Source organism: Pseudochaenichthys georgianus, chromosome 8 (assembly GCF_902827115.2).
Source record: "Pseudochaenichthys georgianus chromosome 8, fPseGeo1.2, whole genome shotgun sequence".
In the NCBI taxonomy this organism is placed as follows: Eukaryota; Metazoa; Chordata; class Actinopteri; order Perciformes; family Channichthyidae; genus Pseudochaenichthys; species Pseudochaenichthys georgianus.
Genome location: NC_047510.2, coordinates 33,003,956 through 33,064,903, shown reverse-complemented (window position 1 = coordinate 33,064,903; position 60,948 = coordinate 33,003,956). Strand labels below are relative to the sequence as shown.

General features: G+C 41.0%; 3 protein-coding genes and 1 long non-coding RNA gene across 5 annotated transcripts; 2 read left to right on the top strand and 2 right to left on the bottom strand.

Moving 5' to 3' along the window:
• Nucleotides 1-290: 290 nt before the first annotated feature.
• On the top strand, nucleotides 291-8,850 carry LOC117450923 (CD9 antigen-like). 2 transcript variants are annotated; one of them, XM_034088958.2, is made up of 9 exons: nucleotides 291-393; nucleotides 639-717; nucleotides 1,758-1,863; nucleotides 1,955-2,052; nucleotides 2,366-2,440; nucleotides 2,530-2,631; nucleotides 3,150-3,245; nucleotides 4,823-4,906; nucleotides 7,148-8,850. In XM_034088958.2, exons 2-9 carry the CDS (start codon nucleotides 652-654, stop codon nucleotides 7,235-7,237), a joined length of 717 nt encoding a protein of 238 aa, XP_033944849.1. In that variant the 5' UTR covers nucleotides 291-393; nucleotides 639-651; the 3' UTR covers nucleotides 7,238-8,850. The 2 variants fall into 2 exon arrangements, with proteins under 2 accessions (XP_033944849.1, XP_033944848.1); XM_034088957.1 differs by having other exon boundaries at nucleotides 6,490-7,241.
• A 43-nt stretch (nucleotides 8,851-8,893) lies between these two features.
• On the bottom strand, nucleotides 8,894-13,212 carry LOC139434351 (uncharacterized). Its single transcript, XR_011643705.1, has 3 exons — nucleotides 13,080-13,212; nucleotides 9,422-9,491; nucleotides 8,894-8,944 (listed from the first exon to the last, which is right to left on the bottom strand). It is a non-coding gene; the product is annotated as an uncharacterized lncRNA (long non-coding RNA).
• A 790-nt stretch (nucleotides 13,213-14,002) lies between these two features.
• Nucleotides 14,003-29,038, bottom strand: LOC117450737 (histone-lysine N-methyltransferase 2D-like). The gene is made up of 9 exons (XM_034088667.2): nucleotides 28,591-29,038; nucleotides 27,133-27,285; nucleotides 26,046-26,164; nucleotides 21,401-21,572; nucleotides 20,580-20,698; nucleotides 16,774-19,429; nucleotides 15,619-15,697; nucleotides 15,026-15,141; nucleotides 14,003-14,193 (listed from the first exon to the last, which is right to left on the bottom strand). The coding sequence occupies exons 1-9, from the start codon at nucleotides 29,009-29,011 to the stop codon at nucleotides 14,003-14,005; spliced, it is 4,026 nt and encodes a 1,341-aa protein (XP_033944558.2). The 5' UTR covers nucleotides 29,012-29,038.
• A 20,792-nt stretch (nucleotides 29,039-49,830) lies between these two features.
• Nucleotides 49,831-56,644, top strand: LOC117451085 (epithelial membrane protein 2-like). Its single transcript, XM_034089189.2, has 5 exons — nucleotides 49,831-49,982; nucleotides 51,428-51,519; nucleotides 53,310-53,418; nucleotides 54,190-54,330; nucleotides 55,462-56,644. Exons 2-5 carry the CDS (start codon nucleotides 51,442-51,444, stop codon nucleotides 55,620-55,622), a joined length of 489 nt encoding a protein of 162 aa, XP_033945080.1. The 5' UTR covers nucleotides 49,831-49,982; nucleotides 51,428-51,441; the 3' UTR covers nucleotides 55,623-56,644.
• Nucleotides 56,645-60,948: the final 4,304 nt, after the last annotated feature.

Sequence of the window (60,948 nt, the reverse complement as noted above, 5' to 3'; positions counted from 1 at the left end):
AAGTAAATGCATAAAAGTGCTATGGCTTGTTCTTAATTTTATAATTAAGAACAATTAAGTTGTATTCTTATTTATTTATAGTAAGAAAAAACTCTTAAAATTCACAAAATCACTTTCATTTCACAAAATTCACTTTCATTCCATGAGATCCCATTTCCTTAACTTTCACTCCAACCGTCGTCCTGTTCATGTAGCCCCGCCTACTTTGTACGCCTACGCCTGCTTATAGGTTGTCTCTCATATCCCTCACTCCTTTCAGCCAATCAAATGAGAAGAGGCGGGACATGACGCACGTTGGGGTATTAAATAAAGTCACGCTGCGTCGACGGTGTTAATCCTGTTGTGTTTTCTGTTTGATAGCAGCAAGGATTAAAGTCGTCAAAAGATATCCAGGTATTTATAACATTTTAAAGCTTATGTTGTTTTTTGGCTACATTACTTTGATATATTAACAAGATAAAACGCTGTTGTAATGATTTAAACGTGTTAAAACGTAATATGGCATCTAGACGTAAAATGTAACACTAAACGGTTGTTATTTGTATGTATGTATGTGTGTGTTTGTTGTATAGGTAGAAGCTTGCATTAGAAAAGGCATGCATAAGTGAGAAAATAACGTGCTTTTCTTGTATTTACAGTAAAATAAGCATCATGGCTCTGGACGGATGTGGCCTCCTCTGCAAATACACGCTGTTCATTTTCAACCTCATCTTTGCGGTAAGTGGTTTAATAATTATGATACTTCATATTTTAATTCTTCCCTTTTTTTGTTTACTTTATAGTGTTCTGTGCACGTTTTAACGCTGTGAATAACTAATGGTTTGTAAGTGTTTCTGAGGTTGTGTTAAAGTTGTTGGTGTGGGCTGGCACACTTTGCTTTCGTTTCTGTGGAATACCAGCTCGCCGAGACTTCCATTTCCTGAGTTCCCTATTATTGCAGTTATAGCGCCTCTGTGGTCACATCCGGGAAGGAGAAAGGAAAACAACATCTTTTAAAAAAGGGGTGTCCAAACATCCCCGAGGGCCACATCAAGAAACATATACTAATGGCTGGGCCCCTCACTAGAAGTTAATTGAGCAAAATCAATCAAATGTTGGTCAATTATGCCTGATAATTGAATATGCGTTAAGAAACAAACAGCCTACACCACAGGGTTTCATTTATGTAATTACAGAAAGTGTTGGCAGCTCACTCCTTAAAACGGAAGCCTCACTGCTATGCCTGGTGACGATGGTTGTTACCGAGTGGCTAAATAGGACTACAGAAATGGTCAGACTGCTCATAAGGGGAAATATGAGTGGTCTATTTCAAGCTTGTTATCTAAATAGGTTATTAGGCTTTTCTTTTTAATCAACTAAGATTTGTTAGAAGATGTTTTCAACTTTAATAGAATGAATCTATTGGAAAAGTGGGCTTTGTCACACATAATATATGTAAGAAGTACACTATAAGAAAAGCACAAGTTTCATGTGTGGGCCATATTTAATTATACTTTTAGAATTTGATTTTTTTTTTACATGAAGGTTTATGTACACATTAACTGTATATTAAAGGTGGGGTATGTAATTTATTTCAGAAACCCTTTTTGTTATATTCCATGGAATGCTCTTAACTTCCCGAAAGCAATGAATATATTAAATGCTTTGACAATAAATACATAACAAAATGTCATCATTCTGAATGTGAAACAGTGTGAAGCTTCCTGTCTGATGCACATTCACACTGTGGTTGTTTGTGTTTTTCTGTGGCTGTGCAGCTGGTGGGGTTTGTGTTCCTGGGTCTGGGCCTGTGGCTGAGGTTCAGCGATAGCACCAGAGCTATCTTTCAATTCGAGGCCCTCAACTCAAGCGCATTCGTCATTGGTCAGTACATATGTGGCATGATTTCACCAGAATAAACATATTGTGTGTCTGAAACATGTTTACTCACAGATTTCTATATCTTTTTTTAAAGCGGTGACTGTCCTGATTATCACGGGCTCGGTGATGCTGATCGTCGTCGTGTTTGGAGACTACGGCGCCTGCAACGAGAAACGATGCGCTCTGCAAATAGTGAGATTTCCGTGTATACAGCCATATAGTGTATACAGCCATTTTATGTGATTGCAAAAGCCTGCCTTACACAACTGGCTTACTGTTGCATACGTGCAGAACTCACTGAAATTGAGTTCTTTGTAACCAAATGTCTCTCATCGTTATTACTTCACTTCCTGACACCTACTGGAAGACAGATATGTTCTGCAAATGTAGAACCACAAAGTATCATTACTCAGTTTCCTATTTAGAAAGTTCCACATGCGAGCGAGGAACGGAGAATGTATAGAAGAAATCAGCTGGGTTTACTAACTGCTTCCTCTCTGTGTAGTTTTCAGCCCTGGTGACCATCCTGGCAGCTGCTGTGGTTTTTTTTGGAGTGATGGCTTATTCCAGGAAGGAGGAGGTAAGATGGAAGAAAAACAAACAAGAGAAGAATAAATGTTTAAAATTAATACTTTATGTATGTTCATGAATTTGCGTTTTATTTTTCAGATTGGATTGAGAATGGGGGAGTTCTACTCGAGCATATATTTGCTGTATGTTGCTAACAGCGACCCAGTTCTTGCCGTCACTCTCACATTCATCCAAAAACTGGTAATACTTTATTTCCTTCTTCCATTTGTTAAACATTTCTAATTTTAAAATTGTAATTCAAAATTGTTGTTTGTCTTATATTGTTTCAGACTTGAGATGGAAACGTGAATATATATATATATTATCAAATAAAAGACAGTATGAAATAAATGATTAAAATGTAATAAATTGTGTAAATACGCAAATGAACCAACATTTCCTTTAAATAATTGATTTGAAAAATAATTTAATTTAAAAGTGCTATTTAACTAATAAATAACCCCAACAAAGCCATATGTTATCAATAAAAACTCTCCAAAAATATAACTAATAATATATTTTGAGTCAGTTTTTATTCTAAAAAATCTCTTAATTCATTGCCTTGTTTACATATTTGAAATGTGTTTAAGAGAGTAGAGTTGCTTATTACTCATGTCTTTATTTACTTCCACATTGATTATATAATGTGAGATTTAAAATATGTGGTTGTTATTTAATTGTCAGTGTTTTAAATCTCCCTTCATCTCGTTCCTCTGTAGCTTCACTGCTGTGGAGTGACCGGGGTGCCGTTGTTAGACTTTGCTAAGGAAACCTGTCCCGACCCAGAATCCTTTTTGGAACACCTCAAGATGGATGTAAGTTAATGCCAATAGCATTTTACTGTCGTACTTAACCCTGTTAGCATGCTAATTTACTAGGACAAATCTAAGCTTGTATATGTGTCCAGTATTGTATGAATTTGAGTTACGATATTTTTCAAGACACTTACAATGTGGGTTTACTTGTGTTACTAACACAAAATTAGGGCTGCCCCCTAATAGTCGATTAATCACTAGTCGACTAATAAAGTCTTAATCAAGCAATTTTTCATTAATCGATTAGTTCAAAAAATATATATAAGAAAAAAAAGAGCTCCGTGCGCTGCATGTGCTATGACGCGTCACCTGGAAACCCTCAGACTTCATTCAGAGCGGAGCCTGGTCATTAAGTTAATTTGGTGAGGCAGGACATTGAAAGTGTGGATCTTTCTGAGCGAGTAAAGGACGAGTCCCACAAGGTGACATACAAACTACGACGCGTAAAAGTCTCCTCCATACCCACCATCAGAGTGCAGCTTCCTGAATGCCGGCTTCATAACAAAACACGGAGCTTAATTATTGCGACTACGTGCTGACTCAGCAGCAGTGAGTCAGCCTAACTTTGTATCAACATATATAGACCTATAATATATAATCTTTCTGACCTCAGAAAACGATAAAGCTTTAATTTCATGCAGACGCTCATATTTTCAGTGTTTCCGTTTCCTCTGTAGTATTTATTGGCTTTTTTTATATTATTCAGATATGAATAATAGAAAATAGAACTTAATGTTCCGTGTGTGTCCTCGCTGCTTGTTCACACACACACAATAATAATCCTTACCGGAGCTTCTGCTGTTTGAACCGCTGCGTCCGTGCGCTGTGACTCATGCTTTAATTTATATTTCAAAGGTTCATTATTACAGTTTTATTTTAACACACGATTAGTATATCTGTCAGGTATCGTTTGATTTTAGTTATTATATATGTTCACTTAAGACAGTATTACAATGTTGGTTAACCTGTATTTGAAACTGACAAATAAACACATTTTTTCATATAATATTCGCCACGTTTACTAACATAGTTTTGCCTGTTAGCACGCAACTATGACAAAACTAAGTGTGTATATCTTTCAAGTTTCGTTTGATTTTGAGTTATTATGTGTTCACTAAAAGACACTTACAATGTAGGTTTACGTGTGTTTGAAACGGATACAAAAAACACCCCTTTCCTCCTTCTCTTAGAATATTTACCACATTTAGCATCTTTGTTGCTAGCCTATCTTAGACTGTTAGCATGCTAGCAGTTAGCTATATTTGTTTATCTGTTCAGGGTTGTAAGATTTTGAGTTATCTTTTTTTAAGACACTATAACATGTGAGTTTACATGTCTGACAACAAATAAACCTATTCTTTCCCACTTTTTCTTAGATTATTTGCGCCATTTAATATCTTAGTTAGCCTATTTTAGCCTGTTAGCATGCTAGCCGTTAACTATAATAAAACTAATGTTTATCTTTCCAGTGTTGTAGGATTTTGAGTCACGATCTGTATTCACTTTTGAAATTAGTTGATTCTAGGTTTATATGTGTTTAAAACTGACAATAATCCCCTTTTTTCTTGGTGCTACAGACTTGTCCTTTGGCGATCATTAATGTCTTCAACAGAAATGCACCGCTGGTGATGGGCGTGTTCGTCGGAACTGGAGCTCTTCTGGTAAGCAGATGTGTTGCATGCTTCAAAATTGAAATGCAGTAAATTGATTTTTTTTCAGCTAAAATAGGACGGTGAACAAAATGTACCCATTTTTGTATTTTATGTATAGTCACATGTTTAATTTAAAAATGAGATACCTAAAACAGTTAAGCATACAAATGACAGAAAAGTGTACTCTACATTCAAAAAATTAATACTAATGGTTTTTGTTTATATGTAACTAAAGAAAATATCAATTACACAATATAATTGTTGCCACGTCTACTATCTCAGTTTAGCGTGTTAGCATGCTAGCACTTAACTATGACCGGAATCGGTATATTTGCGAGGACACAAGTTACAAGAGAAATAAAATAATTTCTAATAAATATTTAAATTAACCTTTGATTGGACTGTCCAAGAACACTAATGGCGCTTTTCCACTGCAGGACCTTGCACGGCTTAGTACGGTATGGTTAGGCCTTGGTAGGCCAGGCTCACTTAATGCTGCGTTTCCATTACAGTTTAGTACCTGGGGTAGTAACTATAGTAACGCATTGTAGGCGGGGCGATCGGCTGTTTGGCGGGCAGAGAGACGCTGCGTAAAACATCCGTGACGTCATCTTCAATGCGAACCACAAAACCAAAACATCAGCTGTTAGCACTCAGAGCTCACAGCTCCTCATATCTGTTCAGAAACTAGACAGAAGTTAAAAAAGTACAAACCACAGACTGCCTGTGTCATGGCGAATAGAGTCGCTGGTTTATTTATGTCTGTAGGCCGTTGTTGTGAGTGTGGACGGAGCATATACAAGGTTAGCTTAGCCTGTTCGACCCGATCTCCATTCATAAAACACGCATTTTAAAAGGTTTTTCGCCTGCCGTCTTGTCTGCAGACTGGCATCTTTTTGAATCGTATATTACAATTAAATCACGGTAAAATATGTTCATTTTGTTGTAGCTACCTTGCCAGCGATTCTCTCCGACCATTCAGCAGTCGAGAGTGTTTACGTCACTAGTTTAGCATATTCAGCCCGGTTGTTGGCCCGGTAAGAACCTCGATTTTGGAGGGCCAGAAAAAAGGTGAAAAAGTAGCCCTGGGCCGGAACTACCCCTAGTGGAACAGCAAAAAAATAATACGTGCTGCAGTGGTCCATTAAATAAAAAATTATCTTAAATAATTGTATGTTTATTTTTGATTCGTCTTGTGTTTTGTAATTGCATAAAATCTGAATCTGCAAAGTAACTAAAGCTGTTGAACAGTTCCTCAAAATTGTACACAGGTACAGTACCTTAGTGTACTTCATTTCAGTCCACTACTTCACAAACAACAATTAACTAGTATTTAGCATTAGCTGTTACGCAATTAGCAAATCGTGGACACAATAGAGAGTAGTGGGTCTTGCATATCTTGTTGAAAAAAACAGCTCCATTCATTTTCAACATGCTTCATTTTGTCGTCTCTCGTTGTTCATAAAGTTATTGCTTGTGGTCTAACCCCTATGCCCTTCTTTCTCTCTTTAAAAAAACTCCTCCCCCTGTCTTGATTCAAACTAATAATTTTCACAATATATTTCACTCTCTTCCCCAATGCTCCCCAAAAGCTCCTGGCTTTGATTTGCAGCTCAACCCTTGCTAAAAAGCTCAAGACCCCATCCTCTCCTCAGTACATCATCCTGACTCAGCCTCCAACATCTCAGCTTGAATATATCCCCACCTCCACCTCCATTTCCTACTCTTTCTCCGACCAGGAGCCGGTGGCCTTCACCCCTCTGACTGTGGCCAACATCCCCATAGTTATGACTTAGAGCACTTTCACCACAATGCTCGGGCATAGAGGATACAGATCTGGGTTTACTTTCACATTACTTCATGTTCATCTCTTCTGCGCATGCTCACTGTGGGTCTCTTCAGCTCCCTTTAAAGGAAAAATCCACCCGTAAGTAAAATGGATTGTTAAAGCGCTTTTCCCAGACATTTCATCAAAAAAAATATTATTTCAACCTCAGTTTTTTATTTCTAATCTGCCTGTATTAAAAAAATACATATTTAAAGAGTTGGATTTTTCCTTAAAGTGTCTTCATATCTAATTGTGCCTTCCACACAAGCATCTCTTTGTGTAGCTGCATGCTAATTGCTAGCCTGGGCTGGTACCCGTCTTACATCGAAACTCATTCTGTGGCTGGTGTGACCCGGGTGAGGAAGCCTGGCTCTTATTCCCATCCCTCCTCTTCACCTCCCCCCTCTGTGTCTGAATGACAGGTTGTTGCCCTGGTCTGCAGCATTGTCCTCCTGACACAGACCAAGAAGGCGCAGCAGGAGATCACTGCGCGATACACAACCGTGTACTAACAGGAGTTCAACCCTCATCAGCGAAGACACAGCACTGGATTTCAAGCTTGAAAAACGTTACAAACATGTCCGAACTCCAAACTGATCCCAACACACTCTCCCCACTTCCACTCTGTTTCCAAAACCCCCCCAACAGGAAGTTATCAAACCCTCCAACAGGAAGTTATCAAACCCCCCCAACAGGAAGTTATCAAACCCCCCCAACAGGAAGTTATCAAACCCCCCGACAGGAAGTTATCAAACCCCCCAACAGGAAGTTATCAAACCCATCGACAGGAAGTTATCAAACCCTCCGACAGGAAGTTATCAAACCCTCCCAACAGGAAGTTACCAAACCCTCCGACAGGAAGTTACCAAACCCGACAGGAAGTTATCAAACCCTCCGACAGGAAGTTATCAAACCCTCCGACAGGAAGTTATCAAACCCTCCGACAGGAAGTTATCAAACCCTCCGACAGGAAGTTATCAAACCCCCCCAGAAGCCATTTTACAGCCATTTTAAACCAAGAGAGTATTTTAATGATAGAGGTTTAATAAAAAGAAATAAATGCCAGGGATTTTTATTATAATTACTTTCTGTCAGAGATGCTGATTTCAATCTCTGGTTATGAAAAGTTACGACAGTTCCTGAGACTGACAGCTTTTCCCAAGCCTCTCCATTTGGCCCTCCAGTGGAAGTGTGTTGTGTTGGGATTGAATTTGGGTCCGTATGTGAAACATCACGTTGTGCTTATCATCTGAGCTATCGTAAGCAGACAACTGATTTATTTTCCTCGCTGTTGACAATCAATATTTTATTGTGCCCTTTTCTTTTTGTATCTTCATGCAGTAGCTTAGTGGAATGGATGTCGAGTATAATGGTCAATTATTCATCTAGGTACGAACGGACAGGCCTCTTCATCATCGTGGACATACGATAAATAATGTGACGCATCCGTTTAATAACCAACTGTGAGGGAGAGTATGGGATACTGTAGGAGGAGAGCGATAACATACCTGTTACACTTTTTTTACCCATGTTCATCGTCTTTTTTTCCTCCAATGCTTTTAACGTTTTTGTGGAAGAGGTAATTACTCACCGAGCCGCTGGAAATATTGTTTGTAATGAACATTGTATGCATAAATGAGAAAGGGAGCATGTTCTGTGAAAACCATTCAGATAATATGAAATGTTTACGTAAGGTCGGGTCGTACACGTCGACACCTTAAAGTGGGAATTGTTTTGCTATAGAAGGGATTTTTCCATAGTTTTGTATTCCATTTAATTTCCTTTTTATGCGATTGTGCATCAAGAGGACCGCAGGATTCAACTTGAATAAAGTAAAGGCCCTTTTTGAGTGTGACATGAGTCGTCAGGTACTGTTAACCGTACTGCATAAACTAAGTGTATACGCGCCTTCCTGTAAACACTGCTTTGGTTCAAAGGGAACCGCCATGCCATTAATGACAATTATATTCACGTGTTGTATTCCTTCAAGTTCCTGAACACATGTTTGTGATCAAATGCATCGAGTGTTGTTTAGTATTGCTTGTCCTTCTCTTTGCACAGTCGTTTTTTTGCACTATACGTTTTCTAATAAATATTCCATTCGGGGCTTTTCCCCTTTTCTTCACCAAGACTTGTGTGTTTGTCATTTCCATGAAACAAATCCAGAGTGCAGGTGTGTAAAAGTATTTATTTCATTTCTCACACGTCACTGCCAGGACCTGTGAGGGGAAAACAAAAGTTAGTGTCGTGATAAACGAGTCCTCGAGACATTTGTTTTCTCTAGTCTTGTGCTTTAGGAAGGTGTGTTTGTAAAGTCCTTGGAAAATAAGCAATACTAAGTGAGACATCATTTCTTAATTGGGTAATGGGAATGCTATGTATGTAATGTGCTAGCAGACACATGTAGACAAGAGCAATAGATTCTTCATAAGCAATTCTTAGGCAGTTTAAGTAGCCCTCATTTTCAGGAACTTCTGGATTTTAGCATTTGCAGACCATTTACATGCACACAAACCTAGATAACACAACAGGAAAGGGAAAACCACACCAGGCCCATGTTTAAAATATAATTATTTTTTCACTGGGCATTTGAAAGTTAAATTATGTAGCCCCATTTCACTTATTTTAAGTCTTGGGAACGCTAATGAATATGTTTCCTATAGCAGTCCGCAGTTTCTCTTGGGTGTTGAACTTACTGTTGATGCAGCTTATGGTGCAGTCAACATGTGCAGCATAGCACACCTCTGTCAAACACATGAAGTAGATCTGAGGAAACAAACATATTGAAACCGTTTTATTAAAAGTAAAGCCAGTATCATGCATTAACTGTTTAGCGTTTTAAGAGACACTGGCAAAAAAAGTTCTGGCTGTTTCATATAATCAGAGATGGAAAAAGCACACACATCCTTTACTCAGAAGTGCAGATACTCATGTTTAAAAATACTCTGGTGAAAGTAGAAGTACTGACTAAACTTCTTTACTCAAGTCAAAGAGGCTTTGAAATGTACTTCAGTAAAAAGTACCCATAACTAGCAGCTGCTTTAAAGAGTACCTGACCTCCCTTTATATTAATAGAACAATGATGTTATTGTTAGCTAATGAATGTTTCCATGCTGAACAACGGCAACATGACAACGTTTCCATTGGTCCCTGTTCTTTAGAGGAGACCAGGAAGTGATGGATACACGGATCGTGTTCCAATCAATAGGCACGCAGTGACTCTAAAGAATAATGATCACGCACCAAACACACATTCAGACTAAAGGAACCAGCTGTTTGGGAAATGAGAGAAGTAGAAAGTACAGGTATTTGAGTTCAACATGTAAGAAGTAGAAAGTACAGGTATTTGAGTTCAACATGTAAGAAGTAGAAAGTACAGGTATTTGAGTTCAACATGTGAGAAGTAGAAAGTACAGGTATTTGAGTTCAACATGAGAGAAGTAGAAAGTACAGGTATTTGAGTTCAACATGTAAGAAGTAGAAAGTACAGGTATTTGAGTTCAACATGTAAGAAGTAGAAAGTACAGGCATTTGAGTTCAACATGTAAGAAGTAGAAAGTACAGGTATTTGAGTTCAACATGTAAGAAGTAGAAAGTACAGGTATTTGAGTTCAACATGTAAGAAGTAGAAAGTACAGGTATTTGAGTTCAACATGTAAGAAGTAGAAAGTACAGGTATTTGGGTTCAACATGTAAGAAGTAGAAAGTACAGGTATTTGTGTTCAACATGTAAGAAGTAGAAAGTACAGGTATTTGGGTTCAACATGTAAGAAGTAGAAAGTACAGGTATTTGAGTTCAACATGTAAGAAGTAGAAAGTACAGGTATTTGAGTTCAACATGTAAGAAGTAGAAAGTACAGGTATTTGGGTTCAACATGTAAGAAGTAGAAAGTACAGGTATTTGAGTTCAACATGTAAGAAGTAGAAAGTACAGGTATTTGAGTTCAACATGTAGAAAGTACAGGTATTTGAGTTCAACATGTAAGAAGTAGAAAGTACAGGTATTTGAGTTCAACATGTAGAAAGTACAGGTATTTGAGTTCAACATGTAAGAAGTAGAAAGTACAGGTATTTGAGTTCAACATGTAAGAAGTAGAAAGTACAGGTATTTGAGTTCAACATGTAAGAAGTAGAAAGTACAGGTATTTGAGTTCAACATGTAAGAAGTAGAAAGTACAGGTATTTGAGTTCAACATGTAAGAAGTAGAAAGTACAGGTATTTGAGTTCAACATGTGAGAAGTAGAAAGTACAGGTATTTGAGTTCAACATGTGAGAAGTAGAAAGTACAGGTATTTGAGTTCAACATGTGAGAAGTAGAAAGTACAGGTATTTGAGTTCAACATGTGAGAAGTAGAAAGTACAGGTATTTGGGTTCAACATGTAAGAAGTAGAAAGTACAGGTATTTGAGTTCAACATGTAAGAAGTAGAAAGTACAGGTATTTGAGTTCAACATGTAAGAAGTAGAAAGTACAGGTATTTGAGTTCAACATGTAAGAAGTACAGGTATTTGAGTTCAACATGTAAGAAGTAGAAAGTACAGGTATTTGAGTTCAACATGTAAGAAGTAGAAAGTACAGGTATTTGAGTTCAACATGTAAGAAGTAGAAAGTACAGGTATTTGAGTTCAACATGTAAGAAGTAGAAAGTACAGGTATTTGAGTTCAACATGAAAGAAGTAGAAAGTACAGGTATTTGAGTTCAACATGTAAGAAGTACAGGTATTTGAGTTCAACATGTAAGAAGTAGAAAGTACAGGTATTTGAGTTCAACATGTAAGAAGTAGAAAGTACAGGTATTTGAGTTCAACATGTAAGAAGTAGAAAGTACAGGTATTTGAGTTCAACATGTAAGAAGTAGAAAGTACAGGTATTTGAGTTCAACATGTAAGAAGTAGAAAGTACAGGTATTTGAGTTCAACATGTAAGAAGTAGAAAGTACAGGTATTTGAGTTCAACATGTAAGAAGTAGAAAGTACAGGTATTTGAGTTCAACATGTAAGAAGTACAGGTATTTGAGTTCAACATGTAAGAAGTAGAAAGTACAGGTATTTGAGTTCAACATGTAAGAAGTAGAAAGTACAGGTATTTGAGTTCAACATGTAAGAAGTAGAAAGTACAGGTATTTGAGTTCAACATGTAAGAAGTAGAAAGTACAGGTATTTGAGTTCAACATGTAAGAAGTAGAAAGTACAGGTATTTGAGTTCAACATGTAAGTAGAAAGTACAGGTATTTGAGTTCAACATGAAAGAAGTAGAAAGTACAGGTATTTGGGTTCAACATGTAAGTAGAAAGTACAGGTATTTGAGTTCAACATGAAAGAAGTAGAAAGTACAGGTATTTGTGTTCAACATGTAAGAAGTAGAAAGTACAGGTATTTGTGTTCAACATGTAAGAAGTAGAAAGTACAGGTATTTGTGTTCAACATGAGAGAAGTAGAAAGTACAGGTATTTGAGTTCAACATGTAAGAAGTAGAAAGTACAGGTATTTGGGTTCAACATGTAAGAAGTAGAAAGTACAGGTATTTGTGTTCAACATGAGAGAAGTAGAAAGTACAGGTATTTGTGTTCAACATGTAAGAAGTAGAAAGTACAGGTATTTGTGTTCAACATGAGAGAAGTAGAAAGTACAGGTATTTGAGTTCAACATGTAAGAAGTAGAAAGTACAGGTATTTGTGTTCAACATGTAAGAAGTAGAAAGTACAGGTATTTGTGTTCAACATGTAAGAAGTAGAAAGTACAGGTATTTGGGTTCAACATGTAAGAAGTAGAAAGTATTTGTGTTCAACATGTAAGAAGTAGAAAGTAAAAAGTGGTTAGAAAAATAAGTAGTGGAGTAAAGTACTGATACCAGAAACATATGCTTAAAGGTGGGGTAGGTAAGTTTCAGAAACCGGCTCGAGATACACTTTTTGTTATATTCCATGGAATGCTCTTAACATCCCGATAGCAATGAATATCTGAAGTGCTTTGACAAAAAATACATAAAAAAAAATGTCATCTGTAGAAGCCGTAATACTGTAAAAAGTACAACCAATCCGTTTAGCCAAACGGATTGGATGGCCTACCTGCCTGTCAGCCTTCCATCGGGGCACAAAGGTATCTCGTGCCCTCATTGGTCATGTGCGCGTTCGTGTGTGTTGGAGAAGGGGCTCTGGAAGGAAGTGGCAGATTTTCTCCGGTTGTGTATTTTCTAATTCTAGCGATATCGAGCCGGTTTCTCAAACTTACCTACCCCACCTTTAAGTTCAGTAACAACAAAGTATTTGTACTCCACTACTTCCCACCTCTGTGTAATTATGTACTTTTCATAATTATTGTCCTGTATGCGCGTGTTAGTTCAGAGGGAGTTACCTCGGGGTCCTGCAGGTGAGAGGATCCTCCTTCAGTCAGGGGGGAGGGGCTCTCAGAGGGCGGAGACTGGAGGGCAGGGATCAGGATCCTCTGGGTGGGGGGCGGGTTGGAGTGGGAGAGCAGCTGGGAATCACCGCAATCTGAACAGAAAAGACATGACATGTAGAAAGCAGGAAATGCTCCTTTAAAAAACACTTTAGCAATACGGACAAAACTTGTAAATATATAATTTAACTGCAATACTCAATATACTCTATTGCAGTGAAAATGTAATGCAAATATCTGGTGATCAGCATCAAGCATCTTTACCAACATTACACCACTTTTTATTTTTCAATAGACATTTTTGCTTTTGACTTCTTGCATAAATCTTATTGATAATTTTGTATATATATATATATATATATATATATATTCTATAATAACGGAGTAACCCCTCAAGGATGATTTAAGTTTTCCGATTCTGATTTACGGGCAATAGTTTGACCCAACAATACAAAAGCACAATCCACACTAAAATATCAAAAGGGGGTAAGAGTGATTTTTATTTAATGTCTGCTCTTTCCATCTTCACCGTGGTAACACTGTAACAAAACAAAGCATCCACTGCGGGAAGAAAGAAGGATTTCAGATGTCCTACTGTTCAGTTGTTAGAGATGAATCCGTTTATTTTATAGTCTTACACTAAAAGTCACTTCCTGTATTGCCGTGATAAAATGAACATGCGCAATAAACGTGCCACTTCCGGTTGAAGCAATGCCGACGGGGTGTGTGTGCTAGTGTGTGTGTGTGTGTGTGTGTTTTATTGTGTCTTGATATGCGTCTGTTGATGTCACACATGGAGCTGCTGTGATGCAAGGAGCATTTCAGACTTGATCTGACCATTAAAGTATTATCGTATCGTAAGATGGCAACGTCAACACCTACCCATCGTAGACCAGCCTCCAGCTGCTGTACGGTGTGTGTGTGAACGCCAGGCAGGAGTGAACCAGCAGCAGCAGCAGGTGGGGAGGGGCGGGGGGGTCCTGAAGGCTCAGCTGCAGGTAAACAGAACCTCCTCCAATCACGCTGAGGGGAAGGTGAGCCTCAGGGTGGAAGCTGCTGAACGACTCATCTGTGTACAAAAAAAAAATCTAAAACTCAAAATTGTGCTTCAATTGAATTTCTCCACCTTCAAAATGTTCAGTTACTTTGAAGATTCTGATTAATAATACAAACATATATCAGATTTCTATCCAACAGGTACAACATTAATGCATCAATCATTTAAAACACAATAATAATATATATTTTTACTGAAATAGGCGATACGATAACAGGTAAGATTTTGATGCAGGACTTTTACTTGTAACTGAGTTTTCATACTGTATTGTAGTATTCAGGGGATCTGCAGGAATCCTGAAGACCCTTCCCATACATTTTAAGACCTCATCGCCACTTGGAGTTGTAACCGGTTACCTTGGCGACACACTTCACCTCACATTGACTATATACAGTATTGATTGTCCTTCCTCCTTATCTTCCAACCATTTGGACGTAGACTTGCATTTCCCCATAACGATGTTGCTTAGCAACCGGCGTAAACGGAGCTTCGCGCTATCAAGCATTGAGCGTGCGATGTCCTGTTCAGATGACGTCACACCCAACGGGATGTCATCAATAAACTACACAGAATCACACGACACACCTACGCCATGACTACATTCAGGCAGACTGTAGAATACAACCTCTTTGGACCATTTAGATACTTACTGAAAACAAGCTACAAAATGTAACACCTTGGAAAATGCCGTTTAATAGCCTTCATTTTCGCTAAATTGATTTATCAGCTTTTAATACTTTTTAAGACCCCGCGGACCCCCTGGAATTTCTACTTTTAGTAAAATATATATATAGTACTTATTCAACCTCTTGTTATATAAAGAGAATACAGTGGAGACGATCACCTGTGGCGATTCTCAGCTGCACAGTGACGGTGGAGACTGGAGGCAGAACGGGAGGAGGGGGATTCATCTCGTGGAGCCTCTCGTCACCTGGAGGGGAACGACACCGCGCCCTCAACCTGAGGACCAGCAGAGGAACGAGGCATGCGTTTTATTCATTCAACTGGGACCGTGCACATTCATCAACATTTCTGTAAATCTGACAGTTTGCCAAGAGGCTATTTTCCATCTGTCGTCCCTGGACAGATTCTGCAAGTCAACCAAAAGACACATTTCATTTTAAACAAGTAAATACAATAACATAAAACATGCAGTAGTGGAATACTTAATACCAACATCCTCACCTTTGTCACAGTAACTTCAATACTGTGACAAAGTATTTAAAAAAGCTTCAACACCAAAAACAGATCTGACAATACTCATTGTTTGAAATGTTTAAAAGAGAGGCAGATGACTGTCTTGTGATGTGTGTAAATCCTCTGAAGGAACTCATTCTCGTGTTTTCTGTGTGAAGAATTAAAAAGGATAACACATTTCATATAAAACAAGGAAATAAAACTGTCAAACGCAGAATAAGTAATCAACGTAACGCCGACCTGACGGGAGAGATCTCAGAGCTGTGGTCCAACACAGAGTCCGGCACCACGAGGCTCAAACGCTGCCCCGATGCGCAGTCTGTCGGAAAACACACGGAAATTAAATATACTCAAGAACTGTGATGTAAAATGTCAGATTATTTCGTTCATATCCTAATTTCTACTTTACTTCATCCCAAAGGAAATGTTTTATCTTTTACATTTTAAGGGATTAGTTACTTTGTAAATTTAGATAACAAAATAAACGAATTGAGATGCGTTCTTATGATTAGGCTACCCAGCTGTGGTTTGAATGATTTCCACCTTTAGATTTATATAAATATTTGTATTCCATTGCACCCTATTTTTATTGTATCCTTTTATTGCATTCTTGATTTAACTTCTTATTTTTATTTAAAACTTTGACATTTTAGTTATTTATTCTAAAATGGGGTAACTTTTAAAGTGGACCTATTATGCTATATTGGAAACATATACATATATACAAAACATGTCACAGATCGCCCATTGTAGCCATGCCTCAAACCCCTCTATTCCGGCCCTTTAGAGAAATGCAGATTTTGGGTCCTTGGCTTTAAAAAAAATAAATAAAAAAAGAGGCGGAGCTAATGCCTGATCAGAATTCTACCGGAGATAAAGTTAAATTCTGCTGTGATAAAACGCCATCCTGTTCTAAACCACATCAAGGATTATTTCTGAAGCAGTATGGAGCTCAAATGCTTTTTCTCTTGCGGGTTTATCACAAGGTGAGTTCCTTTTTTTATTTCCTGCTTTTTAAACACGTGTGCTCTCCAGCACAGGTTAGCTCCGAGTGTTAGCGAGGCTTGCTAATGTAAACAAAGACGAGATTACGTCCAAAACACGTCAGGCATTGTTTCTGATAGCAACTCTCTGTGGGTCCGCTGCCGATTTGACGTCAGATCGGCAGCAAATCTGTATCCGCTCGTTGTAGCCCCGGTTTTAAAAGATTTTGGTACGGAGGAAAAGAGAGAGGGTTTTAGTTCCCCGACGCACCGGGGACACCAAAAAGCGCATTTTGCATGATAGGTCCCCTTTAAAGCTATGGCAAAAAAAATAATGCTGGGCCAAACTGAGTATATGTAATCAAGAGCAATACTACTGGAGATTTTACAGCTTTCAGTATTTCTACATCACCTTTCATTTCACCATCCATCCTCTTCCCCACTTCTTCATCAGGAAGCCCAAAAGCATCTACTTGCTGTTGATGAGTGACATAATGTGCATTGAGGCTACGAAGCTGCTGAGGCATGCTGGGAAATCCTGCTTCAGCGGCACGATCCAACCCACTGAGGTCAGAGGGAAGCTGAGGCTCTGAATTTGAAGCTTTTTCAAAGTTCATATTGCCCGCAGGATGCATCTCCTGAGGGTCTACGAACGCTTCAGGCTCTCCCCAAGCAATGTGAGGGAAGTAATAGTGCGGGTTTGGATAGGGATATGAGGGATATGGAGGATAAGGTGCAGATTTCAGAGGACTTTCTGAAGGGCTTGAAGTAAAAGAAGCAACATCAGAGTTCTCTGGGAATTCATAGCTTAGAGGAGGATTAGTTTGAGACCATTCTTGAGGATCAGGGTCTTGAGTTGGACCAGTTTGAGGGATTTTAAGGTGGTTATAGTCGTAGTATTGATGGTATGGATTGAAGGAGTTGTGTTCATCATGGACTTTTGACGAGCGAGGATGAACAGACTTTTGATCTTCGGACAAATCTGGATTTGCTTCCAGACTTCGAGGGGGCAATCGTTGAACATCGCCCCGAGCAATATGTGGAAAGTAATAGTACGGGAATGGATAAGGATGTGGAGGAGGGGGTGCATCAGGTGCAGATGCTTTTGGAGGACTTTCTGGAGGGCTAGAAGTCAAAGTTGCTGACTCAGGTCCAGACTGAAGAAGTTGAGGAAGTTTAGTTAAAGAGAGTTCTCCAGGTTCTTCAGGACCTGGATCGGCGTCTTCAGGTTTGCCAGGAAGAGGGATCTTAAGGTGTTGGTCGTGATAGTATGGATGAACGGAGTTGTCCGGTCCCGTTTCTGGACCGGGAGGAGCCGATCTTTTAACATCTCCTCTAGCGATAGGCATGGAGTAATGGTATGGAAATGGATAAGGATGTGGAGGAGGAAGTGCATCGTGTGCAGATGTTTTTGGAGGACTCTCTGGAAGACTAGAAGGAAAAGAGGCCGCCTCAGGTGCAGGCTGAAAGAACTGGTGAGATCTCTCTAGGAATTCAGGGTTTTGAGTAAAATGAGTTAAAGACCGTTCTCCAGGTACTCCAGGGCCTGAATCAGGGTGTTGAGGTGGACCAGGTTGAGGGATTTCAGGGTGGTGGAAGTAGTCATAGTATGGATTGAAGGGGTTGCGTTTGTTGTGGACTTGTGATGAACGAGGATGAACGGAGGTGTCCGACTTCTGATCTTCTGACGAATTTGGAGTCATTTCAGGATCGAGAGGCGGCAATCCTTTGTCCTCGCCAAGAGCAATATGAGGGAAGTAAAAGTACGGGAATGGATAAGGATGTGGAGGATAAGGTACATCAGGTGAATCCATTTCTGGAAGACTTTCTGGAGGACTAGAAGTTAAAGAAGTTGCCTCAGCATCAGATGAGCGAGGGTGAAAGGATGTGCCAGAATTCTGATCTTCTGACAAATTTGGAGTCGTTTCGGGATCTAAAGACGGCAACCTTTGGGCCTCTTCCGGACCAATGTGTGGGAAGTAATGGAAGGGGAATGGATAGGGATGTGGAGGATGTGAGGGTGTAGAGGTTTTTGGAGGAACGGTGGACATAAGAGAGGCAGCTTCTGTGCCAGGCTGACGAAACTGTTGCGAGTCCTGTGGGAATTGAGGGTTTTGGGGTAGATCCAGAGGCTCCTCGGGACGCAGATCTGGGTCTTGAGGTGGACCAGGTTGAGGGATTTCAGGGTGGTAGTAGTGATAGTATGGATTGAAGGGGTTGTGTTCATTGTAGACCTGTGACGAGCGAGGATGAACGGAGGTGTCCGACTTCTGATCTTCGGACAAATTTGGAGTCATTTCGGGATCGAGAGGCGGCAATATTTTGGCCTCGCCGCTAGCGATGGGTGGGAAGTAATGGTATGGGAATGGATAAGGATGTGGAGGATGAGGTGCAGATGTTGGAAGGTTGGAAATTGGCAGAAAAGCAGCCTCCGTCACTGGCTGAAGAAAGCGGGAGTTCTCTAGGAATCTCGGGTTTTGAGGAAGATTGGTAAACGATTGTTTTCCAGGCTCCTCAGGACCTGGATCGGGGTTTTGAGTTGCGTCAGGAAGAGGTACTTTAGGGTGGTGGTAGTAGTGATAGTAGGAATTGAAGCCGTGGCTCGAAGGCTGCGGAGAAGGAGCTACATCTTGATCGGTTACCGGGGAAGGAGCAGGACGTAGCTTAATCGAGACGCCCATCATATGAGTTTCTTGCGGATCCGGATACACTGGATGTACATTTTCTACATTTTCTGGAGATGACTGAGGAGTGGGGATATTGAAATGTGCAGGAAACTGGTGGGGGTCGTCTGGAGGCGAATCAACAGGAGGAGCTAATGAAAGCTCAGCAGTGGAAGATGATTCATCAGGAGGATGGTACTTGTGGTGGTGTGTAGGGTGGGGGTAGTTAAGAGGGGCCAAGATGAAAGGTTGGGCCCATGGAAAAGACTCCAGGGATTCATGAATGTTCCCCGTCTGAAGACGAGGAGGATGATGGGAAGGTCCGAGTTCTTCAGGGGGAGACACGGGACAGGCCACTTTGTAGGTGTTTTCTTCCATCTGAAAAGACAGACTGTGTTTTCCATCCTGAAAAAGAGAGATTTTCTTTGTGAGAAAGTTTACAGAAAATGTAAAAAAAACTTCACTTAAGTCACATTTACTAAAATCCTCGAAAGGTGGTTTGGGTCAAACTGAGTAATGTGAGTAATACAAGTGATTTTTCAACATTTTATATAATATATCGTTTCCAGATTAATCACAATCAAGTATTAAAGGTCCCCGTCATGTCATGCCATTTCTACTGATCATAATTCCATTGTTCTCATACTGATATTCTGAACAATCTGTGCTGTTGTAAAGTGTCTCTACTGTAGGCTATTTTTTATTATATGTACAGCACTTTGGCTCCACCACACATCGTTTATAAATGTGCTATATAAATAAAACTTGATTTGATTGTTGAGGTCTACTAAAATAGATTTATATTGTGCAATTTTCCAAACTCACATTGGTTTCTCATACAGCATACAGTGTATTCACTCTGTCCTAAACGGCTTGTTGGAGATCCTGCCCCCCCCCCTGTGAGCCCAGTGGCCGCCTGTGAGACAGCGAGACACCGCGGAACTCAGCCTGGGCACACACACACAAACTCCCAGCCAGGCTGCGGGTGGGTGTGTGCTTCGGGCTGGGTTTCGCCGACCCCACACCAGTGAGCCAGCTCACAGTGTCCCGCTCCTCGCAGCAGCGAGCCTCACAACGTCCCGCCGAGTGTGTGTGTGAGGAAGTCCGTGGATTGGTCCAAACGTAACGGCTCCGCGGACATAACGTCCCTATACCCGAAATACGTCCCTATACCCGAAATACGTCCCTATACCCGAAATACGTCCCTATACCCGAAATACGTCCCTATACCCGAAATACGTCCCTATACCCGAAATACGTCCCTATACCCAAGAAGTAAACAATGGAAAAAGAGAAATCTCCAACGAGGCGTTCTGGGGCAGCACAGACAGACCTTCTCTGTGTTAGAGTTTTACTCGCTACAGGGTGCACTTTGAGGGTTTGACTCTGCAGACCGTTCACATGCAGCGAAAGCTACATCACACAAGGGGGCGGGTCAGAACCGGAAAAGCATGACATGGGACCTTTAACATATACAGCCCTTCTACAAATGTATTATAGGATACGTACAATATATGTAGCATCGTCTTATGAATAGTGACTTCTTGAAACTCACCTCGTCTGTGATGCCACAGGTAATAAATGGAGCAGCGATTATAATCTCAGCGTCTCGTCTCTCCACCGTGTATCCACACCGCTCCTCGAGCACCGACAGAGAGGCCCATTCTCCTCGGACTGTAACGAGAAGAAAAAACAACATTGTTTTAAAAGACCATCGAGAGCAGGGGGGTCAAACCGCAAGAGCTTCCAAAGAATATGATCTACTGTAATTGTTGAATATTTGCTTTCAAGTATTTGCCCCAGACTTCTGCTTTCAGACGTAGCTATTTATGAAGTTATTACCAGAACTGATAATAATCCAATGCAGAGCCTATAATGGAATATAATACATTATTTAATATATATTATATATTTATATAGTCTTAAAGTTACAACCGGCACTTTGAGTGCAACCATAATGCTAATGTGGCCCACAATGAAATGGACACCCCTGATCTAGAGAAATACAGAGTGATAAAAGAATGAAAAATCTATCATTAGATTCAAGGCTTTTATCGTCATACGTACAACACAATGAAAGAGATAATAGTGCAGGTAAATTACCTTTTTTTAATTTCCATTTAATATAATGTTATTTTTTGTACAGGATGAGTGAGGGTAGAATTACATTAGATTCAAGATTTCATGACACCAAGAAATTCATTGGCAACTAAATTTGACTTTAATACTTCATCGCCACTCATTTTTTCAAAACACAAACACTGACCAAACCTCCCCTCCCCCACATTGCTCCCCTCCCCCACATTGCTCCCCTCCCCCACATGCCTCCCTTCCCAAACTGACACTCACACGAGATGTTTAGTGCAAGTAAATTACCGTTCACCCTGATGTCCTCAGCAGCATGGGGTCCCTGCACAGTGAAGGTCATCCCATGCAGAGAGCAACAGAGAGACGAGGGTCCCGAGGCCCAAGGCTGGGTCTGAGGGGTCGGGCAGGACATCTTCGCTGGAGTCCCCCTCCACAGCAGGGGTAACACAAAACCCTCCTCCTGAACACAAACGGCCGTGAGCAGAGATGGCAAAAGCACACACATCCTTTACTCAAGCAGAAGTACAGATACTCGTGTTTAAAAATACTCTGGTGAAAGTAGAAGTACTGACTAAACTTCTTTACTCAAGTAAAAGTAAAGAGGCTTTGAAGTGTACTTCAGTAAAAAGTACCCATAACTAGCAGCTGTTTTAAAGAGTACCTGACCTCCCTTTATATCAATAGAACAATAATGTCATTGTTAGCTAATGAATGTTTCCATGCTGAACAACGGCAACATGACAACGTTTCCATTGGTCCCTCTTCTTTAGAGAAGACCAGGAAGTGATGGATACACGGATCGTGTTCCAACCAATAGGCACGCAATGACTCTAAAGAATAATGACCACGCACCAACACAAATTCAGACTAAAGGACCCAGCTGTTTGGAACATGAGAGAAGTAGAAAGTACAGGTATTTGGGTTCAACGTGTGAGAAGTAGAAAGTACAGGTATTTGAGTTCAACATGTAAGAAGTAGAAAGTACAGGTATTTGAGTTCAACATGTAAGAAGTAGAAAGTACAGGTATTTGAGTTCAACATGTAAGAAGTAGAAAGTACAGGTATTTGTGTTCAACATGTAAGTAGAAAGTACAGGTATTTGAGTTCAACATGTAAGAAGTAGAAAGTACAGGTATTTGAGTTCAACATGTAAGAAGTAGAAAGTACAGGTATTTGTGTTCAACATGTGAGAAGTAGAAAGTACAGGTATTTGAGTTCAACATGTGAGAAGTAGAAAGTACAGGTATTTGTGTTCAACATGTGAGAAGTAGAAAGTACAGGTATTTGTGTTCAACATGTGAGAAGTAGAAAGTACAGGTATTTGAGTTCAACATGTAAGAAGTAGAAAGTACAGGTATTTGAGTTCAACATGTGAGAAGTAGAAAGTACAGTTATTTGTGTTCAACATGTGAGAAGTAGAAAGTATAGGTATTTGAGTTCAACATGTGAGAAGTAGAAAGTACAGGTATTTGTGTTCAACATGTAAGAAGTAGAAAGTACAGGTATTTGAGTTCAACATGTAAGAAGTAGAGAGTACAGGTATTTGAGTTCAACATGTGAGAAGTAGAAAGTACAGGTATTTGAGTTCAACATGTGAGAAGTAGAAAAGGTACAGGTATTTGGGTTCAACATGTGAGAAGTAGAAAGTACAGGTATTTGAGTTCAACATGTATGAAGTAGAAAGTACAGGTATTTGGGTTCAGCATGTAAGAAGTAGAAAGTACAGGTATTTGTGTTCAAAATGTAAGTAGAAAGTACAGGTATTTGTGTTCAACATGTAAGAAGTAGAAAGTACAGGTATTTGTGTTCAACATGTAAGAAGTAGAAAGTACAGGTATTTGGGTTCAACATGTAAGAAGTAGAAAGTACAGGTATTTGAGTTCAACATGTGAGAAGTAGAAAGTACAGGTATTTGGGTTCAACTTGTAAGAAGTAGAAAGTACAGGTATTTGTATTCAACATGTAAGAAGTAGAAAGTACAGGTATTTGTGTTCAACATGTAAGAAGTAGAAAGTACAGGTATTTGAGTTCAACATGTAAGAAGTAGAAAGTACAGGTATTTGTATTCAACATGTAAGAAGTAGAAAGTACAGGTATTTGTGTTCAACATGTAAGAAGTAGAAAGTACAGGTATTTGAGTTCAACATGTAAGAAGTAGAAAGTACAGGTATTTGTGTTCAAAATGTAAGAAGTAGAAAGTACAGGTATTTGTGTTCAACATGTAAGAAGTAGAAAGTACAGGTATTTGGGTTCAACATGTGAGAAGTAGAAAATACAGGTATTTGTGTTCAACATGTAAGAAGTAGAAAGTACAGGTATTTGTGTTCAACATGTAAGAAGTAGAAAGTACAGGTATTTGAGTTCAACATGTGAGAAGTAGAAAGTACAGGTATTTGAGTTCAACATGTGAGAAGTAGAAAGTACAGGTATTTGGGTTCAACATGTGAGAAGTAGAAAGTACAGGTATTTGAGTTCAACATGTAGAAGTAGAAAGTACAGGTATTTGGGTTCAACATGTAAGAAGTAGAAAGTACAGGTATTTGTGTTCAACATGTAAGAAGTAGAAAGTACAGGTATTTGAGTTCAACATGTGAGAAGTAGAAAGTACAGGTATTTGTGTTCAACATGTAAGAAGTAGAAAGTACAGGTATTTGGGTTCAACATGTAAGAAGTAGAAAGTACAGGTATTTGTGTTCAACATGTAAGAAGTAGAAAGTACAGGTATTTGTGTTCAACATGTAAGAAGTAGAAAGTACAGGTATTTGAGTTCAACATGTGAGAAGTAGAAAGTACAGGTATTTGGTTTCAACATGTAAGAAGTAGAAAGTACAGGTATTTGTGTTCAACATGTAAGAAGTAGAAAGTACAGGTATTTGTGTTCAACATGTAAGAAGTAGAAAGTACAGGTATTTGTGTTCAACATGTAAGAAGTAGAAAGTACAGGTATTTGAGTTCAACATGTGAGAAGTAAAAGGACAGGTATTTGTGTTCAACATGTAAGAAGTAGAAAGTACAGGTATTTGGGTTCAACATGTAAGAAGTAGAAAGTACAGGTATTTGGTTCAACATGTAAGAAGTAGAAAGTACAGGTATTTGTTTCAACATGTAAGAAGTAGAAAGTACAGGTATTTATGTTCAACATCTAAGAAGTAGAAAGTACAGGTATTTGTTATCAACATGTAAGAAGTAGAAAGTACAGGTATTTGGGTTCAACATGTAAGAAGTAGAAATACAGGTATTTGTGTTCAAAATGTAAGAAGTAGAAAGTACAGGTATTTGTGTTCAACATGTAAGAAGTAGAAAGTACAGGTATTTGAGTTCAACATGTAAGAAGTAGAAAGTACAGGTATTTGGGTTCAACATGTGAGAAGTAGAAATACAGGTATTTGTGTTCAACATGTAAGAAGTAGAAAGTACAGGTATTTGTGTTCAACATGTAAGAAGTAGAAAGTACAGGTATTTGTGTTCAAAATGTAAGTAGAAAGTACAGGTATTTGTGTTCAACATGTAAGAAGTAGAAAGTACAGGTATTTGTGTTCAACATGTAAGTAGAAAGTACAGGTATTTGGGTTCAACATGTGAGAAGTAGAAAATACAGGTATTTGTGTTCACAACATGTGAGAAGTAGAAAGTACAGGTATTTGGGTTCAACATGTAAGAAGTAGAAAGTACAGGTATTTGTGTTCAACATGTAAGAAGTAGAAAGTACAGGTATTTGGGTTCAACATGTAAGAAGTAGAAAGTACAGGTATTTGTGTTCAACATGTAAGAAGTAGAAAGTACAGGTATTTGTGTTCAACATGTAAGAAGTAGAAAGTACAGGTATTTGTGTTCAACATGTAAGAAGTAGAAAGTACAGGTATTTGTGTTCAACATGTAAGAAGTAGAAAGTACAGGTATTTGTGTTCAACATGTAAGAAGTAGAAAGTACAGGTATTTCTGTTCAAAATGTAAGTAGAAAGTAAAAAGTCATCAGAAAAATAAGTCGTGGAGTAAAGTACTGATACCAGAAAAATGTACTGTAACGTGTAAGTATTTGTACTCCACTACTTCCCACCCCTGGCCGTGAGCAAAAACGTTTGACATCTATTAGAGAAGATGCGTCTATAATTAAGAGACCAGGTTTTACTCGTTAAAAAGTCCTTTTAAAAGTGAGTCAACGCTCCATTAAAGCCCCAACATTCTTGTCAAGGCGACATGAGAGTGGACTGAGTCATCTACGTTGAAAGGTATGATTCATCCGATTCTAAAAACGGATTTTCTTTGGTACGAGGAAACTTTGATTCACACTGTAAAGACATGGAAATATAAGTAATTCAGCGAGAGATGTTATACCCTTAAAATGTGCAATAATGACCCTGAGCCTTAAAAAACTGTTTTAAAATCTATGCATCATCGTCATCTAGATCAGGGGTGTCCAAACCTTTTTCATCGAGGGCCACATACAGAAAAATGTTCGAAGGACTGGTTCACTCACGAGAAGTCAGGTTTATTGCCTCATAATTGAAGTTATAAGTTAGTAAAATAAATCAAATGCAAGTAAATTATGCTGCAGCCTAAATCACAGCTTTCCAGCAGGCTTCATTTTATTTTGTGAGCAGCTCATCCTTAAAACAGAAGCCTCAGATTGCTTATCATAAGAGGAAATTATTAAGGGTAAGTTATTGGGCTTTTTTCTTATGAACTAAGATTTGTTAGAGAATGTTTCCAACTTTAAATGACGGAAATTGGGCTTATTAACACATGAATGCTACTGTGTAATATAAATTGACATATATATTTAAGAAGTACAAGACAAGCTCCATTTGTGGGCCACCATTATACATTTTTTAATTTGCCGAGGGCCGATTCAAAATGGTCCGCGGGGCGCATTTGGCCCCCGGGCCGTAGTTTGGACACCACTGGTCTAGATTGAAATGTATGGATCTGTTACCTCGTGCTTGACGTGGCAGGCGTCGTAGCGAGCGATCAGGCTGAGGTCTCTCCATGTGTTCTGCACAGAGTATCCACAATGAGGAGGAGGCTGGTTCAGCGGCACCGACGACTCGTTCACTGACACAGACACCAAAACAAAGGTTATTAAAAATTAAGCATTTTAACAGATATTGCATTTTGCTTGCTAACATTTGTTGTTGTTGTATTGCACTAGTTCATTTGGCGATTTTGATATCGTTTTGATTAATTGTGCTAAACCCTTTTTTATTTTTTTAATGCCATTTTATTTCTGAAATATTTTGGATTGTTAATTTCTGTGTCTTAGTTTCTCTTATGTACATTGCCTTGTGTTTTTTTATACTGCTGCAACGCAAACATTTCCCAAATTGGGATCAATAAAGTACTTATCTATCTATCTATCTATCAGAACACTTTGATGTCAGAAACAGCCATTACAAATATATAAACTATTTAAAAAAACTATTACAAATATACAAAAAAAAAGCATTTCAATGAAATAATAATGATAAATAATAATAATGATAATAAATAATAATAATAAATAATAAATAATGATAATGAGAATAGAAAGTACAGTGAGAAAATGACAAATTATTACTTGAATAAAGATAAAATATGTACAAAGACACCAGATGTACCATGTCTAAAATCATTCATCGGGTTGTAAAATATACCGTTGAAAACAACAAAGATTGAAAATAGTTGTCAAAATGTGGCGGGAAACTCAATATAAATGTCCTACTTTACAATTGATGTTTTACAGATGGCCACAGATATATGTTTAAAGGGGTATCCATCTCCATCACAGGCGATCAAGTAATACGGACCATTACCATAACTTGGTATTTCTCTCGGTTTGAATATTATTGGAAACATTTTGGATACAGAACTCGTATTTAAAGTCGTTTTTAGACATTTTAATAGAGAGAAAAGTCATACATTATACCTTTAATTTGACTTTTAAGATAAGAAAATAGACCCCGGCAGGCCCGGCTGCTACCATACTGGGTAATAATCTGTAAATTGAATTTCTAATAAAATATGCAAAAGGTGAGTGTCTTCACCCCGGCTCAGCTGCAGTTGTACGGCTCGTCTCCACCTCACTGTGAGGGTCATGGCGTCGTTTCCACAATCCACGACTGGCTTCAGCTTCCGCCAGCTCTCCTTTGAGGCACTGAGACTATGACCTCTGACCTCTGACCTGTCCTCAGCATGAACTGGAGGACAGAAACAAACCAGAGTACACAGGGATTACAAAGTGTCCGTGTCTGTAGTTTGGTGGAGCAAAAAGTAATAGAAACACAATTTGCAGAATCAAACAGTTCACACAATCCCTGTAAATCAAGGTTTAGAAGACATTTCAAGCGTGCACGTTTTCTCAATTTACTGCAAAGTCAGAGAGAGAGAACCTTGGTCAACATAGTGGACATCAGCCAATGAAATAAAACCACTGAATGGAATACTGTGTGAGCCAAATGTACAAAAGATAGGCTATTCTCAAAAATGTTATGAAGTAATATGAATTCCTTAAATTAGTTATCCGTCTGTGATGAATAAAAACATTTTTCGTAAAAAGAAATGTGGATAATCCTTGTTGGGAAAAGCTAATTAGATATATTGAAAATTAGGTGTTTCTTTGCAGCTATAATGAACAAAATCTGTGGCACAGGACCAAACTACTACTAGATGTGATTACAACGATTTTAAGGTGTTCAGTTAAAATTGTAATGCATAAAATAGGCAATGGTGAAACTTGGAAGTAACACAATTCCAAAAAAAAAAGTTAAAACTAAAAGTATTTGAAATACAGCTATATGATTTTGCAAAGTAGATCCCAAAAATGTAAGGTTTCACATGCTTTGAAAAAAAAAAATCCAATTGACGGGAGGTCTTGCCTAGAGCAGTGCTTCTCAGAGTGTGGTCCGCGGACACTGGTGGTCCGTGAGCGCCCCCTAGTGGTCCGTGAGTATATTGGTAACATTTCATATTTGAAATAAATAAATTTATTTAAGTTTTCCGCACCCTCGCGGGAATATCTCCACAATGGAGCGAGCTTAAGTTTCAATTTCGATTACATGATATAGCCCAGCGCAACACCTTCATCACAGATGTTGTCACTTACTTGTACCATTTTCAGGCGATTTGTAATCTGTTCTAGAAAAACGGTGTTTTTTTTTTATATTTGTGGAGGTCCACGAGTGTTTTATTTTGGTTAAGTGGTCCTTGGTATGAAAAAGTTTGAGAAACACTGGTCTAGAGCAACCCATAAGCAATAATTGTTTTACTAACCTGATAATAAATGGGGATTTTAAGTTAAGAAATATAGTTCAACGCTTGCGTTTCAATTTGGTATAGTTTTAGGCAAGGTAAGATTAGTTATAGAGCACATTTAAAAAAAAACATAAATCACAAAAATATATATTTTAGAGAAACCAAGACAATACAAAAAAAGTCAAAGTAATAATAATAATTTTAAAAAAGTCTTAACACGAGAAGTAGATAAAGTAATACAAGTATCTTACCTGAAGCAGAGTCTGCATGGTAACCCACCACCGGGTTTGTTTCAAATTGTCCAGGAATATAAAACTTTCCCGGAGTGCAAAGCTCGATTTCCCCTTCGTTACATTCTTCATTCGGAGGGTCGCTTCGCTTCGGTTTGTTGCGGTCTTTGAAGATGCTTCCAATCAAAGAAGACTCCATGTTTGTTTGTAGTTTGAATCCAGTCTTGTTTTGGATTTCGGAGTTTAGAAAAGGGAATATTCTCGACTCTTTTTCCCGTTTTGAGTCGAGGTTTATCCGCTCTCCGAGGCCTTTAGTCGTTAAAACGCTTCGTCTTTCACCGTGAAGAGCAGGGTTTGAGGATGAATGAACAGGTTCAGTTATTGTTGTGATGGTGTAAATGAGAAGGACGACGAATAAGTGTCCATTTCGTTTTAAATGCATTTCAAATAAGAGTTTCTTTCTGCAGCACAAACGCACGGGGGCAGAGGGAACAGCAGCAGGACTTTGTAGACTTCCGGCCACACACCTGATCGTTAATTGGTCTTAATTACACAGGTGTTTGGCTCAAACTGGATTATAACTGGTGCAGATTGGAAGCCCATGTCTGCCTGTAAATAATAATAATAAATAGTATTTATTAAATACATCAAAAATAATGAATTATTATCTCAAAGTTATGAGAAACTGTCTCATACATTTTGAGTTAGCATCCCAAGATAATGACATAGTATGTACAAAATTACAATTTAGTATCTTAAAATGAATCTGAACTTCCTCTTAATGACTACTTATGTCAAAACAATAGCTTACATGTCAAAAAAATGTTGGAACGTTAATAATGACATCATATCTCAACATGAGAAACCACCATGAGTCATTACTTCAATGCTATTATCTGGAGAAGGTTTATGTCGGTATTTTAAGATAATTTCTCTAACTCACAATTGATGGGACATATGTGGTTACTTCTAAATAATAAGTTATCTTTTTGGATTAATTGGCATTCCTTTGATATATTAACTAGCAATTAAGTAGAAAGCTTGAGATTTTTTAATGAAGTCATATTTTAAAGTTATCATTTTAAGATTCCGAGTCACTATTTCAAGATACTGAGAAAATCTTTCATAATTCTTTTGAAAAAATGTCTTTTTTTTCGAGACGCTTAGCAATCATTCTGATAATAATTCTGAGTCCTTATAAGGACTTACAGATCTAAAAAAAAAAACAGCCAAAAGACAAGTATCTGCTCAAAACTTCAGAGTGATTCACTAAATTGCTTCTAAAAAGAGTTCCACAACAAAAAGCATTTTTATTTCATATTTTCATATTTATTTATTGACAACAGTAACATATTGCATACATTTTGCACCAGAATCAACAACAACACTCTGATAATGTAATATCTAATACATTTGTAGTCACAAAGGCCAGTATTTCCACTGAGAATAGCATGCACTGTATAAAACAATCTACTTTTTGTCCACTAGAGGCCAATGCTGCATTGCTTTAACTGTTGATAACTTTTCACTGATGTATTCTTGAGGACTTTTCCACACACACAGACACACACTTAAGTCCATATTCATGGTTTCCCATCTGTTTCATACTAGTGGCCATAATGAATAGATGAACAATTCTTAAAAGATTATATTTAGTCGGCATTTACTCAAAAACACGTTGTCCTCAGATGCACCAACCATGACATATGGGTTTGTTGACCTTTGCCCTCTTTTAAAATAACATTCTCTGCTTTGTCAAACCCATCATTTAATTGATCGAATAAGTCACCCAGTGAGTCACTTTTGTATGTCATGTTTGTTTTTTATTTACTCAACTGAAATGAAATCTCTATTGCCAGCCAGTGTTCATCCAAACCGCCATCTGGCCTGAAGACAAACTGATAAGAAGTTGAATAAACTGAAGATGCTCCATCTATTCATGATAAAAAAAAGAAAGATATTGTCTGCTGTACGTCAACCAAAACCGCCAAGAAACAAGAGCTCTGTGAGATGCTACCAACCCAACCATCTAACGATCAGTGACGGTGCCAAGCTGAGATCAGTCATCACATTGTGGTCATGATGTTATCAGCTGAGGGCAGACTGGCGATGTTCTCACCCTTAAACACTTATAAAGAGCTGTCTTTCACCTCTTCCTCAACATTAGGTTAGAAGTGGTGACAAATAGAGTGGTGCAGGGGATGACGTGCTTTTGTGGACCGGCCCATTAGTTAGCATCACCAAAAAAAGCATAGTGAAGTTAGCATCAGAAGGGCTACCTTGACAGAAAGCAAATGGGATTTTTCCCACATTTAAGATACTTACACGTTTGGTTCAGCAGGATAATCTCCACATATTAACGCCACTATCTTTACAATAGTTGAAGTGTAAATTCAGATATCCAGAAGAAAAAAGCTACGTCACCACGCTTAGCTAAAGGTGCTAACGTTCGGCGTGATGACATAGGCTATTCTTTCACACACACGGGTTTCGGGCCGAGGGCGACACCGTACTTCCGGTATCCGCCATTTCACGCGAGGTGCAAGCAGAATATCATAGTCTATTGCCTTAATCAATATCTAGTCAACTCTAAAATACCACATATATGCAATGGCATGATAATATTATTGTGACAAGTGGGGTATTCACCTGGTGTTTCCAGAAATTAGACGGAGATGCAGCCAAAATCGACGAAGGCCACTGTCGTTTTTCCATACATCTGCAGGCAGTCTGTAAGGGCGATCGGACAACCCACACAGCTCTAGTTTACGCTGGTAACGACCTAGAGCACACCCCTCAAGTCCAGAGATGTAATCCGAAGACATTCAGCGATTTCTTCGGTCGTTAATTCAGAAAAAAAAACTAGTGTGCTCTGCGTGGCTACGTTAGCTAGCTGTTTATATTTGCACTTCCAGGATATTTGCACCTCCAGGAAAATGGCGTATTTATATATATATATGGCGCGCGTTGCATTGTGGGTAGCTCGTGACGTCACTGTGTGTGAAAGAATAGTCGTTTTTAAGCAACTTGTTAGCATCCGAAAAATGTTGGACACGTAAAACCTTCAGAAATTCACCAGTGGGGTATTTACTGATGTTATTTATGTCGTAGAACAATATTTGAAAATCTCTTAAGCTAACGTTAGCCTATAAACAAACAACATCACGGTCCGTGACTTCACACCGCTAAGCTAAAGGTTGCTAATGTTTGACTTGTGAGCAACATCTTTTTTAAGACACAATGAAGCTTCAGACATTCACCAGTGGGGTATCTATCTACTGACCTATTTCACCTAAAAAACGTTTTTCAAAACTTGCAAATGTAATTTCCAAAAGTAAAAAGCTAACATTAGACTATAAAGGAACTACATCACGGCCGCATGACTTCACGTCATCACCGCTAAGCTAAAGGCGGCTAATGTTGGGCGTGATGACGTTGAATGGTCTCATTTATAGACACTTGTTAGCAACCGCCTTTTTAAGACACATAGAAGTTTGAGACGTTCACCAGTGATGTCCACAACAACACTTTCAAAAGAACATTGTCATCTAAATAAGGGTACACGGAAATGTTAAAATGCTAACTCATATGTTTAGGACTCATACCCCCGCCTCAATATCATCCACATAGTTTAAATCCTTAAAAAAACTTCACAACGTGACTTCAAAGCTTTGCGTGTGTATGCCAATGAAGCTGCGGTGTGTTGTAAGGGGGGGGGGGGGGGGGGGGGTTGATACATCGATGATGGGCGCGGCAGTGAGATGACTCATATTTGGAGTTGCCTAGTTACAGCCCGGAGTTGTTTTCTTTGTGACTCGCAGCGAGAGTACAGTGTGTGTCTGGATTTCATTGAGAGACAGAGAGAGAGGCTATTTTCGGGGGCGGCATAAACGCAGGGGTGGCACTTATAGCAGGAAACAGGAGGAGCAGAATTGTTCCCAGAGAAGAAGAAGAAGAAGAAGGAGAAGAAGTCACGTGAAGTTAAATGTAGTCAAGGCGGGGTTATAAAGAGAAAAGAGCGAGGTCTAAAGAAAGAGCATTCTGGGTGAGGAAGTGAATGAAGTCACTATGGAAACAGGCCGGCATGACAACATATGAGGATTTTTTTTGTATTGAATGTAAACGGTGGCTTACACACAATGTTCGCCCCACTTGAAGCTGTTCTGCAGCCTTCACATTGTACAGAGGTTCATAATAAAGACTGCTGGAGCTGCTGCTGATTCTCATTCAAAACCACAAGGCAGACAGCCAACGAGGCACATGCTTACATTTCCTTATATTGCCTGTTTAGCATATTATTTGACACCTTAATTTGGTTTTATTGTGCCTTTACTCAAAGTTTACTTCAATTTTTTTTGTATTTATTCACCTAGTTTTTCCATATTATTTGACGCCTTCATTTGATTTGATGGCTCTTTTACTCAAAGTGTACCTCCATTTGTTTTACTTTTTATTTATTGGCTTAGTTTTACCATACATGTACGTTGCTCAAAACACACACAAAAAATTCTTAACAGGCAATATAAGTAAAACAAAACAAAGATACATCCATACTGTATGGTTTTTGCACTTATTATAAGTCACTTTGGATAAAAGCATCAGCTAAACGATATGTAATGTAATGTAACATATCGAATGCCTTAAAAGGGACGCATGATGCTCATTTTCAGGTTCATGTTTGTATTTAGTGCCTCTACTGTTACACGTTTACACAAGCATGTGAATAAATATAAACAATTTAGAATAAATATTGCGGTAAATCTGCAATACAATGAGCTTGTGCTCAAGTTAGTTGCAGGGTAAGTGTGTATTTTCAGACTATTAGGACTCTGAGACAATGGATATTTGTTTTCGGGGCGATAGGAGGTCGGAAAAATGTGGCTTTTCCTTCCAAGAGGAAATTTGTTTGACTAGTAGGAACAACAGGTTTTTGCACACAGGCTCTATTTTCTTAGTGACAAAGGCCAAAATATAATAATGGACGCACACTGGGGAGGTGACTATTAGTAGGAAAAAAAACAGTGAGAAGTGGAAGCTCTGAGTGTGTGTTTGAGGGTGTGTGTTGTTCCTCTAGTGCCTGTGGCGATGTGTCACTCCCCTCAGAGTATGCAGCATGTATTTGTATTTGTATTCCAGAAACCATGGCCCTGTGTCACTGATCTTGTAGATAAGATGAGAATGTGTACATGTTTGTAGGAATGTATGTTTGAGAATGTGTGTGAGTGACAGGCCTGTGCAGAAGTGTATCAACCAACTCAGTGACACTTTTCCAATTGGTCAACAGCCTGAGGAGAGGTGAGGGTCACGACCAAGCGGCAAACTCTGGGGAACAGCCGGGAAGCCAATACAAAAGTGAAGTGCCACACACTGCAGTTCGTACATGGGCCGCTAGGGACTGGCTGCAGAAAGGAGCAATTTCCATAGACCCCCATGTTAAAATGGCCAACTTTACATCAGAAAAAAACATGTTTCTACCCATGGTCATGGATGCAATAAATATTATTATCGATATAGTTAGATTCCAGATTCCAGATTGTTGGGCTATAAAGGAACTACAGCACGGTCACATGACTTCACGTCACCACCGCTAAGCTAAAGGTGGCTAATGCTGGGCTATAAAGGAACTACAGCACGGTCACATGACTTCACGTCGCCACCGCTAGAGCTAAAGGCGGCTAATGTTGGGCTATAAAGGAACTACAGCACGGTCACATGACTTCACCTCCCCACCGCTAAGCTAAAGGCGGCTAATGTTGGGCTATAAAGGAACTACAGCACAGTCACATGACTTCACCTCCCCACCGCTAAGCTAAAGGTGGCTAATGTTGGGCTATAAAGGAACTACAGCACGGTCACATGACTTCACGTCACCACCGCTAAGCTAAAGGCGGCTAATGTTCAGTTGGCTTGACACTTGTTAGCAAATGCAGTTTTCAAGACACAAGAAGCTTCAAACATTAATTAGTTGGATATCTTGTGACGTATTTCATGATGTAGAACAAAACAAAAGAACATCTCTTCAGATTGTGTTAACCTTATTTTAAACATTCAGAAAAACATTGAATTTGAGACGAGGGAACACAGAGGTGCTCAAATGCTACTTAATGTCCAGGGTTGAGGACTCATTCCTGCACCACTCTATTACCCCTGTAAATCCTGTGAAAATACACTTGGGCTGTTCTTTTCTAATAGGACTTTTGAAATGTCAGGGCCGGGTTGTGTAAGACAGGCGACCACAGACAGAGCTTTATTATTGTGTAAAGCAGCAGGGACTGCGGTCAGGATCACTCACTGGCATGTCGGCACTGTGGCTTTGTTTCACAGACATGTTGACGTACTCCCTTTCTGAGACTCCTCACAAACACCCAATCAAAGGATTTCATATTACTCAACCAACAATATCTATCTTTTAAGTCACTCTTTGAAAAGCATTGAATTTGCACTATAACTTCCTGTGTCATCTGTCTGTGTTTGCTATAGCTTATCTATTTTAAACCTATTTTGAGACTGAGGAAATTTGACCAATTAGTAGTTAAGTATAACCTCCTTTTATGTTATTTGGTGAGTGTTAGGCGTTTCTGTAGAGCAGGAACTCTGTCTGATTCTAGATGTGTTAGTAATACATATTTTAAATACTTTCCGTTTAGTGCCCCCTGTCTAACGCTCTGGATATTTCGCTGGTGTGTACCATTTCACATATCTCCATTCTGTCTTGTGAATTCTTTAAAAAAGTTAATGATAACAGAGTCAAAGGTGGAAGTAGATTTTTAACTTGAATATAATTATTAATACCACACTGCAAGAAGTAAAATACCTGCAAGTAATCTGCGAAATGTAGTTAAAGTATTAAATGCAAAAGTACTCAAAGCAAAATAAATACAAAATAACATTAAGAAAGATTATTATTTATCTCTCAATCTGCTAATTATTGAATTGAATAAGCAGTTTTTGTTTAAACTGTTGTCTAGATGTATCTATAGCCTATACCAAAACATCATAGTCAAAAAGTCCCGCATTCAAAATGTTGCTTGAGTAAGTAAGTATAATCCATAAAAAAAGATGTTTTTAAAAAGCCAAAAAATATTCTTAATAAATAAGAAAATTCCCCAAATGTGTAAATGTACACTTTAAAAGACTCAATGCAATAGTAGATATATTAAAAATCACACACTGTACTGTAGTGAGTAAAAGAACAATATTTCCCTTTAAATTATCATTTAAAGTGGCAGAAAATACTGAAGTACAAGTACCTCTAAATTGTAACACCCTGAGCCAGAAAACCCTGAGAGATGATTTAAAGTGATCACACACACACACACACACACACACACACACACACACACACACACACACACACACACACACACACACACACACACACACACAGTATCACACACACACACACACACACACACACACACACACACACACACCCATAGTATCACAGTGCAACGCACAGACACACACACACACACACAGTATCTCCGGTTCTTCCAGTACTGATCAGCGGAGGCAGCAACAAAGGGCTGATTGTTGAGGAGCCTCCTGATTGGTCCTCTTCAGAAAATACACACTAGTGATTTGCCAACCTGTGTTTGAATATAAAAAGACATGTTGTGGCTCAGCTCCTGCCACACCTCAGAATATATGAAGCCGACATGGGAGAGTCAAACACTCACAGTATGAAGTCAGAAATCCTATATTAGTCCCAAAGCGTGGCCTTTGAATTAGCAATAAAAAGAGGAGACATATTAAAGGGGGCTAACACACTTTAATACAACAAAAAATTAAATAAGTAGACAATTAAGGTGGGGTAGGTAAGTTTGAGAAACAAAAATGTCATCAGTGGAAGCCGTGGCGCTGTAAAAAGCACGACCAATCATCTGAGCCGGCCCGGCTAAAGTAACTGGATGGCCTCCCTGCCTGTCAGCCTTCCATCGGGGCACAGACTGATCTCGTGCCCTCATTGGTCATGTGCGCGTCCGTGTGTGTTGGAGGAGGGGCTCTGTGAGGAAGTGGCAGATTTGTTCCAGCTGTGTATTTTCAAATTCTAGTGCACTCGAGCTGGTTTCTCCAAAATTACCTACCCCACCTTTAATTAAATAGGTAGCAATATTTAAAAATAAATAAATAAAATAAAAACACATCAAATGAGGACTGGGACAACATTGTTACGATGTGTGAAGCAGGTAGGACCCAAATGCAGATTAACGTGCAATTCCTTTATTTCAAGGCTAAAAAGGACAATGACAGAACAGAACACTCACCGAGGACAAGCCAATACACAAGACGAACCGACAAATACAGACAGAAAAACCAGAACTTAAATACACACAAGACTAATCACACAGACAAGACACAGGTGAGGAGGGAGGAGAAAACACAGGGGCCACAGGTGAACACAATCGGGTAATCAGACACACCAGGGAAACTAACGACAGGGAACCACAGACAGATCTAAACAAGACAAAACACCACGCACACAGAAAACCAAAAACAGATATAGACAAGACAAAACACCATAAAGACAGATCGTGACAGAACCCCCCCCTCAAGGGACGGATTCCATACGTCCTAAAAAAAAACCCCCACAAAAGTCCAAAACCTCAAGCAGGGTGGGTGGAGGGGGTCCGGAGGAGGGACACAAAACTAGGGCCACCAGGGTGGGTGGAGGGGGTCCGGAGGAGGGGTCTGGGCTGACAACCCAGGGGCACAGCAGAGGACCAGGAAGGGATCTCGGGCGGACGGCCCGGGGGCAAAGCAGAGTTCAAAAAGGGGAATTCGGGCGGACGGCCCGGGGGCAAGGCAGAGTTCAAAAAGGGGTTCTCGGGCGGACGGCCCGGGGGCAAGGCAGAGTTCGAGGAGGGGCGACGACCACAGCTCTCAGGGGACCGGGCAGAAGCCGGTGTTGACCGGACAGTAACCAGAGCCGGTGGGACAGTTGTCGGCAAGATTCCCCACGGAAGAGGACAAGGAGTTGGCAGGACCCCCGGCGAGACATGTAATGTCGAGGCCTCCAAAGAAACAGGACACAGGGTTGGCAGGACCCCCGGCAGGAAAGCAGTCAGCGGGGCCTCCAACGGCACAGGACACAGGACCGGCAGGACCCCCGGCAGGAGAGTAGTCGGCAGGGCCTCCAAAGGCACAGGACATAGGATTGGCAGGACCCCCGGCAGGAGAGTTGTCGGCGGGGCCTCCAACGGCACAGGACACAGGACTGGCAGGACCCCCGGCAGGAGAGTAGACGGCGGGACCTCCAACGGCACAGGACATAGGGATGGCAGGACCCCCGGCAGAAGAGTAGTCAGCGGGGCCTCCAACGGCACAGGACACAGGGTTGGCAGTAGCCCCGGCAGATGAGTAGTCGGCGGGGCCTCCAACGGCACAGGACAAAGGGTAGGCAGGATCCCCGGCAGAAGAGTAGTCGGCGGGGCCTCCAATGGCACAGGACACAGGGTAGGCAGGATCCCCGGCAGAAGAGTAGTCGGCGGGGCCTCCAACGGCACAGGACATGGAGTTGGCAGGACCCCCGGCAGACGAGCAGTCTGCGGGACCTCCAACGGCTCAGGACATGGGGTTGGCAGGACCCCCGGCAGAAGAGCAGTCTGCGGGACCTCCAACGGCACAGGACATAGGGTTGGCAGGACCCCCAGCAGAAGAGCAGTCTGCGGGACCTCCAACGGCTCAGGACATGGAGTTGGGACTCGAGAGACGGCTCGAGAGGGAACTCGATAGGAAATTTGACAGTTGACTTGAGAGGTGACTTGAGAGGGATCTCTAGAGGTGACTTGAGCGGAGACTCGAGAGGAGACTTGAGAGGGAACTCGAGCAGTGACTTGAGAGGGAATTCGAGAGATGACTTGAGAGGGAACTCGAGAGGAGACTCGAGAGGGGACTCGAGTGGAGAATTGAGAGGGAACTCGAGAGGGGACTTGAGAGGGAACTCAAAAAGAGACTTGAGAGGGGACTCGAGAAGAGACTCGAGAGGGGACCTGAGAGGGAACTCGAGAGGAGACTTGAGAGGGGACTCGAGAGGGGACTCGAGATGGGACCTGAGAGGGAACTCGAGAGGGGACTTGAGAGGGAACTCGAGAGGGGACTTGAGAGGGAACTCGAGAGGAGACTCGGGTAGGAACTTGAGAGGAGACTTGAGAGGTGACTTGAGAGGAGACTTGAGAGGTGACTTGAGAGGGAACTCGAGAGGTGACTCGAGAGGGGACCTGAGAGGGAACTCGAGAGAAGACTCGAGAAGAGACCTGAGAGGGAACTCGAGAGAAGACTCGAGAAGAGACCTGAGAGGAAACTCGAGAGGAGACTTGAGAGGGAACTCGAGAGAAGACTCGAGAAGAGACCTGAGAGGAAACTCGAGAAGAGACTCGAAAGGGAACCTGAGAGGAAACTTGAGAGGGGACTTGGGTAGGAACTTGAGAAGGAACTTGTGTCGGCCGGTACGCCGACAAGACTCGGGGAGCTGGCGTCGGCTGGGGAGCCAGCAGGAGACGAGGCGCTGGAGTCGGTCGGTACGCCGACAGGCCTCGGGGAGCTGGCGTTGGCCGGTACGCCGACAGGACTCGGGGGGCTGGCGTCGGCTGGAAAGCCAACAGGAGACGAGGTGCTGGAGTCGGCCGGTACGCCGACAGGACACGGGGAGCTGGCGTCGGCCGGAGAGCCAGTCCTGGAGCAGAAACTGGAGTTGGGACCATGGCTACTGGGGCCGGAGCCATGGCTGCTGGGGCCATGACTAGGGCTGGGACCATGGCTGTGTGGGCCGGTTCTGTAGCAGGGACCATGGCTGCATGGGCCGGTTCTGGAGCCGGAACCATGGCTGTGGGGACCGGTTCTGGAGTTGGAACCATTGCTGCTGGGTGCGGAGCGGAAGCCTGGACCCTGGCTGTGTAAGCCAGCTAATGGAGAATGGAAGCATGGCTGCGTGGGTCGGTACTGGTGCATGGATCCATGGCCTTGTAGGCCGGTTCTGGAGCCGGAACTGGGGCTGGAACCCTGGCCTTGCGTCTCTTAAGAGTGTTTTGGAGACTTCGTGGACCTCCAAACGCCAGACCAGACCCCAAGAAAGGGTCAGAACATGAAAACTGGCACTCAGGGCTACAGGAGAAAACCCTAAGCCACTCGGGCAACAAGCTCCATAGCCAGGGCTTGCGAGCAACCTCCTGACGTGCCTCCTTCAATGCAGCCTCTCTACCCCGTCTAGATGAGGCGCCTTTCCACGTATAAAAAATGTACTCCAGAGAGTATCCAAGACATTCCGCCTGTCGCATCAAATGGGCTGAGTCTGCTGGGTCCATAATGGTCGGTTCGTAATGTTACGATGTGTGAAGCAGGTAGGACCCAAATGCAGATTAACGTGCAATTCCTTTATTTCAAGGCTAAAAAGGACAATGACAGAACAGAACACTCACCTAGGACAAGCCAATACACAAGACGAACCGACAAATACAGACAGAAAAACCAGAACTTAAATACACACAAGACTAATCACACAGACAAGACACAGGTGAGGAGGGAGGAGAAAACACAGGGGCCACAGGTGAACACAATCGGGTAATCAGACACACCAGGGAAACTAACGACAGGGAACCACAGACAGATCTAAACAAGACAAAACACCATAAAGACAGATCGTGACAAACATATCACTATCAGTAAAAAAAAAAAAATCACATAACATTAACGTCAGACAAAAAATAAGAGATGTTAATGATCCTAGATGTTTATTACAATCCCATTTCCCCCAATATTTATCCATCTTCAATCCTTTTTACTAACTTGCACCCATAATAATCCTCATCATGTATTTATAGTTGTGTTATTGAGACCTTTAGGGATATTTCCAAGGCACAACAGCTTTTATAATAGTTACATTATTGTTCCTTTTCTTACTGATTCTACACCAAAGCAAATTCCTCTGTAAGTGTCAATGGCAAGACACCGGATTCTGATAGTGAATTATTTTTTTAAAGAAAGGCAGGTTTTTTAGATTAAATGACTCACTTCATTCCAAAAAAGCCCCAAAACTCACTTGTGTATTTACTCTAAGAATAAATGATGGATGACTGGTGCATGACTCATGGCGTTTCCTCTCGAGAACTAAAAAAAAAAGCAAATTCTTGCAAAACTCAAGTTTTTTTTTACTCCACTATATGGGTTTCACTGGATGCTTCGGAGTGTTGCAGGAGGAGGGAGTGCTGTTTCAAACTGTACAACCCTTTACATCAGCTGCAGGGTGGGGTCGACTCGCCCAATCAGGTCCGACTGCATTTTCACTTCAGTCTCTCTGTCGCTCTCTGGCTTTTGTACACTCTCTGTCGTCCTCAGGTTAAAGGTCACCTGTAGTGAGAACAGCTTGTTAAGACATTTATTCATCAAGCCATATAGTCTGGGGAAAAGTGGTGGCAAAGTAAATATGATTCCACATTTTTCTTCACTATTAAAGTCAATAATTTACAACAAAAAACAGATATTCTTTGGATTGAACTGAAAAAAATGTATTTCAGTATTCTGACACGTTCTGTGTCAGAATACTGAAATACATTTTTTTAAATCTGTTTTTCCTTCTAATTTGTTATTATTTACATTGCTTTTAAAATCGTTCTGTATGACACGAAAAAAATGGTGAAATCGTGTTGATGAACACAAATCAATATTAATTTTGTGACTATACAACTCAGTCTCACGGCATTTCGTGTTGCTTTGGATAAAAGCGTCTAACAAGTAACATGTGAAGTCATGTAATGTATACATGGATCACTTCAGGACCTTCACCATTTTTTTTTAATTATACATTTCTTTCAACAACAACAACAACAACAACGGTGTTTTCTATTTATATATATTTATTTTTATTTGATCGAATAATTCCTTTTGTCTTTTTATTATTTTAATTTATGTGTGTTAACCTTTGAATTATTTTATTATTAAACATATACCAATAGAAATACATTGCTTCTAAAATCGTTCTGATTTTAGAAGCAATGTATTTCTGGTATATGTTTCGTGCCTGCACCAAATAATAAAAAATTAGAAGGAACATTTAAAAAACTAATACAGGTTTCAGTATTCTGAGGCTCTGAGCCATTTCTTTTCCTCGCGGACGGCAAAAAAACTCCGACATTATACAATTTAAAATAAAAGGGTTAGGCTTAGGGTAAGATATTGAGTAAGAAAATGTTTTTATGAACCACACAGCTTCCGGTCTTCCAAGACCCGACCGGACAAAAAGACGCGTTGCAGGCACGAAACATACTACCAATAAAAATACATTGCTTTTAAAATCGTTCTGTGACATGAAAAAAATGCTAAAATCGTGCTGGTGAACACGAATCAATAGATTACATTAATTTCGTGACTATGACACCAAATGCCGTGAGACGGTGTTGACACAGAGGTGTCTCTTATCTTGGGCGGGGCTTTACGAGAACAAACGGCAGATTTTGAAGAGAAGAAACACCTCCATCCCAAACCTGGATTAGAACACGTCAAAGCTCTGATCTCTCCCACGGGACGGCTGTGTTTATTCAGTGACATCGAGGCGTGGTGTCAGAAACTCTGCTGAAAGGATGATAAGATCAGGGTGTATATGCAAAATGGAGGGAAAACCTACTTACATTTTTGGTCAGGCATAAAGTAATATCTTTGAATACTTATACACTATTTGTATGTATTGTAAAATACACATGTATTGGTTTTATATCGTGTAGTACAATGCAGACTTGGAGTAGACTAAATAAATGAAGTATTAAGGAGGAGTATTCTCATGGTATTCACCTGTGTGTCAATTAACTGTACTTCTCTTTTTGAGTTCCCTGGTGCGTCAACATCCCATCGGTGACTGAAGTGTTCAGGGTTACAGTTATTATTATAAGTGCAGCCTAAATAAATGCTTTGTATTGAACACATGGGCAGTTAGGACATATTTAGATTAGTATCTATATCATAAAGGGGTGGGAGAAGTACTCAGATCTTGTACTTGAGTACAAGTAGAAGTATTCAGATCTTACTTGAGTAAAAGTAGAAGTACTCAGATCTTGTACTTGAGTAAAAGTAGAAGTACTCAGATCTTGTACTTGAGTAAAAGTAGAAGTACTCAGATCTTGTACTTGAGTAAAAGTAGAAGTACTCAGATCTTGTACTTGAGTAAAAGTAGAAGTACTCAGATCTTGTACTTGAGTAAAAGTAGAAGTACTCAGATCTTGTACTTGAGTAAAAGTAGAAGTACTCAGATCTTGTACTTGAGTAAAAGTAGAAGTACTCAGATCTTGTACTTGAGTAAAAGTAGAAGTACTCAGATCTTGTACTTGAGTAAAAGTAGAAGTACTCAGATCTTGTACTTGAGTAAAAGTAGAAGTACTCAGATCTTGTACTTGAGTAAAAGTAGAAGTACTCAGATCTTGTACTTGAGTAAAAGTAGAAGTACTCAGATCTTGTACTTGAGTAAAAGTAGAAGTACTCAGATCTTGTACTTGAGTAAAAGTAGAAGTACTCAGATCTTGTACTTGAGTAAAAGGAGAAGTCCTCAGAACTTGTACTTGAGTAAAAGTAGAAGTACTCAGGTCTTGTATTTGAGTAAAAGTATAAGTATTCAGATCTTGTTCTTGAGTAAAAGTAGAAGTACTCAGATCTTGTTCTTGAGTACAAGCAGAAGTACCAGAGTGTAGGAATGCTCTGTTACAGTAAAAGTCCTGCATTCAAAATGTTCCTCAAGTGAAAGTAGAAAAGTATTCTCATCAAAATATAGTGAAAGACAGTGAAAGTAGTCGTTGTGCAGATTGGTCCATTTCAGAATAATATATATGATATGTTTTATAATGATTGATCATGAAAGTGTTCTCAAAGCTGGTGAAGGTGCAGCTAGTCTGAAGTACTTTGTAGACTGCAGGGTAGCTGGTGGAGGTGCAGCTAGTCTGAAGTACTTTGTTGACTGCAGGGTAGCTGGTGAAGGTGCAGCTAGTCTGAAGTACTTTGTAGACTGCATGGTAGCTGGTGGATTTACTCCAGGTGGAACTAAAGTCTGATTCAACACTAGATTAGATTTCACATCATTCATCCACATCTGAGAAGTAACTAAAGGGATTAAATACATGTAGTGGAGTAAAAGTACACCATGTACCTCTGAACTGTAGTGGAGTAGAAAAATAGGTAGCAAGTACCTAGAAATTGTACTTAAATAGTAAGTTACTTTACAACACTGATCGTAGTGGAAGTAGAAGTATCTTCTAGTAAATATCTGGCAACATTTATGATTTTGAAACCATAAACATATTATTTTTACATCTTTGCACTCAGATGTCAAACATGGTTTAAATCTAGGGATGCATCTCATTCAGCTTCTTTAACAGAGGTGGTGTATTGTGGACTGTGGCTCCCATTGAGAGTGATAGTGTTGTCATGGAAATGGAAGATGTGTTACCATGGCAAAGGTCTCAGGTCTCATGCTGGTTATGTTTAGCATCCCTGCTCTCTGATCCACGTATGAAAAAAAAATGAAAAAGTATATTTTCCATGACGACCGCATTAAAACACACAGGACTCACTCTCAGCTTTCACAAAGGGAGAAGAGCCTTGGTTTCATTTCGTGAGAAAGAAGTGTGTGTGTGTGTGTGTGTGTGTGTGTGTGTGTGTGTGTGTGTGTGTGTGTGTGTGTGTGTGTGTGTTCTCTCTCTCTGTGTGTGTGTGTCTGTCTGTCTGTCTGTCTGTCTGTCTGTCTGTCTGTCTGTCTGTCTGTCTGTCTGTCTGTCTGTGTGTGTGTGTGTGTGTGTGTGTGTGTGTGTGTGTGTGTGTGTGTGTGTGTGTGTGTGTGTGTGTGTGTGTGTGTGTGTGTGTGTGTGTGTGTGTCTCTCTCTTTGTGTGTGTGTGTGTGTCTGTCTGTCTGTCTGTCTGTCTGTCTGTCTGTCTGTCTGTCTGTCTGTCTGTCTGTCTGTCTGTCTGTGTGTGTGTGTGTGTGTGTGTGTGTGTGTGTGTGTGTGTGTGTGTGTGTGTGTGTGTGTGTGTGTGTGTGTGTGTGTGTGTGTGGTGTCTCTGTGTGTGTGTGTGTGTGTGTGTGTGTGTGTGTGTGTGTGTGCGTGCGTGCGTGCGTGCGTGCGTGCGCGTGTGTACATGTAAATTGGAATTTATGAATGTATGTAGAGATTAAAGATAACCGTATACGATACAAATACTTGGATATTGTCAGAGATTAAAGTCACAATTTTAGGGGAATGCAATTTATTAACTTATAATATTTCTACAATATGTTTGTATCTGTTTTCCTGCAAATTGGGGGTAGGGTTATATTCCTGAAAAAATTGCCAGAATTTTCAAGATTAAGACAGATTTGTGTACACCTGAGCATCAGCAGGAGAGGACTCTTTAAAGAAGAGACACTACATACTGATATACACCTGAACATCAGCAGGAGAGGACTCTTTAAAGTAGAGACACTACATACTGATATACAACTGAACATCAGCAGGAGAGGACTCTTTAAAGTAGAGACACTACATACTGATATACAACTGAACATCAGCAGGAGAGGACTCTTTAAAGTAGAGACACTACATACTGATATACACCTGAACATCAGCAGGAGAGGACTCTTTAAAGAAGAGACACTACATACTGATATACACCTGAACATCAGCAGGAGAGGACTCTTTAAAGTAGAGACACTACATACTGATATACAACTGAACATCAGCAGGAGAGGACTCTTTAAAGTAGAGACACTACATACTGATATACAACTGAACATCAGCAGGAGAGGACTCTTTAAAGTAGAGACACTACATACTGATATACAACTGAACATCAGCAGGAGAGGACTCTTTAAAGTAGAGACACTACATACTGATATACACCTGAACATCAGCAGGAGAGGACTCTTTAAAGTAGAGACACTACATACTGATATACACCTGAACATCAGCAGGAGAGGACTCTTTAAAGTAGAGACACTACATACTGATATACAACTGAACATCAGCAGGAGAGGACTCTTTAAAGTAGAGACACTACATACTGATATACACCTGAACATCAGCAGGAGAGGACTCTTTAAAGTAGAGACACTACATACTGATATACACCTGAACAGGGGGGGGGGGGGGGGGGGGGTGCGTGGTGATGAAAAGCTGGTTTGAGGGGCCCCCAGTGAATGTTTGCCTTGAGCCCCCACAGACTCTAGAATCGGCACTGGGTACTTGTACTTCAACCAGGAGAGACGGTTTTGATGTAAGAACACATATTTATTGCCAGGAATACACAAATGAATGTAATTGAGTTTTGGCGATTAGGCCCCGTTGTGCAGGAGTATCATTCGGGGGATAACCTATCCGATGAAACCCCCCGGGGTCTAGACCCTGGTGGTGGTGAATGGATAGTTGGGGTCGGTCTGAAGGGGATGAGCTTGACCCTGGTGGTGGTGAATGGATAGTTGGGGTCGGTCTGAAGGGGATGAGCTTGACCCTGGTGGTGGTGAATGGATGGTTGGGGTCGGTCTGAAGGGGAGGGGCTTAGCTTGACCCTGGTGGTGGTGAATGGATGGTTGGGGTCGGTCTGAAGGGGAGTGGCTTAGCTTGACCCTGGTGGTGGTGAATGGATAGTTGAGGTCGGTCGGAAGGGGAGGGGCTTAGCTTGACCCTGGTGGTGGTGAATGGATAGTTGAGGTCGGTCTGAAGGGGAGGGGCTTAGCTTGACCCTGGTAGTGGTGAATGGATAGTTGAGGTCGGTCGGAAGGGGAGGGGCTTAGCTAGACCCTGGTGGTGGTGAATGGATAGTTGGGGTCGGTCTGAAGGGGAGGGGCTTAGCTTGACCCTGGTGGTGGTGAATGGATGGTTGAGGTCGGTCTGAAGGGGAGGGGCTTAGCTTGACCCTGGTGGTAGTGAATGGATAGTTGGGGTCGGTCTGAAGGGGAGGGGCTTAGCTTGACCCTGGTGGTGGTGAATGGATGGTTGGGGTCGGTCTGAAGGGGAGTGGCTTAGCTTGACCCTGGTGGTGGTGAATGGATAGTTGGGGTCGGTCTGAAGGGGAGGGGCTTAGCTTGACCCTGGTGGTAGTGAATGGATAGTTGGGGTCGGTCTGAAGGGGAGGGGCTTAGCTTGACCCTGGTAGTGGTGAATGGATAGTTGAGGTCGGTCGGAAGGGGAGGGGCTTAGCTTGACCATGGTGGTGGTGAATGGATGGTTGGGGTCGGTCTGAAGGGGAGGGGCTTAGCTTGACCCTGGTGGTGGTGAATGGATAGTTGGGGTCGGTCTGAAGGGGAGGGGCTTAGCTTGACCCTGGTGGTGGTGAATGGATGGTTGGGGTCGGTCTGAAGGGGAGGGACTTAGCTTGACCCTGGTGGTGGTGAATGGATAGTTGGGGTCGGTCTGAAGGGGAGGGGCTTAGCTTGACCCTGGTGGTGTGAATGGATAGTTGGGGTCGGTCTGAAGGGGAGGGGCTTAGCTTGACCCTGGTGTGGTGAATGGATAGTTGGGTCGGTCTGAAGGGGAGGGCTTAGCTTGACCTGGTGGTGGTGAATGGATGGTTGGGGTCGGTCTGAAGGGGAGGGGCTTAGCTTGACCCTGGTGGTGGTGAATGGATAGTTGGGGTCGGTCTGAAGGGGAGGGGCTTAGCTTGACCCTGGTGGTGGTGAATGGATGGTTGGGGTCGGTCTGAAGGGGAGTGGCTTAGCTTGACCCTGGTGGTGGTGAATGGATAGTTGGGGTCGGTCTGAAGGGGAGGGGCTTAGCTTGACCCTGGTGGTAGTGAATGGATAGTTGGGGTCGGTCTGAAGGGGAGAGGCTTAGCTTGACCCTGGTAGTGGTGAATGGATAGTTGAGGTCGGTCGGAAGGGGAGGGGCTTAGCTTGACCATGGTGGTGGTGAATGGATGGTTGGGTCGGTCTGAAGGGGAGGGGCTTAGCTTGACCCTGGTGGTGGTGAATGGATGGTTGGGGTCGGTCTGAAGGGGAGGGGCTTAGCTTGACCCTGGTGGTGGTGAATGGATGGTTGGGGTCGGTCTGAAGGGGAGGGGCTTAGCTTGACCCTGGTGGTGGTGAATGGATAGTTGGGGTCGGTCTGAAGGGGAGTGGCTTAGCTTGACCCTGGTGGTGGTGAATGGATAGTTGAGGTCGGTCTGAAGGGGAGGGGCTTAGCTTGACCATGGTGGTGGTGAATGGATAGTTGAGGTCGGTCTGAAGGGGAGGGGCTTAGCTTGACCCTGGAGTAAGGGGGACAGGAGGAGAAAAGGGGGGGAGGAGGGTTGCGTCGAGTCACCTGAAATGACAGCTGTCAGAGGTGGGAGAGGAGATTTAAAAGGGTTAGCAGAGCGCTATGATAGGCTTGTGAGAATAGAGCGAAATTATTGGTTAAGCCTGGGAGTGACGCCCCCGATCACTTATTGAGAGGAGAGAGAGTAACATAGGAATAGTAAATGAATGAGTAAAGGCGGTCTTCCTGGTTGAACTTGCGCCGAGCTTAATTTCACCTGAGTATTTTTTACCATGTTATGCTAGTTCATACGTTCACTCCAGTATTAGCTTCTTGGTTTTTATTGATTATGAAAACACACATAATAATACATTTTTTGGATATCTTTTTTTAATCTTGCCAGTTACTTTTGCATTAGGTCAGGGATATCTAGATACTTTCCAAGGTTTGACATAATGAATTGTGCACTTTTAAAGCAAGCATACGATGTTTTCAAATCTGTAATCAAAAACGCTATCGAAGCAGTTCCTACCGTTGCTACGTTAGTTCAAACGGTAACAACGGACTATTTTTCTTAGCGGATGCATGTCATTTTAAATATGACTGTCGGGTGTTCTTTTCCCCATAGTGACCGCCTCGCTGCACATTATCCCTTACTTAATCACTTCATCTGCAGCTATGGAACAATGAAGCATGGTAATAATGAATGACCTTGCAGCAGTACACCCTCCTCCCGCCTTTAAATTCCTCTCTTCCTCCCTCCCTTTTCTCCCTCATGCCTTAACTTGCACTCATTTGCCCCCCTTCCTCTCTCCCTCTCCTCACAACCAACAACATTCCTTCATCCTGAAACTCCTTCCTCCTCCCTCTGCAACAAAAGCGGGAAAGAGGGAGGAGATGGGGAACGCTCGGCTGTTTGTTTACATGTGAAACAGAGACGCGGTGGTTGTGATTTGGCTCGTCTGTTGCCATGGCAGCGGGCGAGGAATCGTTGTAAATAATGCGAAATGTTTTGGGAGTTCCCCCCCTCACACGTCAGTGAGTCACTAGTACTCACCAGCTGAGGGAAGTACAGCTACTCAAGGCTGGTGTTCATGTTTTATTTGTATTAATCATTATACACATTATTTATTGTGTGAAATGGAGCTATTTATTTATTTATTTCTGCCTTTTATTTATTTCGTTTTTTAAGTAGCTCGTGACAAACTCTGAACCTTGTTTTCTACCTTTTATTAATGAATTTGCATTTTATTTAATTGTTTTCATTCATTTATGACCATTTATTTTTGTAATTTCTTTAGGTATTTATACATGTTATTTTTTGTTCATTGATTTTAGACACATGGAACTTGTGTATTATTTTATTAATTTATTTTGTACTTTACAGATTGATTTCAAAATGTTAAAAATACTTTGAATAAACAGACATATAATGAAAGGCTAAGATATCCAGCAGCCGTAAAAACATTAATGCTTCAGTTATTTAATATAATACTTTTAATTTTGGTACTTTAACCATATTTTACTCTTTATTTTGTGTATTTTGATGCAAATACTTGTTTTACTTAATAAGGTTTTAAATGTTGGACTTTTACTTCTATCAGAGTATGTTTATGCTGTAGTATTACGTATACTTAAGTAAAGTATCTGAGTACTTCATCCACCTCTGAACGTTTTAAATGACTTGTACTTTACTCGAGTATTTCCATCTACTTGATACTTCTTCTAAAAAGAGAAATAATCAAATGTATTTTACAGCTTTAGTTCACTTCAACTTTTGATACTTCAAGTATATTTTGAATGCCACGTAATTGAAGTAAAGCAGGACATTTTGAATTGTATCAGAGTACTTCTACAATATAGTATCACTGTTTTGACTTCAGTAAACACACAGTCTCACCACTGCATGAGACACCAAACTCAAAAGGAAAACATTTACATTTCCTGCCCACATGACAGAAGTAGTGGAAATAGTGGCTGGAGTTTCTTTTTTGTTACAGAAGTCGACCGAAAGATCGGGTGTGACAGGCAGCGTGAAGCGGCGTCGCAGGAGGAGGAGCAGGGATTATGTTTCGAGCAGCCAGGGGCTTGTCTGGGGTGTGGATTTAAAAAGAGGGCTGGGTCAAAAGAGGGCGGAAGGGTAGCTACTAGTTTCTGTGCTTAGAGTGCGAGTCTGAAATCAGTATCCCTGAGAGCAGGAGGAATTAGACGGAGACACACAGGCAGCAAACAGTAAGTCAAAACTCTTATTTATACCTCTATAGGACTCATTTATATATTTCCAATGTTTAAAATAGTCTTTTAACGGGATTATGCAGGTTTTATTGAATGAAAGCAGGTGTGTGTGTGTGTGTGTGCGTGTGTGTACCTTCAAATACCTGTTCACCTTCACGGGCTTTACAGTAACTCCTTTCCTGTCCTGGTGTCCAAAAAGGCTTCTTTCCACATGTGTTCAGCTCGTGTAGCACAACAAAGCTAATTGCTTTTAAAGATAGACTTTTTTACTGCATGCTTTTCGTATTTTTAGCAAACCTGAGCCACGTGACCCCATTTTTTCTGCCTGGTGGAAAATACGCTACAGATCTTGTTTTCAAGAAGCAAGAATTTGGAGGTATCCCACAAGTGTGTTTTATATTAAAGCAACTGCCAACTGTTGAACTAACTTCACTGAAGTTGCTCATACAGTTTTAGCATTTGACAGAAGATCGAAATAATAAGAAAATGTTCAAAAACTCTTTCTGGATCAGGTGAAAGGCGGGGGGTGTTTGTAAAGATGCAGTGTGTGTGTGTGTGTGTGTGTGTGTGTGTGTGTGTGTGTGTGTGTGTGTGTGTGTGTGTGTGTGTGTGTGTGTGTGTGTGTGTGTGTGTGTGTGTGTGTGTGTGTGTGTGTGTGTGTGTGTGTGTGTGTGTGTGTGTGTGTGTGTGTGTGTGTGTGTGTGTGTGTGTGTGTGTGTGTGTGTGTGGCCCTGGACCACTCCTTTACCCGTTGTCGAGAAAAGGCTCATTCCAGATGTGCCTCTCCGTTCACACCCATCGCGGATTATTTAACTAAAAAAAAGTTCCCACAACACAAAGTGTGTCAAAATCCAGAAGAGCCACCAGTGACGAGGCCTCAGGTGAGAGAGAGAGAGCGCGCGGAGGTTACGGTGTGTCGTAATTCACACCCTGGGAAGCGGGGGCGTGGGCTTAACGTTAGAATGGCAGGTTTTCTTGACAGTTATTTTAAGGAGTGGAGACAAGCCTGAACTCATCTTCCCCGCCACAAACTTCCCTCCTTTACACTTTCTTTCACCCGCCAAACCGTATCTTCGATTTCCTTCCACAAATGTACATCAACACCTCTCGATAAGAGCGGTTCTCGCCGTCTATTGGCAGGCCTTTCACCGTGAGAGCTGAAACTCAGTAATTAGAAGTTGTGAAGCCACACCCTGAGTGGATGCCAGGTTTTCGCCTCGCTTCGAGTGTGTTTATGAAGATCTGTGTGTCCGCTTCGAGCTGGGGTGTTAAACCACACAGGAAGTGCCTTTTGTTATTGGCCACGTTTGACTCTTTCTGCTCACTGGAGCTGCCAGTCTGCTGTGTGTGTGTTTTATTAGCGAGCGAGTTAGCCCTGCAGTTATCCTGCATAACAAAGTGGTGTGACAAGTTTCCTCGTGTGCTTCTCTCTCTTTCTCCAGCAATCTTCTTCATCATGCTGATCCTTCTCGCTGGTATCTTTGGCATCCACATCATAGGCATCATCATCCTGCTGGTGGCCACCATTGACAATGTAAGTACATTTGGTTGTGTTTTAAAGTGATGGAAGTTTAATTCAACACACCTGAACCACACCTTCTACCTCAGTCCTTGACGAGCCCTACATAATCCCTGACTTCCTCCCTAGTTTGAGTGTTAAACACAGAGCTATGTGCTTCTCCTCGATGCTGACAGACAGCAGAAAGTCTGAGGAGGGATTTCTGCACCCTATCAACGAGGCTCTGTTCTCCTCAGGGCCGCATTTTTGACATTTCTTGGTGACAGATGGGGCCGATGGAGTGTCGTCACCTGGTGTCACTGAGTGCATTTTAGCCCTAGTGTTGTTAGAAAGTGAACATGCACTGATGTAGTGATTATTGCACATACCCGAGTGAGACACGGGGAATGTGACAGGCGGATGTGCATTCCTACCGTTGGTAATAGTCGCTCTTGTTGCAGCTTTTTAAATACATGTCATTTACTGATAAAGTAAACACATTGTGCCTTCAGTGGACTCTCCATTGGTTTCAAATGGAGGTCGACTTGTGTAGGAGACTATGAAAACATTTACCCTACTTCCCACTTGATTCAACGCCTCAGTAAACACATTCCAAACTGCTCTCAATTGCTGTTTAAAGTCTTGAGCTATCAATATCAACTGGTTACAAAAACTAAGTCAAATTGTGTAGAAATCTGAGGGAAAAAATCTTTATCTCACTTGATTATAACCTCAGTAATAATTGTCATGGTCTCAATCGCGAGTTTCAAGTCTTCTCCAATACAGCATGTTTTTGTAAATTATGGACCAATTTAGGGCCATAAAGGATGCCCTTTCTTTCTCGTGAGGTATCCTTTAAGGCGTGGCTACTTTATCATTAACAAGTTGCTCTCACATGTTGTCCGGTTTGGGTGTCGTCTGTGATTGCTCCTTTTCAGTGTTTTCCAGTTGATGAAAGTTAATTGTAATAATTTGGTTGCCTTAAAATCATAGGTGGATTTTGCGGGGGGCAGGGGGGGCATTGCCCCCCCTAGTGGCTGAAATATATTACAACATTACTACGTCGAAAACTGTTCCAATACAAATATTTCGTATATCAATATTTGAATAAGGTAGGACACTGGTTAATAATATTGTAGCGTGTTCAAGTAACCAAGGGATGTAGTAGTTATCAAATAAGTATAAGATGTGCACAGTTATGTAATGCACTGTTGTTGGGGGGAGAGACCGCCCCTTCCATATGAGTGTGTGTGTGTGTGTGTGTGTACGGCGGGCATGGAAAAGTCATACTCAGTGGTACTGTAAAAAAGGTTTGCCCCCCCAAGCGCAAATGTCAAACTCCGCCTATGCTTAAAATATCTCCGTGTTCTCCTTAAGATCCATCCTCGTGTTTTCACTCTGGTTCCAATAAAACATTATGGCTACAACCAAAAACCAACATGGCGACAACCAAATATCAAGATGGTGGCAGTCAAAACACGTCGTGTCTACATTTGAAACCCTAGATTTGCGAAACTTGGCGAAAACACTTGTCCGATGACTTGGGGAAACCTTAACAATGCCTAACCGTCTGTAAACCCTAACCCTAAATACGAGCACCGAAATGGAAAACGTAAGCATGTTGTGAGTTTGGCCATTCTTATATAGTCTGAACACAGGTTGAACACACACCATGTTTACACACCCATCTGCTTTGAATTATCCCTCCAGCATTCATTCATTAACCTTTATCCAGCTCATAGGAACGTTTTTCATACTTGTGCAACGGCTGCAACAAAGTCGGACGATGATTTGTAAAGTAACATCTCGTTTCTTCCCTGTTTTAGGCTTGGTGGATGACTGACGTAATATCCACTGATGTGTGGGCTCGGTGGATTCAGACGAGCGGGGTGTGGAACCTCACAGATCTTCCCACAGGTTCACACTACCCACAGGGTAAGTCAAACACGCGCCTTTGAACAGGAGAACTTGTTTCCATGCGTACTACACTTTGACAAAGTCATATTTACTTAATTAAAAACAAAGTTTGCCAGTTTGTTCAACTTGTTCTGATATAACCTTGTTTTGTCAAAGATGCTAGAAAACTGGCTTCAAATCCACAGTATTTCTCTTCAGTATTGAGTCATGCCTAAAAGACACCAATCAAAGTCATCTTTAAGAATCTTTTGTTAAGTTTAACACGGAAAGCTCTGCTTCGCCGAGGCCTCTCTGGTTGTTGTTTTATTGGATTTTGAGAAATACTGTTGCTCCGTCCTGATTGGTGCACAGAGGCATCCGTTTCTTCAAATGAAATAAAAAACATTCTTTCCAGAACATGGCATGCAAATGATTTGAAAAAACACAATGGGTTTTCAGTTATCCAAATAAATACTTTTGCATTGCAAATCAAGACCATGACGCTGCCATAATGCAAAGATGTCAAATGTCGTAGCAGAACTCAATGAAATGACTTCACCTTGAACCTAATGTAAAGTCATGTTCACTTTTGGACCTTCAAAATACTCGGCATGTTTCAAAATCCTGAGATATTTATGGTGTTTGAACGCCACATTCCTGCCACTCTGACCAGATGTGACCAGAACACGGAGTCACTGCAGAGGAACAGTTTCCTGGGTGTGTCGGTGTGATGTTGAGCACATATTTCAGTGACACATATCTCACACACACATCTTCACTCATATTCTCCCTCTCTGTCGCCCCCTGCAGATTACCTCCAGGCGGTGCAGGCCAGCTCGGTTCTCGCCTGTATTTTCTCCATCATTGGAATCTTTGTGTTTCTGGCTCAGCTGTTCACTCTGGAGAAAGGACAGAGGTTCACCATCTCCGGCGCCTTCCAGCTCCTCGCCTGTGAGTATCTCTGTTACTCTGCGGGGGACATTTACTCAAGTACTGAGATCAAGATGAAAAGTACTTTATTGATCCCAATTTGGGAAATGTTTGCGTTGCAGGCAGCAGCATAAAAAGAAACGGCATTGTGCACAAACATTTAAAAGATTAGAAATAAACATCTCAATAGAAATAAAATACCATTTTAAAAACAAGTGGAAATATACATCTACAAAAAAGACTACTTTTAGGTCCCTGTACTTGAGTATTTCTATTTAATGCTTCTTTATACTTCATGTAATGTTCCCTAACATAATGCAAAATACACGAGTCTGTGTGTTGTTGCATTTGTACACTCCCCCCTGTAAAACCAAAACATATCACATAAGCAAATGATAAATAAATAAAATAAAAGCGCAATTTTTACTCCACTGTATTTATTTTATAGCTTTAGTTCAAATTGAGATGTTGCATTAAAAAAACCAGTGATAAACTAATACATCTATAAAAATGAATATAACTGTTGCAAGAATTATCAAATATATTAAAAAAAACATAAGAAAGAAAGTCGTAATCATGGATAATTTGTGTATCAGGTGAATAAGACGAGTTAGTACTTTATTGATCCAAATTTGGGAAATGTTTGTGTTGCAGCAGCATAAAAAGAAATGGCATTGTACAAATAAAAAGACTATAAATAAACAAGAAAGTCGAAAAAAATATACATGTGGAAATTACAAATTAACAAAGTATAAAGCAAGTTATTATATATATGTATGTGAGGCTGTGGCGCAGTGGCCTAGTGTGTTGGTGTTCGTATCAGGGGGGCACAGGTTCAAACCCCACTGCAGTCAGCATGTCGTTGTGTCCCTGGGCAAGACGCTTCACCCCAAGTTGCTCCTGTGCGGAGTATGTTAGTCGCTTTGGATAAAAGCGTCTAACCAGTAACGTGAGGGAAGGAGTGTTAACTATTAAACTGAATATCTAAATGTAACAGTGTGATTTTAAGTCCAAGAGAAGCTATGGAGCAATTAATAGTTTGCAAAACAGTTGTAGTTTACTAGTTTTTAGTGTAGGTTTCTTGACTTAATTCAGCGATCCGAGTACCTCTCCACTCCTCCTCACTCACCTCCTCGTCTCCTTTCCTTGCAGGTCTTTGCATCATGATCGCAGCCGCCATCTACACCGACCGTTTCCACCTGGACGAGAATAACGGCTGGTACGGTCACTGCTTCATCTTGGCGTGGATCGCCTTCGCCATCACCTTCATCTCCTCCATCATTTACTTTGTGTTACGCAAGAAGACGGCGTGAGAAGGACACTAGAAGCTTTTCCCTGACCGACCCCCAAAAAACCCTCAGCTGGACATGCCCTCGCTGCTGAAATCTGATTTATTTTTAGTCACAGATGTTGTAATATTTGACATCAGATTCAAGCTGCTAGTGTATTTTTAGCTCAAGATAAACCTGTTAATACTCTCAAATACTATCGTTGTTTAATTGAGTTTGCTGTCGGGTGTTTTCGTAGTAAAAGGCAAACTCGGGTAAATAACAGCTGTATTTGAGACCGTTTTCAACCCAGATTTTGGGCTGGATTTCTACAGATTAAGACTTGTTGTGGTGTGAACTGAACAAGATGTGCCTTAGGATATAAGACGCCATGATAAATGAAGATCTATCATTATTTCTAGCAGGTTGGATAAAAAAATCTGTGGTATTTTTGTACATTTATATTGGATAAAAAGGGGCGAGTTTATTCTTAGTTTTTTTATTTGTCTTTTCTATTTTCTGCTCTGGTCTTACTTTATATAATGTGCCAAAAACAGAGTGACCAAATGTAGTAAAAAAATCCATTCCTCTGTGGCAGATGTATTTCTAATCCAATGATAAGACTTTATGATTATATATAAGATAAAATACTACAGCTTTTTTTATAATTATTTGGGATTACGAAGACACAAAACTGGTTTAAAAATGAAAGTGTAATGCCAAAATCAAATATAAACTCTTACACTATATTATTGTTTTCACAGTTAAAGATGTTCTTATATCTTTCAAAGGAGTTTTATTCGGTCCACCTTAAATGCATCAATCTCAGTTTCCTAGTATGCATGACATTTGCCATTTTCCATAAATTCAAAATCCAACCACTTGGGGTAATATCTGCTCTGTTTTCCCCAAATGCAACTGCCTTAAAGCGTGAGATATGATGTGTAAATATTTTTCCCATAATGCTCTGTTTGTCTAAGGCTGTTTTATTTTTTGCTACTGTTATTTTTCATCATCGATGACAATAACAATGATTTGTACACTATTAAACTTGATTTCCGACCAATTATTGATGTTTTTCTTTCCCCCATTAGTCATCATAAGGAGTACAAAGTAGTCATTTTGGAGAAACCAGCTCCAGTGCGCTAGAATTTGAAAATACACAGCCGGAACAAATCTGCCACTTCCTCACAGAGCCCCTCCCCCAACACACACGAACGCGCACATGACCAATGAGGGCACGAGATAAGTTTGTGCACGAGATGGAAGGCTGACAGGCAGGTAGGCCGTCCAGTTACTTTAGCCGGGCCGGCTCAGATGATTGGTCGTGCTTTTTACAGCGCCACAGCTTCCACTTATGAAATGTTTTTATGTATTGTCAAAGCATTTCATATATTCATTGCTATCGGGATGTTAAGAGCATTCCATGGAATATAACTAAAAGCGTCTCTGAAATAAATTACATACCCCACCTATAAGTGTTAAATTCTGTTAAATGATTGTCAGAATAATTGCAGACAAAAAGCAGTTTGGTGACCACATTTATTAACATTTTGTGAATTGCAAAAACAAGATTCACACTGTTAAAAACTTTGAATTGGAAATAGTAATAGAGTAAGAGACTTTTTAAACTAATACAGTAAAAGTATATTCAGTTTCCAAAACAATGGTGCATTTAAACGTTCTGTTGTTGACTGCTCACCAAGTATATTTAGACTTTAGTGAACATTAAATAGTGGTGCAGGAATGAGTCCTAAAACCTGGAAATTAATTTGCATTCAAACGTTTTTTTGGGAACCAAATTATGTCACAGAGAAACACTGAAGTTGTAGTACCACCAAATGGCCACCACGGAAATGTGCTTTAACTTCTGGTTTACTTTCTGCAAGCCTGGATCATCCCCAACATTAGCCACCTTTAGCTTAGCGGTGGTGACGTGAAGTCATGTGACCTTGATGTGGTTCGTTTATAGCCCAGCATTAGCCAGCTTTAGCTTAGCGGTGGTGACGTGAAGTCATGTGACCGTGCTGTAGTTTCTTTATAGCGTGTGGTGTTTTGATTGATTGATTGATTGATTGATTGATTGATTGATTGATTGATTGATTGATTGATTGAAAAGTTTATTAACAGCTTGTATATTGGGTACAGTTCAGTACAGCTCAAAAAATACAATTGTTAAGGGGATGCAGACCAGAGAAAGACTTTTGTCTTGTTTACATCAGGGTCCCCCATTTCCAATTCATCATATCATTTAAGACATATAAGACATATTTGACATACAGATGGCTTATTTCAATTTACATACAGGTGGTTTTTTACATACAGATTGCTTATTTACAATTTTCATTTTAGATTTCGTTCTAATACATCCTAACCGGACATTTAAGACATACCAAGTCTACAGATATACAGTTAGTAGTGTTAATATGTGGAAATTATCCTGTGGTACGAAACATGTAAGTATCATAAACATTTGTTTGCCATCAGAGCTTATTTTCTGCAATATTCGTTAAATCCCATTAGCTTTTTGTCAAGGGAACCAGGGAGATGCTTTTGAAATAATCTATATTATATTATCATGTGTTATAAGTCATGCTCTTGTAACATGTGATTGGAAAAGGTCCAAAGCTATAGTGCTGTGTAAACTAAAAAGAAGTGTATAAAACCTGTGAGATTCTGTTATTCTTTAGGCAGACACATAAACTCTTGGTGGATTTGACGCAAGTATTCTGGATCTTATACTGTTGTACAACAATATAATAAGTCCTTCAATCAGCAGTATGTCTGTGTTTCTATTTTGTTATATATTTGGTTATGTCTTGAGTGTCCACGAAATTGCTAACTTAAATCATCGCTGCACCACCCTATAGTCACAAGTCCTGCTATCAAAGAAAGACTCCCGTCTGAATAAAAGCAGTATAATTCACAGTGGGCTGTAGTCCTCTCCCGGATCGTAGCGGCTCTCCTGGTGTCCCGGCAGGGGGAGGCGGGGGGAGACGGAGGGTGGGTATGATGGCGTTTGAGAGGGTAACGAGAGGCGATGGATGGAGGAAGCAGATGCGAGATGGGAGGGTGGAGGAGGGAAGGAGTTGGAGTGAGGAAGAGGAGGCAGGGAGTCGGAGTGCCTTTGACTGGCGGACGGGGTTTTGTAGTAGGGAGACAGGTGGGAGATCCGGGGGGGAGACGGGGGAGAGGTGAGGGCGGGGTTCACGGGGGTGTAGTAAGGAGGCAGCAAACCCACGAAGTTGAAGCTGCAGGCGTTGAGGCTGGAGGTCCGTCGCGGGCCGACCATCATGACGGTCTTGGTGTAGTTGTTGAGGGTAGAGACTCCGGCTGACATGCAGAGAGTGAAGGCACACCAGGCCATGCTGACGGAGACACAGACCAGAGCGGTTTCACTGGGACGTTACTTTGTAGAAGGGGAGTGACTGGGTGCATACTGGGGCCAGTCAGAGTTCGACTTAAAGGTCCCCTATTATACTGTTTTTATAATAATAATAATGCATTTTATTTATATAGCGCTTCACAACTCAAAGACGCTTTACAGCATGAGGGAGGGTAGAGAAACAAGGACAGGCAAACAAGTAAGTATAGTAAACAAAATAAAAATAAAAAGGCAGTCAAGAGGAAGTTGATTGAGAGGGGGGGGGGGCTTATGGGTAGACAGAGTTGAAAAGATGTGTTTTGAGGCAGGACTGAAAGACTGTGAGGGACTCAGAGGCACGAGATCTTGGGGGAGGGAATTCCAGAGCCTAGGAGCTGCCACTGAGAAGGCTCTGTCCCCAAAGCTGCAGAGTGTGGATGTGGGAATGGATAGGAGTCCGGCTGCGGTGGATCTGAGGGACCGTGGGGGTTGATAAGGAGTGAGAAGGTTTGTGAGATAAGGGGGGGCCAGATGGTGGAGTGCTTTGTAGGTGAGGACCAGAACTTTGTAGTTGATGCGATGGGAGACAGGAAGCCAGTGGAGGTCTTTGAGGACTGGGGTGATGTGATGCCATGATTTGGTATGCGTGAGGAGACGTGCAGCTGCATTTTGAACCCGTTGGAGTCTGTTGAGGGATGTAGTGCTGATGCCGTAAAGAAGTGAGTTGCAGTAGTCAAGGCGGGAGGAAATGAAGGCATGGATTAGTCGTTCGGCTGCGGGGCGGGTGAGAGAGGGTAGGATTTTTGCAATATTGCGGAGGTGGAAAAATGAGGTTTTGACTGTTTGGCGGATGTGAGGTTCGAGGGAGAGGGTGGGGTCAAAGATTACGCCAAGGTTGCGTGCCTGATTGGAGGGGGAAACAATGGTGCCATCGATGGTGAGTGTTATGTTAGTGACCTTGCTGAGGGTGGATTTGGAGCCGATTAGGAGGAGTTCTGTTTTGTTGCTGTTCAGTTTGAGGAGGTTATGTTGCATCCAAGTTTTAATAGCTGTCAGACAGGAATCGATGTGGGTAAGGGGTGGGTTATGGAGGGATTTGGTGCTGAGGTAGATCTGAGTGTCATCAGCATAGCAGTGGAAGTCCAGGTTGAAGTGGCGGAGTATCTGACCGAGGGGGAGGATGTAAATGATGAAGAGGAGGGGGCCAAGTACTGATCCTTGAGGAACGCCTTGGGTGACTGAGGCTGTGGCAGAGGAGTGGTTGGGGAGGGAGATGAAGTGGGATCGTTCAGTGAGGTAGGACTGGAGCCATCTGAGTGCAATACCTTCAATACCAATGTCCCTGAGTCGGGTGAGCAGGATGTTGTGGCTCACGGTATCGAAGGCTGCACTCAGGTCGAGGAGGATGAGAATATTGAGGGAACCAGTGTCAGCAGAGGTGAGGAGGTCATTGAGGACTTTGACGAGTGCAATATATTATAATATATTATATTATAGTAATCCCCTCTGTTTCAGCCCTGTTTGCAAAGTGCTGATTCTCTGTCTGTTACTTCAGATGAAAATAAGGAGCCCCTCCCCACGCCCCTCTGAGAGAGATTTGGTTACAAAGAACTCAATAGAGCTCTAGGAGGAGATTCAGGTGATAAGGGGGGGGGGGGGGTTACCTTGGTTGCTGATTGGCTAATGGTTACACAAGACAACACATCGTTATGACATCATCAAGTGGCCAAAATCTGATCAGCTCATTTTCAGACAGGTTTTTATAGAAATGGATCAAAAAGAGAGAAAATCTTTGTTCCTGAAACTTTCAGAGTCTCTTTCCACAGAGGGGACACATGTTGATGTAGAAGAGACATGAAGAAGAGGGGACACATGTTGATGTAGAAGAGACATGGAGAAGAGGGGACACATGTTGATGTAGAAGAGACATGAAGAAGAGGGGACACATGTTGATGTAGAAGAGACATGAAGAAGAGGGGACACATGTTGACGTAGAAGAGACATGAA

Coding starts and splice junctions, on each gene's coding strand:
- LOC117450923 (XM_034088957.1), top strand. CDS start 652: ATGGCTCTGGACGGATGTGGCCTCCTCTGCAAATACACGCTGTTCATT. Junction 718..1,757: donor TTTTCAACCTCATCTTTGCG/GTAAGTGGTTTA, acceptor GTGGCTGTGCAG/CTGGTGGGGTTTGTGTTCCT. Junction 2,632..3,149: donor TCACATTCATCCAAAAACTG/GTAATACTTTAT, acceptor GTTCCTCTGTAG/CTTCACTGCTGTGGAGTGAC.
- LOC117450737 (XM_034088667.2), bottom strand. CDS start 29,011: ATGCATTTAAAACGAAATGGACACTTATTCGTCGTCCTTCTCATTTAC. Junction 19,430..20,579: donor CCTGTGGCATCACAGACGAG/GTGAGTTTCAAG, acceptor TCTCTTTTTCAG/GATGGAAAACACAGTCTGTC. Junction 15,698..16,773: donor GATGGATGGTGAAATGAAAG/GTGATGTAGAAA, acceptor GTTTTCCGACAG/ACTGCGCATCGGGGCAGCGT.
- LOC117451085 (XM_034089189.2), top strand. CDS start 51,442: ATGCTGATCCTTCTCGCTGGTATCTTTGGCATCCACATCATAGGCATC. Junction 51,520..53,309: donor TGGTGGCCACCATTGACAAT/GTAAGTACATTT, acceptor TCCCTGTTTTAG/GCTTGGTGGATGACTGACGT. Junction 53,419..54,189: donor AGGTTCACACTACCCACAGG/GTAAGTCAAACA, acceptor CGCCCCCTGCAG/ATTACCTCCAGGCGGTGCAG.